This window comes from Bos mutus, chromosome 4, assembly GCF_027580195.1.
Source record: "Bos mutus isolate GX-2022 chromosome 4, NWIPB_WYAK_1.1, whole genome shotgun sequence".
Classification (NCBI taxonomy): domain Eukaryota; kingdom Metazoa; phylum Chordata; class Mammalia; order Artiodactyla; family Bovidae; genus Bos; species Bos mutus.
The window spans coordinates 18435115-18496062 of record NC_091620.1 but is presented as its reverse complement, the minus strand read 5'-3'; the positions used below and the strand labels follow the sequence as shown (position 1 = coordinate 18496062).

The 60948-nt window shown below is 44.4% G+C and overlaps 3 protein-coding genes and 1 gene segment (V, D, J or C); 1 reads left to right on the top strand and 3 right to left on the bottom strand.

Moving 5' to 3' along the window:
* Positions 1 to 5216: 5216 nt before the first annotated feature.
* On the bottom strand, positions 5217 to 15066 carry LOC106701651 (putative DBH-like monooxygenase protein 2). Its single transcript, XM_014483490.2, has 15 exons — positions 15056 to 15066; positions 14674 to 14747; positions 12705 to 12952; positions 11691 to 11837; positions 10057 to 10218; positions 9730 to 9813; positions 8716 to 8883; positions 8420 to 8522; positions 8076 to 8242; positions 7672 to 7763; positions 7313 to 7409; positions 7117 to 7176; positions 6761 to 6891; positions 5749 to 5863; positions 5217 to 5459 (listed from the first exon to the last, which is right to left on the bottom strand). The coding sequence occupies exons 1-15, from the start codon at positions 15064 to 15066 to the stop codon at positions 5217 to 5219; spliced, it is 1902 nt and encodes a 633-aa protein (XP_014338976.2).
* A 3388-nt stretch (positions 15067 to 18454) lies between these two features.
* Positions 18455 to 21585, top strand: LOC106700519 (T-cell receptor beta chain V region E1-like). The segment is given in 4 exon segments: positions 18455 to 18649; positions 18923 to 19210; positions 20592 to 20822; positions 21527 to 21585. Coding segments are annotated over 4 exon segments (633 nt in total).
* A 2286-nt stretch (positions 21586 to 23871) lies between these two features.
* Positions 23872 to 29572, bottom strand: PRSS58 (serine protease 58). Its single transcript, XM_005911158.3, has 5 exons — positions 29533 to 29572; positions 27845 to 27983; positions 27143 to 27402; positions 24105 to 24244; positions 23872 to 24021 (listed from the first exon to the last, which is right to left on the bottom strand). The coding sequence occupies exons 1-5, from the start codon at positions 29570 to 29572 to the stop codon at positions 23872 to 23874; spliced, it is 729 nt and encodes a 242-aa protein (XP_005911220.2).
* Positions 29573 to 48592: 19020 nt separating this feature from the next.
* LOC102269813 (serine protease 1) lies at positions 48593 to 52837 on the bottom strand. The gene is made up of 5 exons (XM_005911156.3): positions 52798 to 52837; positions 51232 to 51391; positions 50089 to 50346; positions 49270 to 49402; positions 48593 to 48742 (listed from the first exon to the last, which is right to left on the bottom strand). The coding sequence occupies exons 1-5, from the start codon at positions 52835 to 52837 to the stop codon at positions 48593 to 48595; spliced, it is 741 nt and encodes a 246-aa protein (XP_005911218.2).
* Positions 52838 to 60948: the final 8111 nt, after the last annotated feature.

The window sequence follows — 60948 nt, the reverse complement described above, 5'->3', positions numbered from 1 at the left end:
AGTATGGTACTGGCACAAAGACAGAAATATAGATCAATGGAACAAAATAGAAAGCCCAGAGATAAATCCACGCACATATGGACACCTTATCTTTGACAAAGGAGGCAAGAATATACAGTGGATTAAAGACAATCTCTTTAACAAGTGGTGCTGGGAAATCTGGTCAACCACTTGTAAAAAGAATGAAACTAGAACACTTTCTAACACCATATACAAAAATAAACTCAAAATGGATTAAAGATCTCAACATAAGACCAGAAACTATAAAACTCCTAGAGGAGAACATAGGCAAGACACTCTCTGACATACGTCACAGCAGGATCCTCTATGACCCACCTCCCAGAATATTGGAAATAAAAGCAAAAATAAACAAATGGGACCTAATTAAACTTAAAAGCTTCTGCACATCAAAGGAAACTATTAGCAAGGTGAAAAGACAGCCTTCAGAATGGGAGAAAATAATAGCAAATGAAGCAACCGACAAACAACTAATCTCAAAATATACAAGCAACTCCTACAGCTCAACTCCAGAAAAATAAATGACCCAATCAAAAAATGGGCCAAAGATCTAAATAGACATTTCTCCAAAGAAGACATACAGAAGGCTAACAAACACTTGAAAAGATGCTCAACATCACTCTTTATCAGAGAAATGCAAATCAAAACCACTATGAGGTACCATTTCACACCAGTCAGAATGGCTGCGATCCAAAAGTCTACAAATAATAAATGCTGGAGAGGGTGTGGAGAAAAGGGAACCCTCTTACACTGTTGGTGGGAATGCAAACTAGTACAGCCACTATGGAGAACAGTGTGGAGATTCCTTAAAAACTGGAAATAGAACTGCCTTATGATCCAGCAATCCCACTGCTGGGCATACACACTGAGGAAACCAGAAGGGAAAGAGACACATGTACCCCAATGTTCATCGCAGCACTGTTTATAATAGCCAGGACATGGAAGCAACCTAGATGTCCATCAGCAGATGAATGGATAAGAAAGCTGTGGTACATATACACAATGGAGTATTACTCAGCCATTAAAAAGAATACATTTGAATCAGTTCTAATGAGGTGGATGAAACTGGAGCCTATTATACAGAGTGAAGTAAGCCAGAAGGAAAAACATAAATACAGTATACTAACGCATATATATGGAATTTAGAAAGATGGTAACGATAACCCTGTATACAAGACAGCAAAAGAGACACTGATGTATAGAACAGTCTTATGGACTCTGTGGGAGAGGGTGGGAAGATTTGGGAGAATGGCATTGAAACATATGAAATGTCATGTATGAAACGAGATGCCAGTCCAGGTTCAGTGCACGATGCTGGATGCTTGGGGCTGGTGCGCTGGGAAGGCCCAGGGGGATGGTATGGGGAGGGGGGAGGGAGGAGGGTTCAGGATGGGGAGCATGTGTGTATCTGAAATTAAAAAAAAAAAAAAAAAAAAAGAGAATCCCCTGTAATAGGCTATTAGAAAGGAACCCTCAAGCATATACCCTTTTGGGATAATAATCTCTAAATTGCTATTTCTCATTTCCTAAATATGAACATCATTAAATCAAAAGCTTTAAAAAAAAAAAAAAAAAAAAAAAAAGTCTAGCTCTTGGAATTCAGGGAGCTTCCAGGGCTCCTCATTGCTGGTGTTCACTCAGACTGGTCAGCCCTTGTGCTGTCACCCCAACATGTGAAGCCAGAGTGGGATTCCTGCCCATTCAGGAAGTTGACTAGTTAAGAGCAATGGAACTTCTGGTTCAGTGGTCCTCAAGCTCAGGTGCATATTGGGAACACCTGGAGAGTGTAATGATGGATGCTAATGCCTGGACGCTGCCCCCATCACCCAGATGACTCTAACATGCCATCAAGGTTGGCAGCCACTGGGGTGGGGGAGCAATGGAGTTGAGAAGCTTTCTTGCTCAATCTCAGCTATGTATAGCAGGAATTGAGATGTGATGAGAACTCTAGCAAACAGGAGTAACAAATTAAGTTATCAACTTCATGAAGGAGAGGAAGACAAAAAGCCAGGGGAAGGACAAAGAAGTGGGTAGTGGGGGTAGGGGCAAGGAGCAGAGAAAAAGAGAAGAGATGGCAAGAGAGGAGAGAGAAGGAGAGAGAAACAGGGCAAAATGTAAATGCATAAAGCTCGTTTAAAGGGCTTATGGGAATTCTGGTGATGATAAATTTGAAATTGTATCAAAATATTATTCCACGGGAAAGACCAGAATCCTTGTAAACATTATGGGCCCTCTTGTCTTCTACGGCTTCCCAGGTAGCTCCAGTGGTAAAGAACCCTCCTGCCAATGCAGGAGACACAAGGAGATGCAGGTTTGATTCCTGGGTCAGGAGGGTCCCCTGGAGGGGGGCATGGCAACCCACTCTAGTATCCTTGCTTGGAGAATCCCACGGACCGAGGAGCCCGGTGGGCTACAGCCCATAGGGTCACAAAGAGTCGGACGTGACTGAAGCAACTTAGCACGCATACACCTCTTGTCTTCACACACAAAAAAGCAATGAGGGAATAAATAATTTATTTACCCTCCACATTTAAGATGGAGTTTTGAGTAGAGGAGGTAAGATGGAAAAAAAGTTACAGTCTCAGAGTCACTCAGAGCTGACCTGAACTTAGAGACCAACTGAGGGGTGAGGTGTGACAGACACCCAAGTACCAAGATGTTCTAAGGAGGAAGTAGGGGTCATCCTTTTCTACCTCAACACTGAGCCCATCTATTTGGAGTATATCATTAGGCTTTCTGGAAATAGTTACAAAAAATATAAATTGGAAAAAAAAAACTTGAGGTCATATAATTCCCAGCAGTATTGTCTAACGTTCCATCGCCCAGTCATGTCCGACTCTTTGAGACCCCATGGACTGCAGCATGCCAAGCTTCTCTGTACTGTCTAAAAGTGAAAGTCTCTCAGTTGTGTCCCACTCTTTGCGACCCCACAGATTATACAGTCCATGGGATTCTCCGGGCCAGAATACTGGAGTGGGTAGCCTTTCCCTTCTCCAGGGGACCTTCCCAACCCAGGGATCAAACCCAGGTCTCCCACATTGCAGGTGGATTCTTTACCAGCTAAGCCACAAAGACCCCGGTATAATACATATGCATAAGATAAATGCATCCTCTTTAAATATAGAAGCACGTCACTATCCATAAGTTAATATAAATTATAGTTTCTCTCTGGAGGCAGTCAATGGGGAGAAATGGTCCATGTACTAGGAAAGGCTTAGAGGAGTGTGCCCTGAACCCAAGGAAAAAATGGCCAGCCAAGGGCTCCTAGAAGTTTGATCACAGCTCCACAAGGGTGGGGCAGAGGGGCAGGGAAGGTAGTGCTGTCCATTTCCTGTTCATTTCAGTAGCTCCTATTCTGACCTAATGTCAAGCTCACAGGTGGTGCTCAGTGAATATGTACATGATGACTAAATGCTGAGATCAGGAGATGGAGAGGAAAATAAAATGAAAGAAGGAAAACCAAAGTGGGTACAGAGGAGTGCAATAGTGTGAGGGATGTGCACCAGTCTCTGGGCTGGACAAATGGAGCATTGGAAGATTCTGACTGCAGAACTCTGGGGAGGTCACTCAGCTGACTTGAACTTATCAGGACAGACCTGAGAATAAGGCTGCAGCACAGACTGAGGTTTGACATCAGAAACCCATCCAGGAGGTTCTTCTATTTTCTTTTTGTTTTTATCTGAAAGATCGAGGGTGGAAGAATTTGTTTGCAGGGGTTGGGGGTGGGGGCGCTTGAAGTAACACAGTTTTGAATAGAAAGGTCAGACTTTTTTGTGAATTGGGCAGACCAGAGAAAAAAGGTCTGTTTTGCTTTTGTTTAATGTTTATTTATTTGTTTGCTCCAGGTCTTAGTTGTGGTACTATGGATCTTCAGTTGCATCATGTGGGATGGAATCTGTTTCCCTGAGGAGAGATTGAACCCAGGCCGCCTGCAATGGGAGTGCAGAGTCTTAGCCACTGGGCCACCAGGGAGATGCCCAAAAGGTCTGTTTTGATTGTTTAAGTTTCAGTCTAGATTAGTTTTGATCTGTGTGTTTCTTCATGCTGTAGAAAGTAATTTGTGGACCTCAAACTACTGCCAAAGGGCCTTAACCATGTTTTAATATTATTACTTAAAGAAAAGCCTCCATTTCCCTTGAATAGTGACCACAGCGAAGCCCAGTAGTGAACTCTGGCTTCGGGTAAGCCATGTTTTCTGCTTTTCTTGGAAACCCACTCCAGTATTCTTATCCGGAGAACCCCACGGACAGAGGAGTGCAGCTGGCTATGGTCCATAGGGTTGCACAGAGTTGGACATGACTGAAGCGACTTGGCATGCACACACGTGAACTCAAGCAGCGGCAAGAAATTTAGAGACCAGATCTCTACGGCAATTCACAGGCTGGCATGCCCTCGACCTGTTTTCAGAGCCCAGGTCAGCCTCCCTGGGCAAGCAGGCTCTTGACACCTGGTGATCTGAGTGTTGAGAATGTGATACATATTGAGGAACTAAAGATCACCTGGCAGTCAAGGCACAATTGAGGCAACGATGCAACGATGCTGTGTTTGGGGCAACCGGATCCTCAGATGCCCTCTGGATGCCTCAGCCTAGGCCTTTAAGAGACCACCTTAGTGGTAGCTGCTTCACCTGGACCAAAGGCTCAAAGGAAAGAGATGGCACTGGGAAGTGATTTGAATTCTGTTTAATTTGGAGCCTTAAACTTTGTCCCTTATAAACAGAGCCTCTCCCTTCACCACAAGAAGCACACATGTGGCTGCCTCTGCCTCACAGGGAGGGTTGGACAAAGCTGTCAGCAGAAAAGAGAAACAGGAGCCCCTCCAGGGCCAGCATGAGCTGAGGAGAGTTTACAGGGCTCCCTCTACGCATTCAAGCACCCTCCTCCCCACACAGCATCTCCTTGAGTAAGCCTGGGTACCGGACTGCTCAGAGACCCAGTCCCTCACTCAGCCTTGAATTCAGATTTCGTTAGAGGACGTGTGGTCCTACCAGTGCTTCTAGGATGCTTTGAAGGATGGATTGTCAAGCTTGTCATGGGACAGGCTCTGTGGTCTCTGTGCCATGCCCAGGCCTCCAGTCATGACTGAGGTCATGGGAAGGGGCACAGATGGGGACTTTGGGGGCCAAGGGGGAGTTTGTGTGACGTAAGGGGAGGTATGACCAGGGAAGAGGGGCTAAGTATGTAGCTGAGGAGACGGTATCAGATTCCAGACTGCAGGGTGGCAAGGAGCCAAGACAGGGCCCCCTGCCCAAACAAGAGGGCGGCCAGGGGGAGGCACCTCAGGGTGGCACTGCTGGCCCTTGAGAGGACAATGGGGGCCTCCCTGAAGCCTGCAGGGGTTTTGTCCTGGGGTTCCACTTTGCCTCCAGAGGACTCCAAACAAGGACCCCGGGGAGTAGGGTTGATGTCCTGAATCCAGCCTGTTGTGTTTTCCACTAGCTCCTGCAGAAGAAGGAGGAAAAAGGGTGAAACTAGAAGCGCCCCCACCTCCTTTCATCTTCTAAGACCTTCCTTGGTCACCCCCAGTCCCTGCAGCCTCACAGGCTGACTGGGAGACGCCCACCCACACCCAGAGCAGCATCAGCCCTCCTCTGCTCGCTCAGCTTCTTCTCTGATCCAGCATTCCTGCCATTGTCATCCACACCCCCTTTCTCCTCTTTTCTTTCATCCAAACCATCCCTCACTCCTTTAGCCCTAACCCTGAGAGCGCAGTGTCTCCTGGGACACTTACATCAATGGTCTTTATTATCACTGTCTGCTGGGCCTCCTTGCAGGCCTTCTCAACCTTCTTAATGCTCTCCGGGGTCCACTCCACATTGCTCATGGCCATCATGCCCTCCATGGAGCTGCCAATGGGCAGAAAGAGCAGACACTAGTTCAGGGGTGACTTAAAGCTTTGCCAAAATGTGTAAAAAGTAGCCTCACTTTTGTTAGCATCAGTTCGATATCGGCGTAAACCATAAGGAATGTCTTACAACTCAGTAAGACAACCGTGAGCATGGCAGAAGGTGAAATCATCAGAATTAGAGATGAGAATTTTTTTAAAGTGAAAAAGAGGAAGTGCTGACTCTTTTAAAGAAGTGTTTCTTGATCTGGGGACCATGAAGTCCAAGAAGGTTGATGGGATGACTTATGGGAACCTATACATGTCCTGAAATTGTCTGTGAAATGGAATGTGTTTGCAAATATGTGCATTTTTCTTGGAAAGGAGCTTCAGCATTTTCATCAGAGCCTCAGGGAGGACCTTAGTCCCAAGTAATTAAAAGGTTACTGCATGCGTGCTCAGTCATTTCCAACTCTTTGTGACTCCATGAACTCGATAGGTCTTGATAAGTATCATGGTGAAGGCATTACATTAGTCAATGATTATCCATTAAAATTATTAATGTGTGAAAAGTGAAAGTTGCTCAGTCATGTCTGACTGTTTGCGACCCTGTGAACTGTAGCCTGCCAGGTTCCTCTGTCCATGGGATTGTCCAGGCAAGAATATTAGAATGGGTTGCCATTTCCTACTCCAGTGGATCTTCCCAATCCAGGAGCTGAAATCGCATCTCTTGTGTTTCCTGCATTGGCAGACAGAATCTTTACCACTGCACCACCTGGAAAGCCCCAATTAAAAGTCATTCCTTGAAAGCAAACAGTGTTCGAAGCAGGTAAATACATGAGAAAAAGGCAAATACTTTGCACACAAGTGATCTAACTTCTAGAAGTCAGTCTTGATCTTATCTTCCAGGATGACTCACTCTGATACCTCCTCCCCCAGCTCGTGGGCCACGTAGATGATGTCAGGGTACCCCTGGCAGCTGGAGACGTTGTTTCGGGGATAGTAGAAGAAAAAGATGAGGCACATCTCATTGATGGTGCTGGGACCCCCCTGGAGAAGAAGAGAGAGCTAGCGACAATCTTAGTGAGTCACTGACTGAGAAAATGCGAATCCTGGTACCCATCTTATAGTCATGGGATGTGAGAGCAACCCTAACCATTGGAGAAAGAAACGGGTTTCAACTGGAATCATCTGAGTCATGGGATAGCCAAGACCAGGGGTAAAGCTATTCTGAGGCTTATTGTCATTAACCACGGTGGGGAGATGGGTACTTACAAATGTCAAGGAGTTGCGGTCCAGCGTCTGGTAGCGACACTCTACCAGCAATTCATCCCCCTGTGCAGAGAGAAACAAACCCTGAAAGTAAGAGGCAGAAGGACCGGTCCAGCCTTAGACCTCTTGGCTAACAATAACAAGTGCTGATCCTGCCTTCTCCGGATGTCAGCCATGCCTCCCCCAGCCCGGCTCGCACCGGCTTGATCACCACTCGATAAGGTAAATCTCGAGTCTCCTGTAGGTTGAAGTCGTAGGCATCATCTTTACAGATTACGCGGAGTTGAGTTCCGTTTCTGGAGGGAGACAATGTGGGGAGAGGAGTAAGGTGAGGCCGGTGCGGGGAGGGGGGGGGGTCTGTCAACAAAGCAGCAGCATGTGGGCTCATTCTGTGGGCACAGATGGCCTGTGAAACAAAAACCTCCATCCTCCATCATCTCTACTCCAGGAACAGTTCTTGCTTCTCCTGCTCCAACCTCACACTGCAGAATAAACAACTGTTCCTAAAATTTATTTCCAAACACAGAAGGGAGTGCTTCCAATCTGTGTCTTTCTTACCTGTACTGCACCGCCTGTATAGCACGGCCAGCCAAGTGGGTGTGGAGCAGGTAGCCAAAGACCTGGATATCGGGCACTGGAGCCCCGTTCATCTGTGGCAGGGAGGAGACCACCTGGTCCGTTAGGAACTCTCCTCTGCTCTTCGGTTTCCTCCTTTACTATCTGACACCTTCCTCTGAAGATTGGAACATACCCCTTTAGTCTCTGCTGGGCCTCCTGGCCCAGCCATGACTCCCGCCTCCCCTGCACCAGCCAGGTTGGGTCAATTGCCCAAAGCACCAGGTGGTGGCCCTTCTCCAGCTTGGGGACTCGGGCTGCACGCTGGTGGATCACACTAGATCTATGATTGGGAACGGGGAATCTCAGGGGAAGTGGGCGGTGGGGGGAACACCTTCTGGCTTCACCTCTTCAAACTTCTCCGTCTTACACAGTCCGTAGGACATGAAGGACTCAGCGCCGGGGGGGATGAAGTGGATGGGGAAAGTGAAGACGCCCAGCTGCAGGACGCCCATGTCAAACTTGCGCAGGTGTGCGGTGTAGTATACTCGGATCCCCGAGGAGTCGTACAGACCTGGGGCAGGCGGGACCGATCAGAGGAGGCGGGAACAGGTCACAGGCTGTGGAGAAAGAGGCCTGGGAAGGCAAGGGAGGGGCTGCGAGCAGGAGTCAGCAGGCCTCCTGCATCAATGCCTAGAGGACTCAGCCAGCCCCATCCACGGGCGCTTCCATAAATGCTCTAGAGGCTCACCAGGCAGATTGTGAAAATTGCTGTAATGAATCTCCAGGCGGATCCACTGGGGGTCCAAGGGCGTCCCAATAGAGATGCCCACGTCATCTGGAAACTGGTAACTCTGGTGGAAGGAGGGAGGTTTGGCAGCAAGAATGGCTGGGAAGTAGATGCTGGGGACCCCCAGGGGCTCACCCATGTCTTCTCACCTCCATCCCAGACCTCCCTTGTCTCCATCTTCCACCCATCCACCAATCCCCATTGCCTGACCACACATGTCCCCTTAGCCACCGATTTCCCTCATCACACAGACTCACTGTGCCCCCGACAGCCCAGCCCACGATGACCTGTGTGCAGAGGGAGAAGGCGGGGTCGGCCCCATAGCAGTCGCTGATGCCCGTGGGGAGAGCGCTGGCATTGCCACAGGCGTACACCAGGATGTGGTGCACAATCGTCTCATTGTGTTGGACCAACTTGGGCTCGAACTGGGCACCGGATGCAAGACACAGCACAGTCAAGATCTTCCGGGTCAAGTCCTTATCCCTCGAGCCCCCACCCCCACCTTGCTTTCTTTTCCTCAAATATTAATAAAACTATGCCCACGTCTCTACCCCTCTTCCTCTTCCATTTCCTCTGTTTCCTCCTTCCCCAACCTGTGATTTCCCTGGCACTCCACCTGACTCCTCTCTCAGCCCTCATTCTTTTTAAAACCCTTTTCCTGAGAACACAGCACAGGTCTAGCCAGGAATATCCCAAGACTTCCGATTTTCCTTTAATAACCTCATCAGTTCCCTATATCTGAGCATGTGGCCACAGCTTACTGGAGTCATGCTCTAAAGAAAACCATGGCTTGCACACTTTGGCCATTCACGATAAGGCCACACTTTCATTTATTCAATCAAAACTGTAATCACTCAAATGTGAAATCAGGTGACCGACCCGAGTCTCCTCTAGCCAGACTTTGCCGACCTGACAGCCTTTGGCCACGTGTCCTCACCCCCACCCCCCCCACCCGCCCACCAACCTGCACTTCCTCCAGGGCTAAAAGAACACATTTCTTGGCCCAGGGTAGGGCTCATCCTTTGGTCTTTGCAGGAACTTAGTAACTAATGACAATCATCAAAATCACTGTTGCACCATGGGACATGGGTAAAACAGTGCTGGGAGCTGTAGCTCTGGGCTCAGGAAATCCTGGAACTGCCACCTCCACCAGACCTGGCCTGGCCCCCAGGTCCTCCTGGACACGTTCATCCTACACCTCTTCAGAGTCAACCGTGCCCACTGCCTGTCTCAACCACCTAGACAACGTCCCGTCGTCTGGTTCACGGTACCTTGTAGATGTGGTGCTTCTTGCTAACGATGGGGAGAGGGAGGAAGGTGCAGGCGTACGTGGTGTCATCCTCTGGGATGAGGAACTAGAGGGGGACACGCAGAGGCTGAATGGGTGGGAGGGAGGCTCCCAGAGAAACAGGGGAAGGAACAGGTCAGGAAGGGCAACCACTTGAGGGCCAGTTTGACCATCCTCGGGGGACCAAGGGGAGTCAGAGGAACCTGGGTTCCAGGAATGTACTGAATATTGGGTGCAAGAGGAAGGTCTGGATTGAGCGGAAGGCATGGAGGGGGCTGGAGGTGACTGAGCAGGAGGGAGGGGGTCTTACATCAGTGATCTCCAAGTCATGGATGATGGTGTCCTCAGGGGCATCGAGATCATCAGGGTGGACGATTTGGAGCAGGAAGATGGACTTCACAAAAGTACGTTCCCGATCCATCTTTGGGGTGTCATCCAGGCCGTAGGCGGCCAGTACCCTCACAGTGTCGCTCTGTGGGTGTCAAGGGCATCCAGGTGCTGCCACCCACAAGCAGCACTTTGCACACACCCACACCCAACCACTGACACAAGTCACTGGCTCACAGTGCAACTGATAGGGACAGAGTGAAGGGACAAAGTGGGTGATTAAATAGTTAATCCCACTAAGGGATTAAAAGTATGAGAGACCCCTGTGAATTAAAGATTACTCAAGAAAACAGGTTTGCGTATGCTAAGTCGCTTCATTCATGTTCGACCCTTTGCAACCGTATGGACCAGAGCCTGCCAGGCTTCTCTGTCCATGGGATTCTCCAGGCAGGAACACTGGAGTGGGTTGCCAGTGCTCTCTCTAGGGGATCTTCTGGACCCAGGGATGGAACCTGGGCCTCTTGCATCGCAGGCAGATTGTTTACCATCTAAGCCACCAGGGAAGCTCCTATAGGCCACCAGGGAACTCTGACCAAAGCAGGTTTACTTAGTCACAAAACCAAAGAGGCTTATTTAGCAACAAAACTGCAGCAGAAGCAGGAGACACGCACCCAAACAATAAAACAATGGTGGTGTGAAACACACATCCTGCCGGTGAGCTCAGTTAATGACCACCTAGGACATACTCTCTCCACACACAAAAAACAGTAATTTGTGGAAAGGTGACATGCGAAAGTGAAAGACCCTCATTGTACTGAGACCCGAAACAATTTTTCCATAGCACCATGACAGTCCTGTCTTGACCACGTAGAGACAAGCAAACTCCCCCACCTGATGCGGAGGAGGAACTGAGGATGGAAGTGTGATGTCTACTCAAGAATGAGGCAGAAGGTGGTCTTCCCCCCGCCTTCCCACTTTTCCTTTGATTATAAATCTGTAGTGCACTAGGTTCTCAGGGGCAGCACCCTATCACCCACCCGATGTAAGCGGGTGTCCTCTTCTAGGATATCCCTTCTCATCTATCACTTTGCCTTTTGCTGAATTTTGTTCTGTGCCGAGACATAAAGAACCAGAGTTCCTTGGAGCTCTCCCCAGAACGCCACGTTGTAGTTTCAGAATGGAGAGGGCTTGAGATTAGGGATCAGAACTAGTTGGGTTCTGGTTCTGCCTAGAGGCTGACCTGTTGGAGATTCTGGGCAAGCCACACCCCCTCTCCCAGCCCATCTCTGAGCCCACAGGTGTGGGCTGTCACAGGTGGTCACCTGTCCACAGGTGGTTCAAGACACCCTGCAGTTCAAGGAGATCAGGCAAGGGTCTTCAAGAGGCGATGCCAGGGAAGGAGGCATGGGCTGTCAGGGGGAGGCCCATAGAGGGCTGGTGGAGTCACAGGCAGCAGGATTGGGGGGTGGCCATGCTGGGGAATGCTGAGAGAGATGGCGGCCCTGGGAACCGAGACTGGCTGCCCGATGGGCACGGCCACTCCAGGTTGGGGTGATGTCACCACCCAGGAGGAAAGGCTGCTTGCGACCAAATGCTCGTCTCCCCTCTCTCTTTTACCGTGATGTCTTGGTCGTGAGGGTCGCAGGAGCGGAAGGGCCTGGAGAAGCGCATGGTGGTGTAGACGGCATCTTCTGTTAGCCCCTGCAGCTCTGCATCCTGGCTCCCATCCTCCTCCAGCGTGTCTTCATCCACCAGGTGCTGGTCCTGGGGCCCAGGGAGGGTCACGGGGTGAAAACCAGGAGCCCTAAGTGCTCACGGCTTTGAGTAGCCTGAGTCCCTTTAGCCCCGCTAAGGTACCAAATCAGCAGAATATACAATATAGTTCACCCCTGGGACAGAGCATGGCGTCAAGGGGGGATTCATGAGGAAGAGGGAAGGCTGGTTATCTGATCCCGCTGTACTTCTCCCATTTCAAATCTCATCTCCACGAATCCTAATGTTCCTATATCCCCAAGTCTTAAAAACCCACTTATTCTCCAAAAGCTCTATGCTCTTCATCATTTCAGGGGGCTCTTAACATTGACCCTTCCCCATATAAATGCAGTTCAGAATGAGACTGGGAGACAGGTGAGCTGCTTCTTCATCCATAAAGTGGAAGAATAATCATCTACTTCCTGGTGATGCTGGGAGGTTTAATATGCAAAGATTTGGACCAACCCCTGCTTAACCAAAAGTGCATAACAATTTAAGCTATTATTATTGTGGGCACTGATGTCATTACTAGACTATTTTATGTGTGGTCTCTCAGCCTAAAGGTAACAGAAGATGACGACTGTACCCTAAACAGCTTGGATTCTCCCCCAGTGACCTGCACTGGGACTGTGGCCCAGGATGCTCTCTCTTTCAGTCCAATGCCTCCATTCCCTGGGCACTTTAGGGACATTCAGTCTGGAAGACCTAGATTCAACCTCTCCAACGGACCATTTCTGTAGGGAGAGGTCAGCCATCAGCTGGTGTTCTGGGCCTATGCTCAAATATGTTTGGAAAATATGGATCCTTCCTGGATTCAGAGTCATCTTCCACCCAGCAAGAGACCCAACATGCTTGGGAGAGAGCCACCCTCAGACTCACCGAGAAATAGACATTGCCGTCAGGCGAGACGCCTCCGACAACCAGGTCGCTTCCCGCTCTGCTGTAGCGATCTGTGACACCCAAACCCACCCAGCCAGCTGTCCGGACCTGGAGCTCGAAAGTGATGATCTCAGCCTCAAAGTCAAAGTCCCAGCGCAGGAAAACAGCGTTAGAAGGGTCTAGAAACCTGGAATAACGCAGACGCGGCATGGGGCCAAGGCGATTGCATTGGGAGGGAGTTGCAAGGGCTGTAAATAGGAGAAGCCAGGAGAGAAGGGCACAGGCCATGGCTTCTGGGGTCTGGAGCACCTCTCCTTAGATGGACACTCAAGAAGTACGGACTTATATGCTCCTGCATCTGCGCCAGGCACCATGCCACGGGGGAGGGGCAGACTGGGGCCCTCTGATCTGATTATCTCTGGGTTCAGAGTGGAGCCACTTACATAACTCAGGAGGTGTGAGGTGTTCAGAGAGAAGGTGCTCTTGCCCTGGAGTAGGCACCTGGCGTGGAATGCTCAGGAATGAATCACTCTGGCTCTCCCCTGCCAACCCGAGGCAAGTGTCCTGCCCATGGGGACTCCGTGGGATCAAGGAGGTTTTGCTTCTCCCTTCCTCACTTTCTCTCCCTCCTTTTTTTATTTTTTGCAATGCTTCTCTCCCTTTATTTCTCTCTCTGCCTCCCTCCATTCTTTCCCTTCCTGCCCCCCATCCCTGTATTCCTGGATGTTCTTACTGAGCCCTCCCTCTGCCCTCTGGCACATGTTCCCCACCCCAGTTTTCATGAGCGTTTCTATTTTGTCTTTGCCCAGAAGTGATGCACAGACTGGGAGTGGGGGTGGGACTCCAGCCTCCCTACAGCGCAGGAAGGAGAAGAGGTGCTGGCAGGGGGCGAGGGGAAGGCTTCGATTTCCATCTCCCGGAGGAGTCTTGACTACTAATCCCTGGAAGGACATGTAGAGGTGAGGGAGACATAATCAGCTTTCCAGATGGGCAAGTCTGGGGCAGCTTCAAGTTTCTGCACATCACTGGGGAGGAACAAGGAGGATGAGATGGAGAAAATGGGGAATAAACATGAATTTGCCTTTGGGATGCTCTGCACTTTCCCCTTCTTCCCATGAATTGCCTTTCAGAGAAATCATATTCAGGGACCCTCCACCAGAGGCTTGGCCAGCTTCCCCGCTGGCAGCTGGCAAGCTGTTCAGTGCGATGCAAACCACAGAAGCCCAGAAGGAATATTATAGCATCGGAACACTGGGATGAAAAAGAACTTCAGATCCACTTGATTTTCCAAGCACCCCAGCCCATTTAATTTTTGGATGAGGAAATGGAATCATCAAGGAGTGACTTGATCAGTGTCTGAGCTCCCATCCAGTCAGTGGCAGAGCAAACATGAGACTCCAGGCGCCCGGGAGAGTGAATACACCCTTAGGTCACCGACAGGCACCAAGAACTCCTCTCCCTGCAGGCATTTCCACCATAGCTTGTCCTGGTGGAGGCAGCTGGTGTCATTCACTGGCTGCTCCTTAGGAAAGGGACAAAAGTCTCTCACCCTAGAATTCTTTCTTCCATTGTCTGATAGACCCCGTCCTCACCTGACCCTCAGTGTTCTTCCATCAGACAATGGAGAGGATCTGAAAAAACAAAACAAGGCTAGCCTGGAAGGCCTCCTCCATCACAGAGTCCAGGCCACACATTTCTACAGGAATTCAGCTTAAATGAGGGTGGATAGACACTGGAGCCTCTGTCTGAGCCTCCAGATAGGGCAGATGATTCTTCTCATCACCTGCTGAGCTCATCAAAGCTGGTAAGAACCTAGCTGAGGTTGTTTGCAGCTGCTGGGAGCACCTGAGTAGCAGCTGGGGTGCAGCTGGGAGAAAGCACCTTTCTCAAGAGGACAACCGTATCACCCACCCTGAGCAGGGCAGGGAAGGTAAGGAGCTAGGCAGCCATCTGGAAGGAAGAGGCTTACCTTGGCCCTGGATAGGAACTGGGCCAAGAGCAGAGCAGGAGCTTGGGGAGGCACCGAGCTTGAAGAGCAGGAGCCTGGGGAGGAGATAACAGGGGTGTCAGAGACATGCTGATCCCAATCGTATTTGGGGATTAAGGCGAAGGGAAAAGGGAGAAGGGGCTGGGAGACAGGACAGCCAGGCCTGTAAACCGAGATGGGCCCAGGATCCCTTTCCCTGCAATCTGCTCACTGGCCAGAGCACTGGCCTGGGGAGAGCCAGTAACCACTGCAACGGAGGGGATCCCTGCTCCTGGGTCCCCTCTGTGTGGCTTTTCATGAGGCTTTTCTCTACTCTTTCTCCCCTTTTCCCTGGATTACCATTTTCTCCCCTCTCCCAGCCCACTTTCCTCTCATCGTCTAAACCCCAGAGTGACTCTTATGGGAGCAAACATCAGGATTAAGTGCTTGAGTCTTGTGAGGGTGAGCACATATCTTGGCATGCCTGTTAGCCTGGTATTCAAGAGGTGTGATTTTGGGAATGCTTCCCTAAGCTCATTTCTCTCCTTCTCTGGAGTCCTGATGCTGGGAATAGGTAAGGGGGCTGAAGGCAAGAGTGACTCAGCACAGGAGATCAGAGGAGTGGTTACCTGAGAGAAAGGACATCAACAGCACGGTGATGGATGCTTACCAGACTTGTGATCACTTTGCAGAGTGTTCAGGTGTTGCATTATAATGCTGTACATCTGAAACAGGTCTTCCCAGGTGGCTCAGATGGTAAAGAATTTGCCTGCAACGCAGGAGACCCAGGTTCAATCCCTGGGTCAGGAAAATCCCCTTGAGAAGGGATGGCAGCCCACTTCAGTATTCTTGCCTGGAGAACTCCATGGTCAGAGGAGCCTGGTGGGCTACAGTCCATGGAGTCTCAAAGTGATGGAAACGACTGAGTGGCTGACACTTTCAGGCCTGAAACTTCTGAGAAATGGAATATTTCCTGCCATGTTGGTAAACAAAGGATGTCACAGTCATCAGAAATTTCAGCCACCACCATATGGTGAGCTGGTGAGCTCCAGGCTACTCAGGAAGAATACCTTCTATCTAGCAGCCTTCAGACTATAGCTACTTTCTACCGTGAGCCCTGAAGAAACTCAGGAAGTGAAAACACAGGATACTGGCCCCAGATAGCTGAGGTGGATTTCAAAAGAATGATTTCCAATACAAAGAAAAGTCTCAATTCCTTAACTCTAGATAGCTGGTTTTCTTTAATTAACAATTACCTATTGATGCTCAGTGGAGAAGGCAATGGCACCCCACTCCGGTACTCTTGCCTGGAAAATCCCATAGGCAGAGGAGCCCGGTAGGCTGCAGCCCATGGGGTCACTAAGAGTCAGACACGACTGAGTGACTTCACTTTCATTTTTCACTTTCATGTATTGGAGAAGGAAATGGCAACCCACTCCAGTGTCCTTGCCTGGAGAATCCCAGGGATGGGGAAGCCTAGTGGGCTGCCGTCTATGGGGTCACACAGAGTCGGACATGACTGAAGCGACTTAGCAGCAGCAGCAGCATTGATGCTCAGACTACCTGAACTTTGTTGCAAAACTCCAAATACCTTGGCTCCCTCCCTTGCTTCCCCCTCAGCAGTTCTCAGGGTTACTTGAGATGTACCCTCCTTGGCTTGAAGTCATAAAAATTCCATCAAATGAACCATAACTCTCAACTTTTAGGTTGTGAATAATTTTGTAGTCAACAGTTAAATATAAAAAAGGTAGATCCTTCCCCAACAACAAAAAAAGGGGGGAATCAGCACATGTTACTTAGAATATAGTGCAATTCACATTTTGTGCACATTTAGATTATGCAAACTTGAAAGTGTGATATAGAAAATATTAATGAAGTTACTTTATACATGTTGTTAGTGTTGAGTAAGTAAGTTGTGTTTATCTGACTCTTTGCAACCGCGTGGACTGCAGCATGCCAGGAGATTAAAGACCAGTATGGGTGTGTGCTTAGTTGCTCAGTCATGTCCAACTCTTTGCGACCTCATGGACTGTAGCTCACCAGGCTCCTCTGTTCATGGGGATTCTCCAGGCAAAAATACTGGAGTGGGTTGCCACGCCTTCTCCAGGGGATCTTCCCAACCTAGGGACTGAACCCAGGTTTCCCACATTACAGGCAGATTCTTTACTGTCTGAGCCACCAGGGAAGCCCACAAAGACCAGTAAAAGTGACTATAATTGTCATATTTTTATTGAATTGGAAGTGTACAATTGCAACATTAGAGGTCAACTCCTACTAAGTGAGTCTTAGTAGGAGCTCTATTCTAAGAAATGTTCATGTATTAACCCACTTACTCCTATGAACTAGCTTCCAGGATTATTTCCATCTTACAGAGAAATGAACTGAGATCCAAGGCCACGCTGCCAGGAGGTGGCAGCACTGTGATTTGCTGGGACAATACAATAAAAAATAAGACTGACAGTTAAAGTCGTGCAGTCGTGTCCGGCTCTTTGTGACCCTGTGGAATATACAGTCCATGGAATTCTCCAGGCCAGAATACTGGAGTGGGTAGCCTTTCCCTTCTCCAGGGGATCTTCCTAACCCAGGGATCGAATGCAGGTCTCCCGCATTGCAGGCGGATTCTTTACCAGCTGAGCCACAAGGGAAGCCCTAAGAGAAGCAATAACTAGTCCTCAAATGAGAGGACTTGGCAGTCTGTTTTGGTAATCCGAAGTCCATGCTGAAGTCCCTTGGGAATTGGGGTGTCTATCTGTGTTTGCTAATCGGCTTTACCAAGGAAAAATAAATGTAATGGTATTTTTCTATTTTTTTCGCCACCCCCTGTGGCATGTGGTATCTTAATTCCCTGACCAGGGATCAAACCTGGGTCCCCTGCAGTGAAAGTGCAGCGTCTTAACCCCTGGACAGCCAGGGAAGTCCCTATATCATATCTTTATGAGGAAATCATTTTGCAATGTGGTGCCAGGCATCTGCTGTAGACCAAGTTAGGCTTATCTTCTTTGATGATTTTATTCCAAAGAAATGGTTGCAGGTCCTTGAGAAAGACATGCCTGGGTCTTAATACTGGAAAGAGGTGATTTAGCTTTTAAGGAGTGTATGGTATGTACATTTCAAAGAGACAGAGAAAGAACTTAGAAGTTTTCTAAATAAATGCTCTAAGAAAATGGAGGGGAAGGAAGTCTGTTCCCTTATTTTCTTCTGTTTTGTTTGTATTTGCTTTTACAGAGGAAAACACAGGTCATCAGAGATGAGTGTTCCTTACCTACCACCAAAGTTGCCCTGCAGGAGCCTCTATGCATATGGGAAAATGTCTGTTCAATCTGCAAGTTTGACTTGGTTGTTGTTTAGTTGCTCAGTCGTTGTCCGACTCTTTTGAAAACCCTATGGCCTATAGCCCTCCAGGCTCTTCTGTCCATGGATTTCCCAGGCCAGAATATTGGAGTGGGTTGCCATGCCCTCCTCCAGGGGATCTTCCTGACCCAGGGACCAAACCTGTGTCTCCTGCATTGGCAGGAGGATTATTTACCACTGAGCCACCATGGAAGCCCTGTGACTTGGTTTTATCGAGTTATTTTAATTCCTTGTGAAGATTTGAGACACAGATTCAGTGTCATGTTTCTAGGAATCTCTCTGCAAAGCAGCTGAGAGGGTGCAGGTCCAGGTACACTCACCGAGGCCCCCGGGGTGAGTGTGGGGAGTGTGTACGTGTGTGTGAGTGCGCTCTGGTGTGCTGAAACAGGAAACTCCAGTTTGAGGTTTGAGCTTCAGTGAGAAGATGAGACAAGATACTGAGTTTCCTGGAAAAGCCACTCCCTTTTGAGTGTCAGGCCCGGAGAGTCTCAGCCTCTAATCAGGCTTCCCAGGTCAGCGTCTGCTCTCCTGCCTGGTGGCCCCATCCCCCTGCCCTGCTGGAGAGGCGAGGGAATGGCCCCGTTTCCCATCCTGTGGGGCTGGGTGCTCCTGGCTGCCGTGAGTACAGGTCAGGGGCCTGGCAGAGACAACCACTTGGTGGACTTAGGGAGGAAAAGGGGGCTGGGTCACAGGGGTGCCTGTAGGTGCAGAAAGTTCTGCTCCGACCCCAGCCTTGCCAAGAGCGCCCTGCAGTCCCCTCACCCTGTGAAAGGACCCCTTCTGCAAGAGCCTCCTCCTGGCACTACTCATGGGATCCCTCTTCAGGTTTTGGCTGCAGCTAGAGATCTGGTGGTGACCACTGCCCCCAGGAGCTTCAGCCTGGCTGGCCTGTGTGTTTCAGATGCAGCCACGAGCTTGGTGGAGCAAAAGCCCAGGTGGGTCCTGGTACCTCGCGGACAGGCTGAAACCCTGCGGTGCATCCTGAAGGATTCCCAGTACCCCTGGATGAGCTGGTACCAGCAGGATCTCCGGGGGCAAGTACAGGTGCTGGCCAGTCTGCGACGTACCGGGGATAAGGAAGTCATAAACCTCCCTGGAGCGAATTACCGGGCCACGCGGGTCAGTGAGAGCGAGCTGAGCCTACACGTGGCCAATGTGACCCAGGGCAGAACGCTCTTCTGCACCTGCAGTAAAGACACAGTGAGACACCCTAACTGGGAAAATGAATAAAAACCACCCTCTGGGCGCCAACCCCAGACCCAGCCTCCTCCTCCTCTTCCCCCTCTGCCTGATGGCCCTCCCCAACCTGGATCTTCCCTTCTGGCCTCTTTATTACAAACAGACTCTCCCTGTGCTTCAGAGAACACTCAGCCCAGTGAATTCAAGCTCGATCCATGGCCCCAGCAGCCACTTGTGACTCTGGGGAAGACTTCTTCTCCTTGAAGCTTAGGTTCTGTGTCTGCAAAGTACTGATGCTAACTCCTGACTCAGAAGGTTGCTTCTTGGATTAAACAACCCAGTTCAAGCGAAGCCTTTAGGAAAATACAGAGTCATGTAGGAAGGACTTGGTCACTGTTGGCTATTCTCTCCACAGTGGTGGTATTGTGCTAAGTTGCTTCACTCATGTCCAGCTCTTTGTGACCCCAAGGACCATAGCCTGCCAGGCTCCTCTGTCCATGGGATTCTCCAGGCAAGACTACTGGACCGGGTTGCTGTGCCCCTCTCCAGGGATCTTCCTGACCCAGGGATCGAACCTGGGTCTCAACGTCTCCTGCATTGGCAGGTGGGTTCTTTACCTCTAGTCCCACCTGGGAAGACTTAATCACTGTGAACTATTTTCTCCACATGTATAAGAAGCATATTGCATTTTAAGACCAGTATCAATGCCCAGAGGAAAGAAGGACACCCAAAGAGATCCTGGGAGCTCAGAAAAGAGGTAGAGTGAATATCTCAATGTATGACACACACACAGACACCCCTCCACCACAAACACTGCTTGCATAAACAAGCATGCACACATTTTCCCAATTAGATCTACATTCTCTGCACTCAGCACCTCCTGAACTTCTCACGCCTCAATCTCCAGTTGACCTTTTTAAAAGCAAGATCCACAGAGAGGGCCTGACCTAGAAAGGACCAGGGTCTGGGTTCCAGAGTGGAGGGCTCACCAAATATTGACCTAATGCCATGGCTCAGAAATGGATCTGCAGCCTGAGGAAGGGTACTTGTGGACTGAGGGCAGAACAGCAGGCTCAGCCCCAGATGAATGGCCGGGAACCACAGGGACGGGTGTTATGAGAAAGACGCCGGTCCTGAGACCCCTGCAGAGAAGGGAGACTGGACTGCCGTTGACCCACCCCGCTTCCAGCTCAGAGCTTCTCCATCCCAGACAGAGTGGTCCACACAGCAGGTGACTGGGATGCAGGGTGGGCGTGAGTGAATGCGGAGGCATTTCAAAGGCAGCCCCATCTCTGATGGCACAGTGGGTGGGTGGTTTGCCAGGCAGAACTACCAGCACCTACCTGCTCTTTCCTCTGCGCTTATGGGGAGTGAGAAACTTTCTCCACCAGGGGGCGCCATCTGCCCGCGGATCTCCATGACCCGCACAGAGGTCATGATGGCAGCCGTAGTATTGGTCTTCTCTCAGCCCCTCTCAGGTGTGGTGGTGAACACCTGCCTGGCTCCAGAAGACAAGGACAACGAGGAGGAGGAGACAGACAGCCTGGCATTTGGATACCCGAGTCCTCTCTCTTTGGCATTTTGGTTGAATTTTGGTCAGAGCAGTTGCCAGAAATCCCAAAGTGAGATAATCAAGGTGCCTAGTACTGCACTGAGTTTTCAAAGGGTCTGGGAGTGATGGCCTTGGGATTCCTCAATCCCTGGCTCCCCATCTTTAGCTTCCAGTGGATGATTTTTTTTTTAATTTAAAATTTTTATTATTGTCTTGCTCAGTTTCATCAAGAACCACAGCTTTGTTTTCTTTTGGTCACACTGTGATGGCATGTAGACACTTCCCTGATAAGGGATCAAACCCACACCCCTTGCATTGGAAGCATGGAATCTTAACCACTGGATCTCCAGGGAAGCCCCCAGTAGGCAATTTTATTCTATTCCAGTTGTCATAGCTGATGACTTAAAACCAGGGCTTTTTTCCCACCCTGGTTTCCTACTGAGCAGAACTCATTTTACGGTTTCTCAAACCCTCCCATCCTTGAAGGAAATACACAGAGGAAAGAAACTCTAAATTCTATGAAGTCTTTGAAAGCCTCATCATTGCAGTAGCTGCTGTTTATTTCTGTGCACAGGCGCAAGCTCTAGCCTGATCTTCACCTGGCTTTTGTATGATCCTGGCCCATCCAGTCACAGCTTTGGGGATCATAGCTTTTCAGCCTGGAGAATGGTGTTTATAGGAAGTATCCCCTTACTAATCAGCATGATCTTCAGATCCTAATGTCTTATTAGGATCTGAGGAGGCTAATAAGTGACACCCCTATTTTCTTTACAGAAATTCTGAACAAAGTGAGAGAGATAAAGGAGGAGGCAGATGAAGAGGGAAATTTCTAGCAACGTGACTTACAGAGCTGATAGAGAATATGGCTCAGACACGTGACAACAGCAGGCTTCCTAAGGCTGTGACTTACAATTAGAAAGACTTATCCCACCCTTCAGGATACTGAGTCATAGATGCCATCCTATTTTCTCTTAAAAATCCAACATGCAAATGAACAGAGAAGGCTTGAAGAAGAACTTTGCAGGGGTCACATTTTCTCCTCTTTCAGTATCATTTAGCTCCTACTAAAGAACTTTTTTGCATTTTAAAGTGTAATAGCTTGCTAAATGACTGAAGTGACTTAGCAGCAGCAGCAGCAGCTTGCTAAAGGAAAATAGACAATGTCAAGTTACTCATTTCACCTGCTTCTCCAACTCCTAAAATGGAAATGAATGACAACACGGTAATGTTTTGAGCCTTTAAGAGGATTCTTTCAAGGACTCTCCATTAAAATGGGATCCCAGGAGTGAAACCGACAGACAGGTCAAGTTATTTGACTGATAGAACCAAAAGTAGGCCAAAACAACCCCAACAGATTTGATAGCAGTGGAGTGATGTGAGTCAATAAGCTGAAGTATTCCAGCCTCCTTCTTCACTTGCAAACTTGTTAGTTATATTAACTGATTTAATTCCCTTTGAGCCAAAGAGAGCCTGGGTGCCCTAGAGCAGGGGTCCCCAATCTCCAGATCTACAGCCGATGATCTGAGGTGGAACTGATGTAATAATAACAGAAACAAAGTGCACAGTGAATGTAATGCCCTTGAATCATCCCCCAACCATCCCTGGGCCCTGGTCTGTGGAAAAATTGTCTTTCATGAAACCAGTCCCTGGTGCCAAAAAGGTTGGGAACCACTGCCCTAGAGAATGGATCCTGTGCTAAGACTGAGTCTTCTTTTAAGCCTATAAAAGAAGAGCCCTATTTACTTGGTGACTTAGGCATGCTAGGTTGCTTCAGTCATGTCTGACTCTTTGTGACCCCATGGACTGTAGCCCATCAGGCTCCTCTGTCCATGGGATTCTCCAGGCAAGAATACTGGAGTGGGTTGCCATGCCCTCCTCCTCTTGTGATATTAAAACTCCTCGGAGAGATGCCACGAAGGAAGAAGTAGAATTGAATTCTTCTCAGGAGCCAGAAGATCAATCAACATTATCTAGTTCTCATTCCTGAGATCAAGATTAATGTGAATTTCTTGAGAGTGGCTGATGCTCTGCCCTGGTAGACACTTGGAAGGAGCAGAATGGGGACATGGGGATAAGCTATTTGAGGAAGAATTAATGTACTACAGTTTTTCAAGGTCAGTTTGGAGGAGGAAAATATGGTATCCCTGAGAATTCTCACCAAAATACTCTCACTGCAGAAGACTTGAATGAGCAGATAGACAAGCTGATCTGTTCTAAAGTCCTTCTTCATTGTTCTCATTGTTTTTAAATGGCTCCACAAGCAAAATGAGCAATGGAACCAAATGGAGCATGTGCAGAGACTTCTTGCAAAGACCTAATTTACAAAAATGTCACTGACCCATCTCACTCTTAATATAATACGGGTCAAAGGCCACTCCCCAAGGAAATCTATCAAGTAAAGCTCTCAGGTGGTAACTGGAGCTGCAGAAGTGAGATGAAAAGAGAAGAAGGAAGGAAGAAAAAGGCAAGAGTGTTTAACCGGGGGAGAATGAAGCTCCTGGGGCAGCTGGCATCATAGAAAGAGTACATTGGGAAAATCCATCCTGTGTTCTGTGTTCATCTGCTGTGTCCTAAACCCCAGTTACCTTTGGTATTAACCTCTCAGAGCTAAGTCCCTACTGAGAATGCTGCAAAATGAATGTCCAGAATCCATGTCTGGTGCTGAGAGTTGTGTGGGTAACACATGTCCCCCCTTAAACCTTCTTTCCTTCCTGGGAATTCTATTTAGTTTAATCCTTCTCAGACTTCCAGCTGGCATGTATAACTTGCCCAAAGCACATGTGATTGAATCAGTGCAAGTAGTAGGTGTTTTGTTACCCAAAATGGCAATCAAGTAACCTTTTTAAATTTTTTTCCCCAGTAAGGCAATGATCAGTTCATTAGCGAGAACACAGTCGCCACTTCATAAATTCCAAGAGGTGTGGAGTTTACCATCATCGTCAGTAGGGGAGGAGGAAGTGCTGCCATGCATAGTCACATACAGGGAGGTACCAGCCACCCACCCTGTGGGGCAGGAGTGAGACAGACGTGTGGGATGCAATTCAGGACACCTGGTTAATTCTGAGGCTGGATTTAGGAACGGGTGTTGTCACAGGGTCTAGAATTCCTGCCATGAGAACTCAGTTATTCTGGATGGTATTTTCAATCCAGGGTATGTAGTTAATGATCCTGGTATAGATGCCCACATCGGCTCTCAAAACACACCCATCCGCAAACGTCAGGATTCCTTGAAGTACGCCATTGCACACCGCTGGGGCAGCTGTGACTTCCTGCCAGGGAAAAGGAGACCGAGTTATTTTTCGGGCAAAGGATGCAATAAGATGGGGACATTAAGGCACAGAGAGCACACTACCTTGCAGGGCTGCCTCCGTCCTGGCACAATGCCCACGCACATCATACTGTCTCTGATGTGCATGTATTTATAGGCTTTGAGGCACTCAACTTTGGAGATTACAGATATATTCACATTCTGCAGTGAGTCAGGGTCCTTGTCTGGAAGAAAGAAAGAAATAGAACTTCCTTAAGAGTTATGAGATACCAATCTTCCTTCTTTCCTTTCCTTCGTTTTCAACATAGTTCCTTTCCTGGTAGAAACAAAAAAGAGTTCAAACACAGAGAAATCAAAACCGTGGCCACTAAGACAGTAGGAAGTGATCAGATTAACAATTTCTCATGATACAAAGCGTCTATTTATAAAAGAGGTTAAATTCTTGGAAGTTAGATGGGAATACAAGACATTTCTGCAATGAAGTGAAATAAATTACTTACAATTTTTTCTGGCAATTCAGACATTTTAAAAGCATCCTTTAAGTTGGAATTTTTATTTATTCAGTTTAATTTTATTTTACTTTTTGAGCTTTCAGGTTTATGATTTGTCCCACAGTTTGCACTCATCACCTATTCCTTTCTAATTTTTCAGTTGAAACACACTGACATGAAACACTGCATAAATTAGGTATACAGTATATTGATTTGACACATTTGAATATTGTAGTATTGAGTCAGAGGTAGATGCCCCCCCCTGCCCCCGCAATGGTAAAATGATAGGAGATTCATTCTCTGTGGACCAAAAACGCCAAGAGGAGAATAGTAGGGCGATTAAGGGAGGAGGCTGGGCCACATATGCATAGAAAGTTTCCTTAGAGGTCAAAGTGGAGTGATATCAAGGGATGCTCTACCCATAGGCCTTTGTGGTAGAATCCATCTTGATTAAGAGATGCATGTCCACACGTAGGAGAATCCTGAGATATACCAAATATGGACTGTGAGCCTGGCAAATCAAAATGATTGGCCTCAGGGAACCTGGAAAAAATGCCCCATACAAGTGATTTAACTTGCTATGAGGTCTCAACTCTCTCTTTCCCCGTCTGAGTCTGCCCGTGTGGCTATGAACACATACTGTACTCTTTCCTCCTAATACTTTACTTGTTTCACTACTTTCTGTCTTTGTGGGAATTCTTTTCTGGAAAACTGAAGAGCCACGGTCCTTGTCACTGACCACTGGTCTAGTGGCTAGAATTTGGTGTTCTCACTGCTGCAACCTGGCCTCACTGTTCAACCTGGCTGGGAACTCAAGCCCCACTTCAAGCCACTGGAGGTCAAGACCACTAGAGATCAATATGATTGGCCATAGTCCCCTCTATCACCTCACAAAATTATAATTTCTTTTTTTCTTTTTTTTGGTGGGAAAAATTAAGATCTAATCCCTCGGCAAGTTTGATTATAATACAATGTCGCTATCTATATTCACTTTGTGTGCTTAGCTGCTCAGTCTTGTCCAGCTCTTTGCAATCTCATGGACTGTAGTCTGCCAGGCTCCTCTATCCATGGGAATTCTCCAGGCAAGAATAGTGGAGTGGGTTGTCATGCCCTCCTTCAGGGGATCATCCTATACTGTGTATTAGATTTCCAGAACTTATTTATCTACTAGTTGCAAGTTTGTACCATTAGACAATGTCTCTCTTATTAATATTTTGAGAGTCTGAAGGAATTTAGAAAGATCTAAGCCTAGTTTTTCATTCATCAGATCAAAAGTATCCAGTATCTGCTTAAAAAAAATCATGCAAAAAGTGGTTTCTCTTAAATCCATAAAACTTTGATTTTAAACTAGGTCTCCTCATTTCTAATTCAAATTATTTCCTTTATATCAGTGGTTCACACATATTGTGAACTCTGAAGATCCATAACAAAATTTTTCCAACCTGCAACAAAATGAGAGAAATAAGAACAAAGAAGTTTCTATGCACATGTTGGGTGTTCTTGCCAAGGATTCTTCTTTGGGAGGAAGTATATTATTTTGAGATTTTGCTTTTTAGGGTGTGTTTATTTGAGTATCTTTATTTGAAAATAATATATTAATTTTTTAAAAGAAAATGAGATTCTTTGCCTTATTTTCTAATCTAGCAATAACTGTATAGCTCAACTTTTCTTTTGGAAAGGCCTTTTTAAAAAATGCTCACTTAACTACTTCATGAGCCAGATCAAAATAAACTGCATTTTTTGGTAAGTTATGTCTCTTTTTAATTAAAATGACATAACACAGATAAATAAAACATACTGCTTAACAGAAAAGCGTTTGCCTATTTCCAAAACTCAAGTTGTCTCTCAAAGGACAAGGAATTTCTACTTTTTTTTTTCTTTTACTGGAATACAGTTATTTATAATGTTGTGTTAGTTTCAGGCATACAGCAAAGTGAGTCAATTATACATATATCCTTTCTTTTTAAGATTCTTTTCCCATATAGATAATTACAGACTACTGAGTAGACTTACCTGCGCTATATATATAGATCCTTATTAGTTATCTATTTCATGTATAGTAGTGTATATGTCAATTCCAATCTCCCAATTTATCCCTTCCAATTTTCTGATGAAGTGAGTGAATATTCATTTTTAAAATGTTACCAGTTAAAAATCTTAAACTTTTGTTGATCTGTATCACAATTTTGCATAAAGAAGTTCTGCATGATTTAGCACAATATTGTGTATTTATCTTGTGTTTACTACATAAACATCATTTTGCTCTATTTCAGGGCTTTAAGTTTCTTTAATGCCTGCAATGGTTTGAAACCATCTAATGTAGTTTATGCCTCATTTCTGAATTAAGAAAATTAAGGCTTCAAAGGTAAAGTGACCAATGAGCTGTCATACAGCAAATGAAGCCCAGAATACAAATGTCTTCTTCCCACACACACATCTATCAGATATGGAAGCAAAGATGTAGAAAGATACAGAAAAGAGGTCAGGACTCCTACAGTGAGACTCCGGAGAAGGGAAAGGAGATGAAAGGATGAATGGAAAGGTTAGAAGAAAGCTCAGTGGGAAAAACGGCAGGAGCTAAGGAAGAGTGGAAGTCGGAGGGGCGCGTGTCTGGTTCTGAGAGCCACCCACAGTGGTCACACAGGTTGTAGGCCCAGGTGGAGACGGTGCACGTGTCGTCTTCAGCGGCAGGCTCTTCGGGCAGGCTGACTATTTTCACGTAGTTGTTGAGTTCAATATGGGTTTGCAGCTTGATTAACATGAGGTTGTGCTCAATAGAAGTGATGGAAAATTGTGGGTGATGAATCATCTTCTCATAACCAACCACTTGTACATATTTTTCTTCATCTATATTGGATGGTTTTGTAACTCCCAGTATTAACTGAAGCCTCCTAGAACAATAGAGATGTTTGTGAGAAGACTGAACAGACATGGATTATCCATCCTTCTGGACTTTTATGGGGCTTTCCTAGTGGCTCAGATGGTAGAGAATCTGCCTGCAATGCAGGAGACTTGAGTTCAATCTCTGGGTTGCAAAGATCCCCTAGAGAAGGAAATGGCAACCAACTCCAGTTTTCTTGCCTGGAGAATTCCATGGACAGAGGAGCTTGGTGGTCCAAGCTCCATGAGGTCACAAAGAATCGGATATATGACTGAGCAATTAACACACTATAGGCCTTGATGAGCTCCTCCACAAAGCCTTTTCTCTACTACTGAACATCCCCAGGACATCTCTCAAATCCCATTTAACTGAGTGGACCCCAGGGAGGATTCTGGTCTGTGCCCAACCTGAGAACTCAAAGCATAGGGTGATGTTGGAGGCTTCTTACTCACGGTAAGTTACAGTTTGCAGCTGTGATCACCCAAAGAGGGTGGATCAGGACTCCAACACAAGGCAAGTAATCAGACTTCAAGTAGATCAGGTAGGGGGGAGTGATGGCGTCTTTGAAGTTTGGATCAAAGGTCAAAGCAACTGGACAGAGACACATAGAGCACAAATTCTGAGATTGTTTTTCAGGTATTATTTGAAAAAAACAAAGGAAGAGAACTCAATAGACACATTGCCCCACCCTTCTCTCCAGGAATTTTATCTGTAAGTTGAATATGTAAACTGGATCAGTTTGTTCTAAAACATGAAGAAAATGATAAAAACATATATATTTCATAAGATGAAAGGTGTTTTCCCTTTTAGTTGTCATTATGTGCTCTTCAAAGTATTGATCAAATACAACCTTCCTTAAATACCTTCCAAGATTCAGTAGGCATATGACACATCAGCTCATGGAGAACTTCCTATCTTTGCCATGTTTAGAATGCTTTGGCCAATATTATCCCTTTCTCCTGAAAATGCAAGGCTGAATGATAACGTTTCATTTGAAGAACAGAGCAAATGCTAACAGAGTCTGACAAGGGAGGTAACCATTCATTCAACGAATAAATATAGTGAACAAAACAGAGATATGCCCCTGCAGTCCTACATTCTGATGAGTGGAGACATTCAGTAATAGTAAATACAGGAATACATCAATGGTATAGTATGTTGAGTGGCAATTAGTGCAGGGAGCAAGGGAGGGGAAGTATCAGAGGTGTGCATGCATGTGGGTATGTGGGAGCCATTGTGCAGTATTGCATCAGCAGTTGGGAAGACCTCAGGGCCAATGTGAGAGGTCAGCGATGTAATGAAGACGTGGGAGTTAATCGGGTGTCTAGGGAAAGGAATTCCAGTGAGAGAATATGTCTGGAGCAAGAGTCCTCAGGCCTGTTTAAGGCACATCAGAGAGGCCAGGGAGAAAGGCAGGAAGGAAAGAGGCCATGAGGTGATACAAGATTTTGTAGAGTGTTGTAAGGACATGAACTTGTCTCCTAAGTGACACATGGAATCGCTTCAGGGTGTTGTGTAAAGGATGATAATTTCCTTACAGAGAAGTGTGGCATGTAGGTTTATAAAGCAAAGAACCCTGTTAGGAGAATGATTTGGTAATAAAGACAGAAGAGGGTGTCTTGAGCCATAGCGATCCATGGAGGTGGTGACATGTGATTTGATTTAGGAAACGTTTAGAAGACAGAGACAGCAACAGGTTCCGATCAGGTTGATATGGGGTATAAGAGGGGGTTCATGAATACTTCCAGGGCTTTTGTTTGAATGACTGGAACCATGTCTGGACAAGACCTAAACCCCTGAATGTTCTGCTTTGTCCATTAGCTGGACCCCTGTTTTCCACCCTGGACTCCACTTTTCATTCGCCCATACCAAGCATCAGTCCTGTTCGCCACAGGCCCAGAGTCAGGCCCCTGTCTTCCTTAGAGAGTCTAGGGTCAGGTTTCAGGGTCCATGCCTCCCCCAAAAGCACTCAGGCAATCACCCTAAGGCAAAGACACAGGAAGAAACCTGGTGGGGAATGCTGAAGAAGAGTCAGTCCTGTGCTTGCAGTCTGGAACCTTGCTCCTGTCTTCACCCATCTTTCATGATTCCCTCAGGATTTCTCTTGGGCAATTAAGGAGAAAGATATGCAGTTACTCACCAGGCAGGTTCAAGAGAGCCCACAGAAGGATTAAATTCATAATCATGTTGAAAGCCTTTTCAAAAGATGAGGTTCAGTGCCTTGAAAAGGATGCCAAGGAAGGAGAGAAGAACACTAAGATGAAGCTGGAAGCGGTTCTAGACTTGGAACAACTGTCATCTGAATTCTTTCAATTGCAGGATTGAGTTCCAAAAGAGTAGGATGTGGTGCCAGATATTAGAGGTCCTTCAACAAAGACCAGATGACTTGGTCTTCAACACAGTGGAGAACAGATCTGGAATCCAGCATTTCTCTCCCCCTTTTCAGGGAAAGATGCACCTAATTTGAGAGATGCTGAAATTCACAGTGCTCCCTGCTGTGTAAGTCTCTGACACCATGTCTCTCTCTGAACTACAGACTGGTTCCTCCTACCTTTGTGATGCTAACCCTCACCTGTGTGACACTGACATTTATTTCCAGTGACCATCACCCCAGCCTCGGGGGCTGATCTTGACCCATTTCCCTGACACTAAACTCCTCATTGAGATACGTGAGTCCTTTCTTCCATGTCACTACTTGTCCATTTATTTTCTCAGCCAGCCAGTGATTTACACTATGTGTCTGATGTGTGCGGGCTGTATGCTGATGTAAGAGGTACCCAGATGTGAAGACACTGCCCCAACTGCAAAGAGTTATAGACTAGTGGGAACAACAGGTCTATAAACAGGCAATTGCAAAACAAAATATTCAGAACTAAAAATCTAGATATACCCCTCTCTAGGGAGAAATATTTGCCAAACATGTATCTGTTAAATGATGTGCATCCAAAACATACTATGGAATCTGAAAATTCAACAATATGAAAAACAAACAGCCAGGTTAAAAAGTGGGCCAAAGATCTGAACAGTTTACCAAATGCATTAGCCTGCCCAAGCTGCTATAATGAAATACCACAGACCAGGTGGCTTCAACAACAGACTTTTATGATCTGTTACATAAAACATGAAGAAAATAATGGAATCAGTTGTAGTAATTCAACACGCATGATCAAGGTACTAACACATTCAGTTCCTGGTGAGAGCTGTCATTCCAGTTTGTGGCCAGCAGCCTCTCACCTTATTATAATATGATCTTTTCTGTCTATAAGCAGAGTAGTAGTAATAGTGCTCGGTTGCTCAAAGAGTGAGCTGCTCACGGGTCATGTCTGACTTTTTGCAACCTCATGGACTATAGGCCTCTAGGCTCCTCTGTTCCTGGGATTTCCCAGGCATAAATACTGGAGCGGGTTGCCATTTCCTCCTCCAGGGGATCTTCCCAACCAAGGGACCAAACCTGTGTGTCCTGCCTTGGCAGGTTGATTCTTTACTACTGAGCCACCTGGAAAGGCCCCAACTGAAAGTTACATGAAGTTAACTGAATCACTTTGCTGTAGGCCTGAAACTAGCACAATGTAGTAAATCAAGTATGCTGATGCTGCTAAGTCACTTCAGTCGTGTCCGACTCTGTGTGATCCCATAGACGGCAGCCCACCAGGCTCCCCCGTCCCTGGGATTCTCCAGGCAAGAACACTGGAGTGGGTTGCCATTTCCAAATCAAGTATAGATCAATTTAAAAAGAAAAAAGTAAAAGAAGTGATCAGATGAGCATTTTATTAAAAACTCTGGAACAAATAGAGATGTGATTCAATAAAGAGTGCTGGGGCACTGGTCAGTGAGTCAGAGACAGGAAGCAGGGTGTAACTAGAGACAAGCCCACTGGAGAAGACAAGCAAACAGAGGGGCTTGTGGTTTAGATGGACCAAAGATTACAAGACAAAGAATCGGTGTTGAATTAAATGGGGTTAGTGTCCAAAGTGTCCGGAGTCGGACACGACTGAAGCGACTTAGCAGCAGCAGCAGTGTCCAAATTTGAGAATTTGGTTTTCCTGTATGTGCCAGGATAAGCTGTGGTGTTCATCATAACCCAGCCATTTTTTTTCTGTTTTGTTATTGTTTTATTTTGTTTTGCTTTGCTTTGATAGGAGAAATGCATCCACACTCAGAGGGTATCCATATAAAAAAACCAAACCGTCTCAGCAATCTCTGCAGATACAGATTCACCATGTCCCTCATGAGATGAACTCCAAATCTCTTTACTCTTTGCAGTCTTTTTCTCCTCTGGGGTGAGTCTCTCTGTTCATCTCTCTGTTCCTTTTTCCCTTTTTAACAGATAATCCCATGTCACGCTGTCCCTCTCCTACATGTAACTCCATGCTGCTGCTGCTAAATCACTGCAGTCGTGTCCGACTCTGTGCGACACCCAGAGACGGCAGCCCACCAGGCTCCCCCGTCCCTGGGATTCTCCAAGCAAGGACACTGGAGTGGGTTGCCATTTCCTTCTCCAGTGCATGAAAGTAAAAAGTGAAAGTGAAGTCACTCAGTCGTGTCCGACTCTTAGCGACCCCATGGACTGCAGCCCACCAGGCTCCTCCATCCATGGGATTTTCCAGGCAAGAGTACTGGAGTGGGGTGCCATTGCCTTCTCTGTGTAATTCCATAGCCTCTCATATGTAACTCCATAGTCTCTCATATATCACTCGATCCCTATTTTTAGGTCATTTGACATCTTGTCAATTCTGTAATTTTAGGTGTCTTGGTCTATGGGTTGGGGATGCTGTACATTGCCACTTTATGCCAGTGTGAGAGATGCACTTAACATGGATCAAAGATCCTCCCAATAGCATAGAAATTTACTTAAGTCTGCACTTACTGCCTATAAACACAGAAACCGCCTCATTGTTTCATTATCATCAGAGATCCAGATCTTTGCTAGAAATGGCCACCTCTATTTCCTTCAAGGATCTCAAATATAGCATGCCCCACCTTGCTCCTGATCCATTACAGATGGAAACATTACTTCTCTTTATATTACCATCTAGAGTTCTTGCCTGGAGAATCCCAGGAACAGGGGAGCCTGGTGGGCTGCCGTCTATGGGGTCGCACAGTCAGACACGACTGATGTGACTTAGCAGCAGCAGCAGCAGAACCACCATCTACCTTGTTGTTCAAGTTAGAAACAGGGGTGATCCCTGACTCTGCCCCTTCTGTTTCTACTCACAGTCACTGTGTTTAAAGCTTACAGACTCTGTGTTCTTACATCTCCCAACTCAGACATTTGATGTTCTATTTACCATGGTGACTTTAATGACTAAGCCTCTGATGCCTACAAGATAAAAAAAATCTAAATTCCTTTACCAAACAGGTCAGGCCTTTTGCTATCTAACCCTTACCTGCATAAATAATACTTTTCTATCACATTCTCTCTTCCCTTCTATGAACAATTTATTTTCCACCTTTCAGTATTACTTATTTACATGTATTTTCCAAAACATAACGGTTTGTATGCTTTTCTTTTACCTAACTATACCTCAGTTCTATAATACTCTCCTCTAATTTGTTGGCCCCTTGATGGTACCTCCTGTGCCTCTGACACCCTGATTTTTTCCTATATTCTCATGGAACTTATTGCTCATCTCCACTGTAGTAATTATCACTAGGTAATAGAACTGGCTAATTGATGGCAAAGTCTGCATTATATCTACTCTTGTACCCCTAGCATATGTGCATGCAGGCATGCTCAGTTGCTCAATTATGTCCAACTCTTTATGATCCCATGGACTGTAGTCCTCCAAGCTCCTCTGTCCATAGGATTATCGCAGCAAGAATACTGGAATGGGTAGCCATTTCCTCCTCCAAGGGATCTTCCCCACTCAGGGACTGAACCCGCATCTCCTGTGCCTCCTCCATTGCAGGTGGATTCTTCGCCACTAAGCCACCTGAAAGCCCCAGGCATATGCAGTACCTACCAAACAGCAGACATTTCAACAATTTTTGAATGAACAAATGGTTGGGAAAGTTGTTAGATTTCTCATCATGTTTACAGTTTATATGATAAAGAAATAAGTTTTTAGTGCCACAGCGTTTTAGCGTAATTTCTTTTTAATAAATTCTGGTCAAGAACAAGAAACATAATAAAAAGGGTTGTAGATCCAGGGTGGAAATCATGAAGATACTGCACTGAGGGGATGGAGGACCAGAGACACCTCAGTAGCTTTCAATGATGCTCATGATCCATCTTGAATAAGAACTGATTTCTGTGAAGAATCCTTCATTTCCAAGAGTGACACTTCCTTTTGCCCAACTCAAGATTCCATGCACCCTCCCACCACAGATGGCCGGAGCTGCCGAGACTTCCTGCCAGAGAGAGGGAACAGGGGTCAGCGTTGCTTTGTTCCTCATCCAACAAGGATTTATTCTAAGAAGTGGCACATTGTGATAGCAGAAGCTTCTACCAGACTGGAATCATTTTCTTGAGAGGGGAGAACCCTCTCTTCACATCCATGCAGGTCTCACCTCTCTAGGTTTGAATTTGACCAACCTGAGTGCAAGTAGGAGGAGAAAGGACAAGTGACTCTCCCCGGACTCTCTCCCACTCTAAAGGAAGGCAGGGGACTGGATGAGCAATCCACAGACTGAGGAGGCAGAGGCAGACCGCAGGCCTTCTGCTTGGGTCCCGTTTGGTCTCCTACGGGCACCTTTCCTCTAGGGCCCCTTGCTCTGTGCTTGTCTGGTGGTAGCAGAGATACCTTAGCATCAGACAGGGTCTTTAGAGGCTGCCCCACACACAGAACGTTTGCTGCCATTCTTTCGTCTTGCATGTTCTGGCACTCATCGTAGGGACGAGTATATTGGTTTATCCAAGTCAGGATGTCAGGGTCACTAACTGCGGGAAAGAGAGAAGTCCAGGGTGACTCTCCTTATCACATATACTCTTGTGATCAGCCTCTGCTCTGTGAATACATTGTATGTATTTATAGTAGGTATCAGACATTCCATCCTTCTTAGAGCCCCTTGTTCAGTATCTCTGTGTCTGAGCAGTGGATTCAAAGCGTTACATGAGCCTTACATCAGATATCATCAGATCTATAATTCTGTCTGTACTGCACATAACTTGGAAAGCTTAAAAAACCCACAGGAAAATTATGAATGCTTGTGAGGAGAGAGAGACAGAAAGCTGTTGTCCATAAGAAACCTTCCTTTTGGGGACCTATTTCATCATCTTTACGTTTAATCATAAAGGGGGAAAATGATTTTTAATGTGTTTTAAACTGCATTTTTTATAGTGAGATCATTTATAAGTGGATTATTTATAAGTATGTATGTATATGTATAAATATACATATATAATTTCCCCTAAGAAGTAACATTGCTCATCTTACTTATTGCAGTTGTTACTATACTGTTAACCTCAGGATGTAAGGAGTCTAACCAGCACATTATATAATTTTAATCTCTGGTGGAGAGTAATACGGAGGAAGGAAGCAAAAAATCAACTAGAGATCTCTCAAGTTAAACCTAGCATTACTTATAAAGCAGAATATTTTAGATACATTTCCAATCTAATGTTTTAAATCAAATCAGACCAGGAAGTGTCAGGTCAGAAAAGGATGAGAAGAGTTATGTTCAGTTTTAACTTTTTTGGAAATCTAATTGAAATACTTAGAACAAGTTAGGTGAAAGTAACCTACTTACTTGAAATAGTGAATTCTTAATAGATATTGGGAGGCTGGCCCTAGAGAGCTTATGGAATTGATTTGTCACTGTGATTCTGACATGACATGCAGAGCCTATGTGATGAAACATTTTGTAGTTTTATTTTGTTTTCAAGTGGTGTGTCGTAAATTACTTTGTAAAATGTGAAGTAGTTACTTTGAATAAGATTTAAAAGCTTCAATTTGTTCAGAAAATATATTCACTTAGATTCTCTAGAATGTTGCTTCTAAATTGAAGTGAAGTTGCCAAATTTCATTGGCACTGAGAATACAAAAGTTACCTTCCCAAAACAGACTGAGAGACCAAAACAGCATCCTGCTTTTTATTTGTTTTTATAGAACATATGAATTGTTCTGTAACCACAGGAGAAAGGTTTAAACCTGATTACTAGCCACAGCTTGCCTTAGTGAGTAGGCTTTAACAAGCCAATCAGTGTCAGTCTTTAATGTCAGCATGTTAGACTCCTCCAATAGATAGCAGAGTGCCAACCAATCAACAACACTCTCACCCAGGTAATCAAGCCTCCACAGATGACATCAACTCTCTTCAGCCTCTGAAAGTCCTCCAAACTCTCAATGGAAAGCTTCCCACAAACCCCATATAAGCACTGCTTAGTGCTCTGTACTGCTCACTGAGATGGTGTCTGCTCAGCATTGCTCTTCTATAATAAGCAATAAGTTCAGCTTTATCATTTCAGATATCAAGTGGTGGTTCCAGTATCCTCTGTTAATGAAAGGGAGGATAATGGTGGTATAAGGTAGTATAAGCTGCATCCTTCATGTATGTGTGTGCTGTATGCTCAGTCATGTGCGGCTCTGTGACCCCCATGAACCTGCCAGGCTCCTCTGTTCATGGGATTCTCCAGGCAAGAATACTGGAATGGATTGTCATGCTCTTCTCCAAGGGATCTTCCCAACCCAGGGATTGAACCCTCGTCTCTTGCATCTCCTGCACTGCAGGCAGATTCTTTACCACTGAGCCGCACCTGAGAAGCGCTTCAGGTTTATCCCTCCTCATTTTCCCCAGCACCAAAACCTTCTCAGGATGAAGAACACAGAGTCAAACACTTACGGTTTTTATATTTACTCCAGGTCCAGGTTGGGATAAAGCAGGATTCATTAAGTGATAAGGGTTCCATAGCTATGGCTATGGTTCCCACTTGGGTGGTGACTTTAGCAGCCTCAGACAGTTTTATCATCATCAGGTCATTGCTCAGATATTCTGAGTTGAAGTCAGGGTAGGGCACAGTCATTGAGTAACTCTGGGTCTGCTCGTGCTTATTTTTGATGTTGGGTTGATAAATTCCCAATCGGATTTTAACACTATGGAAGGAAAGAAGGTAGGGAGATTAAAAAAAAAAAACAAAATAGGGTTTACAGAATGTCAGAACCACAAGAAGTGTCATAGGTGACTTTCTTTAATCATCTAATCATCTTAATTTTATTTCTTAGACCTGAGAACCCAAGTGACCTGCCTTGGCCTGTAAAATAGTAGTAACAATAGTTGATAGGATTGTTGTATTAGAGTCAATGTAGATACATAAAATCTGGCATGGTATCTGTCACCTAGAACGTACTCAGTGGAATCTAGTTGTTGTCGTTGATGATATTAATGATCACAATGACAACCTGGATAATCTGAATGAATAGGTAACAGATATGGCACCAGAATCCATTATTCCAGAGGTCTTTGCCTGCCCTCCACTGTCTGAAACAACTCTGGAGCAAGTATATTGTACCTGCTGTTTCTGGACAGTTCTAGGCCCTTTCCAGCTCCTTTTGGGCCCATATCTTTGTATTTATTGCAATCTGCCTACATTGATTATAGATTCAAAAGACTCTTAGCAGTCTAACAGGACTCCCACTGACCACTTTCTACGATATTTCCTGGACAAATTCAAACCCACCCACTTCTATTGCCAGGAGTCTGGTCATGTAACAGACACAGGAGCCACTGCCTGCCAAAAGACAGTTTGTGCATTAGGTCTGGCTGAGAGAAGAAAACCCAATTTTCCAACGCCAGTTCTTGGAGTGGATGGACTATATTTCCTGTCTATATTTCCTTTGTATTTCTCACTGACACAAAGCAGGGGTTAGATCTGTGTTTGAATGAACTGTCTTGAACAACCAGATGGCTGAAAACTCTGAGTTAGAAGTGACCCTTGTACATTTCTGAAACTGCGACTAGGTTCCAATTATCTAACACTTTGTCACACACAACAGAGATACAGGTTTGTAAAGGACAGCATCATCTCATGCAGAGCTTCTTCATTCTTCTTCTCTTACCTGTATCACATGGCTTCTGCCTAACACTTCAACCTCAGCCTGTGAACACCCACTCCTACTCATGAGATTCTCTGTACACTCTTCCCTCTGCCTGGAATTTCCCCCAGAATTAATTCAACCTGGTTGCATCCTCCTCTTCGTGTAGGTCTCATCTCTTCAAACAGACCTGATATGATCACCCTAACTAAAGTAGGTATCTTGTTTTATTCCTGTGTTTTGCAGCTTGGTACTCCTTTCAATGTTTTATTTTGGAACTTTTATTTGCTTTGACATATTTCCTCTACCAGAATGTGAGCTCCATGAGGGAAGACTAATTACCATCTTGCTCCCTTGCTGCTTTTTCAGTTCATTAAGCAGTCCCTGGAATATGGTAAAAGTTCCAGAAGTATGTTGGATGAAAGTTGAAAGTGTTAGTCATTCAGTTGTGTCCAACTCTTTGCGACCCCATGGACTGTAGCCTGCCAGGCTCCTCTGTCCATGGAATTCTTCAGGCCAGAATACTGGAGTGGGTAGCCATTCCCTTCTCCAGGAGATCTTCCCAACCCAGGGATCGAACCCAGGTCTCCTGCATTGCAGGCAGATTCTTTACCATCTGAGCCACCAGGGAAGCCCTCAAGTAGGTTGGATGGATGTCTATTATTTATTTTCCACGAGAAAGAGACTTCTGACATCTTCCTCTTCATCTCCTCCTAAACTGCCCAAATGTGTATCTTTTTCCCCACTGGGAAGATGACTCTCTCTCCTCCTGGGTCTTCTGATTCCCTGGGATGCTGTTAGAACTTGCTAGGATGCCTCACAAGACCTGCTTTTAAAATTTATTTATTTATTTTTAAGTGAAGGATAATTGTTTTACTAATACTGTGTTGGTTTCTGCCATACATCAACATGAATCAACCATAGGTATACCTATGTCCCCTCCTTCTTGAACCTTCCTCCCATTTCCCATGTCTCATCCAAACTCAACTGGGTTGAGGTCCCTGAGCCATATAACAAATTCCCATCTGTTATCTATCTTACATATGGTAGTGTATATGCTTCGATGTTACTCTCTGTATTTGTCTCACACTCTCCTTCCTCCCCTCACCCCTGTGTCCATAAATCTGTTCTCTATGTCTGCCTCTCCATAGCTGCCCTGCAAATAGTTTCATCAGTACTGTCTTTCTAGATCCAATAAATATCCATTTATATACGGTATTTGCTTTTCTCTTTCTGACTTCCTTTACTCTGTGTAATAGGCTCTAGGTTCATCCACCTCATTAGAATTGACTCAAACATGTTCCTTTTTAAGGCTAAGTCATATTCCATTGTATATATGTACCACAGCTTCTTCATTCATCTGTTGATGGACATCTAGGTTGCTTCTATGTCCTAGCTATTATAAATAATGCTGCAAGGAACATTTGGGTACATGTGTGTTTTTAATTTTGGTTTCCTCGGGGTATGTTTTAGCAGTGGGATTGCTGAGTCATATTGTAGTTTTATTTCTAGTTTTTTTAAGGAATCTCCATACTGTCATCAGACCTGCTTTTGTTTAAATAGATCCCCCCTGGCTCTCAAGAGCAGAGAAATACTTACGGAGAGGGGCAGTGAGCAGCAGTCAGTACCCACTGTGGGTGAATGAGTGTCCCCACACAGGGTTCTGGGAAGGCCTGCAGGTAGACCATATAAGGAATAGTAAAATCTACTTCATTCCTCTTCTCAGTGTTAGAATCTGCTGCCAGAATGACTCCTAAAGAATCAGTGGGTCACAGATAGAGAGATAGGGCAAGAGGTGAGAGTTGGCCAGGATAGTTTTTCCCACCCTAAGGTTTTCAAACTAAAATAGTCTTCTGTTGCTAAGTCGCTCAGTAGCGTCTGACTCTGTGCAACCCCATAGACGGCAGCCCACCAGGCTCCCCCGTCCCTGGGATTCTCCAGGTAAGAACATTGGAGTGGGCTGCCATTTCCTTCTCCAATGCATGAAAGTGAAAAGGGAAAGTGAAGTCGCTCAATAGTGTCCGACTCAGCAACCCCACAGACTGCAGCCTACCAGGCTCCTCTGTCCATGGGATTTTCCAGGCAAGAGCACTGGAGTGGGTCGCCATTGCCTTCTCCGACCCAAGCTCTACACACTAAGGAAACTGACACGTGTCTTTGCTTGAGTTGGAGGTATACTGAAGTTCTGTGAAACTAATGCAAAGGTGTATCTGAGGCTGATCGTAAACCCTGATTGGCAGTGCTGTGTATAATAAAAATGTAAAAAAGGATTACTACTTTAAAAATAGTATTCTAAATTCACTTTTGCCAGGAATGAAAGTAAAAAGTTAAATCCTACCTGACTTTGGTGCTGAAAGGAGTGGAAGAGCTTGGGGGAGGGACCTGAGAGCTTGGGGGAGGGACCTGAGAGCTTGGGGGAGGGACCTGAGAGCTTGGGGGAGGGACCTGAGGCTCTCATGGCCCCTGACTCACCCCTCTTCCCAACCTGTACTTACTCCTCCAGAGTCCATCTGCCCAGAGAAAGGGAAGATGTACTTCTCTGCTCTCTGTCCAGGAGTCCTGGGAGAGTGCAGGGCACTTATAATGACATATGGTAACTTGCTCACAGGTGCAGAAGAAGCTTAGAGAGACCATTGATGGGGTGAGCCATGCATCAAGAGTGGTACCTTTCACTTCCATTAACAGTTAATTGAAGGAAATGGCCACCACCTCCTCTCTCTTCAGTTTTGGCCAGCTACTTCCCTCTCTGATCCATGTGCATGTGTGCATGCTCAGTTGCTTCAGTCGTGTCCAACTCTTTGAGACCCTATGAACCATAGCCCACCAGGCTCCTCTGTCCATGGGATTCTCCAGGCAAGAATACTGGAGTGGGTTGCAGTGCCCTCCTCCAGAGGATCTTCTCAACCCAGGGTTTGAACCCATGTCTGTTATGTCTCCTGCATTAGCAGGTGAGTTCTTTACCACTAACACCTCCTGGGAAGCCCCATCCTCCTGCACATCACCACATCACTCCCTAAGCAGCAACAAGATCTACACTCACCAGCCGTGCTCATGAGCATGAAGAAGACACAGCACTTCATGACAGTCTGGGATCTCGCCAGCAGCAGACAAGTCAGATAAGGCTCTCGGCTGTCTCAATCTTTAGTCCAAATAGCCTTGGCAAGAACAACTGAGGGAGAAATATTACTTTGTGGGGGTATGGAAGGAGCAAGGATGCTAGAACAATCTTCAAACTAGCCCTTATCAAAATCCAGTTAGAAAAGGCACAGCTGGGAGCTGGCTCTGATGTGGGTGAAAGAGGAAGGGGCAGACAAGTCCAGCCCCTGGTGCCTCTTCTCTGACCCTAAAGGTCTCAGGAGTCATGATGTACCTGCTGACATTCCCCTCCCCTTTCTGTGACATAGTCATTCTCTGTTGTCCCCTCCTCCCTTTGTGACTGTGAACCTTATTCCCTGCCATCACTTGTCATCTCCGTTTCCCCAAGAGTCCCTCTTCTCTTCTCAGAGACTCCTCAAACATTGGGGTATGAAATAAAGTTAACAAGGCATCCTCCCCTTCCCATTTCAGTGACGAGGATGCTGTGGTCTCCATGGAAGTTAGCAGCAAAGTTGGGACTTGAAACTGAGTCTCCAGATTTCCTCTGATGTGTTGAATTGTATCTGAGTCCTGTGCTCCCAGAAAACAGTGGTAGGTGAAAAAGTTTTGGCTTACCACAAAGAATGACCCTTCCCCACGTTAGTTTGAAGAGACTCTGCCCACTCTTTCTCAGGGCTCCCATAGGACTTTGGATGACTTCTTTGTTGAACTGTGACAAGGTCAATCACAGGCCTTTCCCCTTTTTCACCTGAACCCACTGACATAGCCAGACATGGACCCTCCAATTCCCCAATCTGTCTCTCATCAATGATTAGCTGAGCTTGCAACTGTTACCTCCACCCCACAACAAATCTAACTAAGACTAGAGATAAACACTTACTGTTCAGCTGACTGAGAATTCCCTGATTGTAATACAACCTCAACTGTTCACCTCTCCAGCTGTGACTTGTATATATCTCCCTACAAAAGTCTTAAGGTAAAATCATTCTGCCGAAACACTCTGATCTTCAAATACCTCTTATTACAGTAATCTGAATAAAATAAATCTCCTTACCTGTTCAGTTTTTGTGTTGGATACTTGCTACTCTTTTTAATGTTACCCCACTCCTTTTTATAAGTTAGCCTTAACTTTCTGACTGCCCATCCAGAGATAAGTAACTAATAACGGGTTCAATCATGGATATTGGTCTATAGTTTTCTTGTGTTGTTTTTGGCTTGGGTGTCAGGATAGTGCTGGCCTTGTAAAATGAGTTTGGAAGTGTTCTCTCTTCTTCAGTTCTTGGAGGAGTTTGAGAAGGGTTGGTGTTCATTATCTGAATGTTTGGTAGAATTCTCCAGTGAAGCTCTCTGGTCCTGTCTTGTTTTCTGTGTTGAGAGGTTTTGATTACTGACTTGATGTCTTTACTCATTATTGGCCTGTTCAGATTTCCTATTTATAAAGTGCTTAGAACAGTGAGTTCTAATGGTAAATAGTAAGGCTATATAAACACTTGTTAAATAACAATAACCTTAGGATCCCCATATTTTTCTGGGGACACCTTTTGCTCTTTATGTCCAAGTATTGCTGTTAAGTCCTTAAAGCTTTGTAAAATTTCCATATGTATTAATAGTAGTGAAGAGCATAGACTCAGGAGTTAGTTCAGGCTTCAATTCCTGGCTTTAGGACTTTTTAGCTGTCTTGTCATGATAAAAGCATCCAGCCTCTTTAAGCCTCAGTATTCTAATCTATAAAATGGGAGGAATATTAGTACGTACATCATAGGATGGGCATCTTGGTTGCTCCCAAGCTTTAGTGGTTATAAATTAAGCTGCTATATACATCCATGGGCAGGTTTTTGTGTGGGGACACATTTTCAACTCCTTTGAGTGAATAGCAAGGAGTGTGATCACTGGATCATATGATAAAAATATGTTTAGAAAGTTTCCACAGCTTAGATGGAGTATAAATTTTAAAAAGTGATTAGACTTTTAATAAATGAGTATTTTTAAGACTAAATGAGTATTTTTGAGACTAAATACTTTTGTATTTGCATTTTTTTCAACAAGGTAGACATTCTTTCTTGACTTTTAAAGAGAAGACTAAAGTCATAACCAAGATAGTAAATATCTTATGTATTTTTAAAGTCTTTTAAAATTTGATTTTGAAACTAAAGTTACTTGCCATAAAATAAAATAATTACAATCATTTTCATTTAAATAAAGAATTAAACTTCTAGGGGAAAAGAGGCTTCTATTTACTTTATTAAAACAAATATTCTTAGATAAATTCATCTTGAGTATGCCTTGAAATTCTTTGCTTGTTAATGGGAAAACCAGTAGATTATGGAGTGTGCCAATTTGGAGTGAATTTACTTTTACCCTGCTTTTATCCCATATGAAATACATTTACATTAAGAAGCTAAACTTTCAAGAGCAAAGATTACTTTTACAGCGCTATTGAAGGTCCTAACCATGAAGCTGGCAGTTGAGAGCCAACTTAGTTTTCAGAGCAAGTGATAAGTAAAATAAATGTATCTGTTACTGTAATGAGACACAGCAAGCAAAAAAACTTTTCCTAATCTCAGACGGGTACCTCTTCGTTGTTGTACATTGCCTTATTTTTGCTATGAAATATCATGTCTTTCTGGATTTTATTGAATCATGAATTAGGTATCTGTATGTTGTAAACATAGTCAGGTGAGAGATACCTTTTCTGACCCTACAATATGGATTTTTATTTTAAATTGTAGTATGCTTTCATAGGCCTTTTGATGGTTTTTTTTTTTTTTTAATTACACTTTGAAAGCAGACTTTTGTTTTCCATCTGTCCATTCTTTGATCCCGTTTTCCTTCCCTGTGGCATTTGCATTGATTAGCATTATATTCTGTAGTCTCTTTGTGTTGTTTCCCCAGTGAGAATGAATACACCGTGAAGGCAGGGTTTTAACTGTTTTGTTCCCTGCTGTATGTATCTTTAGTGGATAATACATTGTTAGGCATGTAATAGACCCTCAATAAGTTTAGTAAGTGGTTGGATAAATGAATAGATATATTGTCTCCACTGTACAACATGCCAGGTTTATTTAATCAATCTTCTATTAATGAGTGTTTAAGTTATTTCCAGATTTTCAGGGTTATGTAGAAAAGTACATCAATAAGCATCCGTGGTTACTCTGGCAGGGATTGTGGCTGCCTCAATGTTCACTCCTCCACTTTTTTGATAGCTAACCTTAGAATTACTCAGTTCAGTTCAGTTGCTCAGTCATGTCTGACTCTTTGCAACCCCGTGGACTGCAGGACATCAGGCCTCTCTGTCTGTCGCCAACTCCTGGAGTTTACTCACACTCATGTCCATTGAGTTTATAGTCCTACTCTCACATCCATACACAACTACCAGAAAAACCATAGCTTTGACTAGACAGATCTTTGTTGGAAAAGTAATGTCTCTGCTTTTAAATATGCTGTCTAGGTTGGTCATAACTTTTCTTCTAAGGAGCAAGCATCTTTTAATTTAATAGCTGCAGTGACCATCTGCAGTGATTTTGGAGCCCAAAAAATAAAGTCTGACACTGTTTCCCCATCGATTTGCCATGAAGTGATGGGACCAGATGCCATGATCTTAGTATTCTGAATGTTGAGCTTTAAGCCAACTTTTCCACTCTCCTCTTTCTCTTTCATCAGGAGGCCCTAACCAAACATATACCAAGTAGACCATGTTTATTGAAAAATGAAAAGTCTACTCCTTGCTTGGATGGTGTGCCATGTAACTTGATTATAAGTTTCAACAGTATAATCTCCTTCAGTGATTGGCTCAATTATGTGCAAGTGACCAAATTCAGTTAAGGAGACACCTACGACATTTGACAGGGACTCCTGGGGAAAAAGCTGCTTTCTCCCTAGATACAGGCAAGGGGGCTGAGGTGATTAGGTGAACAGGTGTATACTGGTGGTGGTTATGGGTAGGATAAAAAGACATTTCACGGGGAACAAGAAAATCTTGAAATTCATTTGTTTCTGTAGGGAAGCCTGAGATCTTTAGATAAGATAGACATAAGGTAGCATTAAAAAAAAAGTTACGTGTGAAATTATTTTAGGCCATAAGTAAACATAAAGTCAATTCAATAAAACTAAGGAAACACACAGGGAAGATTAGTTATAACTGAACATTTAAGAGCCTTGAACTCAAGGCTAAGGAATTTGGGCTCCATCCTAGTGGCATGATAAGGCAATATTAAGACCTCAGGACTGCTTGGTACAAATGTGCCATCCAGAGGTATACAAAGGCGTAGAAAATTGGTAGAAGTAATATACATCTTGCCATACCTTCCTCTTCTAAGATACCTGTTATGGACTGCATATTTGTATTCCTCACTACTAAAATGCAAATATTCAAAGTCTAACACCAAAGGAGATGTTATGAGAAGGTAGAGCCTTTGGCTTTGTTGCTGTTCAGTCGCTCAGTCCTGTCTGACTCTTTGCAACCCCACGGACTGCAGCACGCCAGGCTTCCCTGTCCATCAGCATCTCCTGGAGTTTGCTCAGACTCATGTGCATTGAGTCAGTGATGCCATCCAACCATTTCATCCTCTGTCGCCCCCTTCTCTCCCTGCCTTCGATCTTTCCCAGCATCAGGGTCTTTTCCAATGAGTTGGCTCTTCACATCAGGTGGCCAAAGTATTGGAGTTTCAGCTTTAACATCAGTCCTTCCAGTGAATTTTCAGGGTTGATTTCCTATAGGACTGACTGGTTTGATCTCCTTGCAGTCCAAGGGACTCTCAAGAGTCTTCTCCAGCACCACAGTTCAAAAGCATTAATTCTTTGGCACTCAGCCTATTTTATCATCTAGCTCTCACATCTGTGCCTGACCACTGGAAAAACCATAGCTTTGACCATAGGGACCTTTGTAGGCAAAGTAATGTCTCTGCTTTTTAATATGCTGTCTAGGTTTGTCACTGCTTTTCTTCTAAGGAGCAAGCATCCTTTAATTTCATGGCTCCAGTCACTGTCCACAGTGATTTTGAAGCCCGAGAAAATAAAGCCTATCACTGTTTCCATTGTTTCCCCATTTATTTGCCATGAAGTGATGGGACCAGATGCCATGATCTTAGGTTTTGAATGTTTTGGTTTAGGCCAGCTATTTCACTCTCCTCTTTCACCTTCATCAAGAGACTCTTCAGTTCCTCTTCACTTTCTGCCATTAGGGTGGTGCCATCTGCATATCTGAGGTTGTTGATATTTCTCCCGGAAATCTTGATTCCAGCTTGTGCTTCATGCAGCCGGGCATTTTGCATGATGTACTCTGCATATAAGTTAAATAAGCAGGGTGACAATATACAGACTTGATGTGCTTTTTTCCCAATTTTGCACCAGTCCATGTTCCATGTCTGGTTATAATTGTTGCTTCTTGACCTGCATACAGATTTCTCAGGAGACAGAAAAGGTGGATTGGTATTCCCATCTCTCTAAGAGGGAAGGAAGGCTTAGATGAGGTCATAAAGGTGGAGCCCCCATGATGGAATTAGTGGTCTTACAAGAAGGCAATACTGTCACCAGACACAAGTCCCTATGCCCAACGCACAATGAAGCCGAACAATACCAAGACATTGGAGTATGGAGAAGAGAAAAGTTTATTGCAGGGCCATGCAAGGAAACAGGTGGCTTAAACAGGGAGTTTGGCTTAAACCCCAAGCTCCCTGAAAGCTGTCAGCAAAGCCCTTTTATAAGAAAGGTGAGGGGTGGGGTGTGGTTAGTATAAACATCTTGTGTCAGAGCCTTTGTTCTTAAGGTAGGATCATGGTCAGTCACCACATTGCTGTAAATCTCCACCAAAACAAATGTTATTCTCTGTTCTGACAAGAAAGGGCAAGGTCTCAAGGCTCTACTTTTGCCTGCCAAGGTCCAGGCCCTGGCTAAGAAAAAGGGATGTCTGTCCAGGTCGGTTACCTGGAGTGTTCAACCAGCATCCAATCTGCATCTCCCCACTAGTGCCCAGGCTCAGCTGATGAGACAGAGCCCACCTGGCTCCCTTGGGATTAGGTCCCCAGACCCTGCCCAGCTGTCATTACTGAGTGTGCCAGGTGCCCAGGACCCAGCTGGCCCTCAGGCTCCTCAGGCCACCCAAAGTTGCAGGGTGGGGTGTGTACCATGGACCCATGCAGACAGCCCCAGCCTTTAGGTTGCAGAGGAAGTGATGGGAGAGAGACTCTTCCAGCCAGGGGTGGCTGCAGTGAGGGCTCCGCGCTCTGCAGGACACAGCCCCCAGTCTGTCCCCCCCCCAGCCCACCCAGCTTACCAGCCCGCTCAAGGTGGGAAGGCCTGGAGGGGCTTGAGGAGAAGGTCTCCACTTACCCCTTACCACACTCTCCTCTGGGAGGACCACAGCACAGACAACCATTGGCCAAGGGCAACTTCCACCCACCAGGTGAAAGGTCTCCTTCTAATGATCTGGTAGTAATGGTTGCTTGGTAACAGGGTAACAGCTGTGTGCTATTGGCTGCATTCCACTCACCCCTATTAAAGTACCAGAGTCAGCTCTGTCATATATGTGAGGATACAAAAAGGCAGCTATCTACAAGGCAGAAATTGGGCCCCCTCCTGTGTCACCTTGATCTTGGACTTTCCAGCCTCAAACACTGTAATTAATGTCTGTTATTTAAGCCACCCAATCTGTGGTTTTCTGGTTATAGAGCACCAACTAAGATAACACCCATCCATCATCGTATCATGTGATCCTACTGGGGATTACAAACATTTTTACCTTTCAGACCTCCTCTTCCTATTCCAATGCTTTTATGTTTACACCATATTGTATCTTTTTTCCTGTGTGTGTGTGCCAAGTTGCTTCTGGCTGGCCCAACTCTTCGAGATCCTAGGGACCGTAGCCCCCCAAGCTCCTCTGTCCATGAGATGCTCAAGGCAAGAGCACTGGAGTGGGTTGCCATGCCCTCCTCCAGGGGATCTTCCTGACCCAGGGATCCAACACACATTTCTTATGTCTCCTGCATTGGCAGGCAGATTCTTTACCACTAGCGCCACGTGGGAAGCACCTTTTTTCTTGATTCATATCAAATACACATAGGAATCATGTGTTGAGACCTGTACTCCTAGTCATTCTCTAAATGATCCAGGGAGCAGTGTTGAAGAGCTAAAGGAGTTGCCTGTGCTTCCTCTTGGGATAAGGCTGAAAATAACAGAGAACAACACCCTTGTAAGCCTAGACTTTTATGACCGCAGAGTAATAGATCAATATTCCACAAACTTATCTACATTTTCACCTTTTAAAAACATTATAGTTCAAAATGGTACATATTTTGGGCTGGAGTTTTGGGGGGTGGTCTAGTGTGGGAGAAGGGTACAGATTGCTGGCAGGAATCATGCCTGCTGGAGCAATAAAATTCCTTATGGAAAAGAAGAACATCTTGGAGAATAAAAGAAATAGGTAGGTGAACCCTTGGAAAATATAGGATCTGTTATTTTTTAAAACATTCTCCATCTAGCCTTTCCCTTAACCTAGTCTCACAGAGTTTCAGGTAGATAAGAAATGAAGGAAGAGAAGGAAGTCATGACAATAGCAAAGCCTTGGGAAAAAAGACAGCTGGGAAGGAAGGTTCAAGAGGGAGGGGACATATGTATATCTACGGCTGATTCATGTTGATATATGGAAGAAAACAACACAATGTGTAAAGCAATTATCCTCAAATTAAAAATAAATAAATATACAAAAACAAATAAAGACTGCTGGGGCTTCATCTCAGCCTCATAGCTAGTCCAGTGATTCTGGGCAGTTGGTTTTAATGTTTTGCATTTAAGTGTCATTATCTGTGCAACAATGTGATGTAGCAGAGACTGATAACCTTATCCATCTTTATAGCCTCAATATTCACACAGAGGCTTGCATATGGTAAGTGAGCAGTAATTTATTTTGATGCGGCTGAATGAATGACTAAATCACCTTTCAAATTCCATCTTCATATAATAGTTCAACTCTAAGTCCACCATCTTCTCAACAGCCAGATTGAAGAGAAAGTATGTAAAAATCAACCAATTTCACTTGAACATATTTGGTTTTATAAATGATTTTATTTAAGTAGTGCATTCAGGATGGGAAGAAGATGAAGCTGGCTAACAGGGAGGGTCATGAAGAGATGAAGCTGTTTAGTTGGAGGCGATGGTCTGCTTAATCCAGCTCACGTAGTTGCAGACCTTGGTGTAGACACCAGGCTTGTTTTTCTGAGCGCAGCCATAGCCCCAGGAGACAATGCCCTGGAGCTTTCCACTGCAGACCACAGGGCCACCGGAGTCACCCTGGGTGAGAAGGAAGAGCCAGTTACAACCCACAGCTCTGCCCAGAGGGGAGAAAGGCTCAAAGGCGTTCCTCCTTTCCCCGGGGACCACGTTTCCAAATGCTGATCCTCCATGAGCCCAACTCTTTCCCAGGGAAATCAACTCTCATTCTCCACACTGTACTCCTATTCTTCTCCTCCCTCCTTCTCTCTCCCCTTTTTCCTCAACTGCAGGTCTGTGAGGCCAAGAAGAGATGAGGAACGGGAAGTTCGATGCTGCCCATCCAGCCAGGCTCCTTTCAAAGTTCTCTGCTCCTATATTCTTCCTCAGAAGGGCACCAGGATATACTGTTTGCACAAGATCTGTATATCTTTTCCCCTGAACCTTAACCATTAACACGGCAAAAAGAAAACTTGTTATTTTTCCCCAGCCTATCCTGAGCCTTCATGATCAGTCCCAGAGACAACGTTTTAATGTTCTGAGTTTCAGGAACTGGGGTGGAGATACGTGAGGCTGAGCTGAAGGACAAGGAGCATGAAGCAGCTCACCTGGCAGGAGTCCTTTCCGCCCTCCAGGTAGCCCGCACAGAACATGTTGCTGGTGATCTGGCCTGGGTAGGCACTTTTGCAAGAGCTGTCAGATAGGATGGGAGCCTTCAGACACTGCAGGACATTAGGGTAGCTGGCTGTTGGGGATGAGATTGAATAGAGAAGAGGATTACCCATACATTCTGGGAAATGTCTTTCTCAGTACCTCTCCCCATCTTCCCAATATTCCCATTCCTTCCCTCTAATTGCTAGTAGCGTCTATTTTGGAAGAACAACCATTATCTGGAGGGTCTTCCAAGTGGTTTTAGTCAGCAAATTGTCCTCTCCCTAATACTAGTATCTGGAGAAGGAAATGGCAACCCCCTCCAGTACTCTTGCCTAGAAAATTCCATGGATGGAGGAGCCTGGTGGGCTACAGTCCATGGGGTCACAAAGAGTCGGACACGACTGAGTGACTTCACAACAACTAATACTAGAGTCAGGACCACATATCTTCAACCTAGAGACTTTATTTCTGAAGCAGGGCTGTACTTTGAGCAGTTCCAACCTCAGCCTCTGTTCTACGTACCTCCTCATTCTTTGCTTCTCTGCAAATCACGATTCATATTTTAGCTGCATGTCTGGCAATGTTAGCATAGTGCTTTCTTTCTGTGTTGTCAAGCAGACGGAGCCTACACATTTCAGTTAAATATCCTAAGATTCCACAGAACCCCACTCTCCTCTGGGAACGCTGCCTTGAGTGACATAGGGCTACCTGACCCTGAACCTGGTTTTCACCTCTAGGATTCTCAGACCTGGGGACCGTGTTCCCCGTGAGACTTACTGCCACTGCTTTTGGTGTTGCCCCAGCCAGAGATGAGACACTGGGTGCCAGCAGAGGCACAGGATGTTGGCAGAGAGATAGAGGCTACTCGGCTGTTGAGACTGGCAGCTGATTTCAGTTTAATCAGCATGATGTCGTTGTTTAAGGTGTTTGAGTTGTAGCTGGGATGGACGATGCTCTTGGATGCGCTGATGAATTGCTCATTGCCCTCAGCGACATTAATGTTGTCTTCTCCCAGACGCACTTGGATTCCGCTGGATCAAAAGATGACAAGTTCTCTAAGTCTCCAGTGTGAGAGCCTCCCCCTCCCCATGGAGCCCAGTCTTGAGCATAAGCACAGAGGGAAGGCCCTTACAGTGCGCATGCGCGCGCGCGCACACACACGTCATTGTTCATTCAAGGTAGCGCTACCACGTATGGTTCAGGGTAGAGGATTCCTTAGGTAGGTGTCAGTCCAAGGCCAGACTCACAACCCAAGAGGCTTAAGATGTTGAAACAGCAGTGTGCACTGCGTATGTCTGCAGATAACTAAATCTGATTTGTTGGAGAAGATTACAGGGAGCAGGGGTGATCAGTGTACAAACTGTTAAGAGGAAGAATCCACCCTGAATTGCAGGTACTGTATTCATTAGGTATGGGAATGGGAACCAAATGATGCCAACAATAGAGGAGATGAAAAGGGACATGGTGTTGATTAATCTAGTTGCAATTGTCAATTACTGTACAGAGATGTGGCTGGCCTCAGAAATATGACAGTATTAAGTGAACATAATGAGCTGTGATTATCTTCAGGTTGTACTGGAAATCGCCTTTGTTTGTTTCTTCCATATGCCACTTTTCTCCTGGTTGGGTCATAATGATTAGAGCTCCTACGGTACTCTAGGTATATTTAATCACTCAGTATTTCTCTTCCTATGTCTTTATGGCCCTCATTTGGAAAGACATCAGTGAACTCTCAGGGTATGTTTTTGTGGGTAAGTGCCTCAAAGCATACAGTGCCTTGGAGTAGGGGGATAGTGAGGTCTTGGAATCTGAATGCTCCCCCTTAAGCATGACTCTGTAGTTCACCATGATTGTCTTTGGCATGGTTGAGGATGCCCTGACCTCGGAGAAGAGCACTGTGAGTATTGGTTACTTACGACTTGTAGCAGTGAGCCGCAGACACCACCCACTGGCTGTTGATGAGGGAGCCCCCGCAGAAGTGGTAGCCAGAGTTCAGGGACACTTGGTAGGGGACAGTATTTGCCCCACAGGTGTAGCCGCCCACGATCTTGTCATCATCGTCCACGGGGAAAGCAACTGACAGAGGAAAGTTGGAAACTCTTTATAGAACTGATTCATTGTGGAATTTCTACTCAGTAGCAAGGTTTTGCAGATGAACCAGAAAAAAAAAAATAAGTCCTATTTTCTTATCAGGCATAATCAAGAATCTGTGATTTTAGCATTACTATTTTCAAAATCTTATTGCTCCATACACTTGACACATATGCTAAATATTTATGTTATTATAACTATTAATGTTTAATGCATGCTTTACATTTGATCAATATACTGATTTCTTTTTTTTACATATGTGATACACACACACATATCAGAGACTCCTTACACAATAAACGCCTTGAAGCCCACTACCTGAGAATATAAAGAATATTTTTGACACAAAGCCTTGCTAAGGAGACATTTAAGTATATGTTCAATAAAGCTTTGCAGTCACCATGGTTGTGTTTATTTGTAGAGTTCAGTGTAGCATAAACACCACAAGAGGTAACAGAAAGCAGACTCTTAAATGCCACCTGAGTTGTTCTGACCTATAAAAGAATAAGGAGTTTTGTACTTTTGTTCCCCCAATTTCTTCTTGGTTCTCACCTAAAATATTCACTAAATAATCTCATAGAACATTATGAAGTTTCTCTCTCCAATCTTTCTCCTCATCCCAATCATGTTTCCAACATTTTAAATTTATTCAGCACTGTAAATTTTGGACCACTGACTTACTATGGTTCCTAAAAACTCTAAATATCTGGGATTGTATGCTATATGCCCCATTGTTCATATTTTCTAAACTAACTTTGAGATAGACACTTTTGATATATAAGTAGGCCTACTGAATTCATTTATAATAATCAAATTTGAGGAAATTTTGTAATAAGTTTGAAGAATACAATTACATTGAATAGTATAACAACTGAATAGTCTTTGTGTTACTCCAAAATTTCATTAGTGAAGATGTGGTAAAACCCAGCCCAAAGATTTTATTCATAAGAAATAGAGTGTCTTTGCCTGTTAAGCTCCCTCATAAGAAGCTTTTTAGTATAGAGGAGACTCAGATGAGATATTCACAGCCTCAAGGAGCTCAAGAGTAATCATTTGTTCCAATTGTTAGCTACAAATTCTTTTAAAGATCAAAACAACATTTCCTTAATGTTGACTATCTTTTCTTTTTCACACTTCATAGACCATACCTGAAATTCAGGGCAGATTCTTCCTCTTGATGCTTTCTACACTGATCACCCCAACTTTCCATAATCTCCAACAAATGATATTTAGTTGTCTACAGACATGTGTACTATACACTGTTATTTCAACATCTTAAGCCTCTTGAGTACAGAGATTATATATGGCATTCACTGTTGGCTTCCAGAGTACAAAGTACAACCTTAAAAAAGTCATAGACCCCTACTGATCACTTATTTGTTAAGACTCACCAGCGGCTCCCAAGACAGCCAGAAAGATGAAGGTCTTCATGGTTGCTCACCGGTTCTGGACGAGGGACTAGGTTGCAGGGTTTCCATCCACAGCTATTTATATGTCCAGGTTTGTCATTGACATCCATGGCCATAGGTGCCAGGAATGTGATTTTCCTGGAAAATCACAAATCCAAATTTAGAATTCAATTCCATGCCACACTGAAGATAATTCAGCATCCAATTTAAACATCCGCCTGTGTCCACTTTTCCAGAAGGTTATGGGAATGGAAGAAATGAGTCCACCTGGTGGACACTGCTCCCCTAAATAAAAAAGTAAGTTGGAGAAAGATCACAGAACAGGGCTACAGGTGGCTTGATTCCCAGACAAAAAATTTAGGTCCTCGGTTGTCTCAAATGTGAACTTTTACTCTGAGGACTATCTTGAGAGCTACACCCTTGATGTTTAATTAATATTGCCTGTTTCACAATTATATTATCTGTCTTGTGGTAGCTCTGGCCTTGTATACCCATGTTAATGTTTTGTTATTAATAGGAACACTTGTTGTCCTAAGAAAAGAACAAAATTTTATTCAAAACCACAATAGTTCAAAATAGAAAAGAGAAAGTGAGCCCAATTTATACTTATCTGAGCTTACTGTTTAATAGGCATATTCTAAATACTTAGCCTATGTTAAAGTAGTAAATCTCTAGACAAACCTACAAGATCCCTCTTATGATTCCCATATTACAGATGGGAAAACTGAAGGCTCACAAAAATACAAGGGACTTTGCTAACATTACAAGGCAAGTCCATGGTAGGGTCAGGATTCCAGCCTTGGAAATCTGGCTTCAGTGTCTATGCTCTCAACCACTATGTAACACTCCCCTATTCCGTTCACCAAAATCTGGAGGCTGAAATGCTACAGAATTCTTGGCCAGTGAAAAGACAATGGGAATTTATTGAGTGCTTATAATGTATCAAACACTGTGGACGGGCCTTCCATACATCAGCTCATTCAGTCCTTGCTGCTGCTACTGCTGCTGCTGCCGCTAAGTTGCTTCAGTAGTGTCCGACTCTGTACGACCCCACAGATGGCAGCCCACCAGGCTCCCCCATCCCTGGGATTTTCCAGGCAAGAACACTGGAGTGGGTTGCCATTTCCTTCTCCAATGCATGAAAGTGAAAAGAGAAAGTGAAATCACTCAGTCATGTCCGACCCTCAGCGACCCCATGGACTGCAGCCTACCAGGCTCCTCTGTCCAAGGGATTTTCCAGGCAAGAGTACTGGAGTGGGGTGCCATTGCATTCAGTCCTTACAAACAGCTTTGTGAGTGCTGTGTTCTAAGTTTTGCCATTTTTATAGATGGAGAAGTTGTACTTAGAGAAGCTAAGATTTTTTCCACCAATTTTCAGTTCTGTGAGGTGATCCATACAGGATTCAAACACAGCAAGCCTCACTTCATGATGCCTTCCACATGATGCCATACATATAACACAGGAATGATGAAATAAGGTATTTTAAGGCAGGACAGCAAAAAGTAAACAGTTTTACATTCTCTTTGTGTCACTTTGGACTTCTTCCTTTCCTCCTAATGTGCAGTGTGCTTCTGCTTTTCATAGCTCCTCAAAAATGGAGTGGTTGCAAGACAGTAAAGTTGTTTTTTTTTTCCTTTATTCTGAAGGTAGCAATACAACCCACTCCAGTCTTCTTGCCTGGAGAATCCCAGGGACAGAGGAGCCTGGTGGACTGCCGTCTACAGGGTCACACAGAGTCGGACACAACTGAAGCGACTTAGCAGCAACAGCAGCAACATAACTTCTTAAAAGTTTTATGTTTTTTCCCAGCTCTGTAGGGGTCATGATGTCTTGCTGCTCGCTTTGTACGTGCTTACCTGGACTGTGTATCCTTGGTGAACTTCATGTAAACTATCACCATGTCATTTCAGTGTATGATCCTGGAACTCGAAAATGCGTATAACTGTGCCTTTGATGTCTAACAGGCGGAACAGTCTTCAGAGCTTCTTAGAGTCTGTCTCACTGGTTGTAATCCTCAGCTTGGGTTGTGTAAAATTCTCCTTTTCCCCTCTTAATTTGATTGCTCATTGAATTTTTCTCCATAGGAGAGAACTCTGAATTCTACCAAATTAAGGGATGATTACAAGGAGCATATGAAATCCTGAAATACCCAAGAAATGGATTCTTGGAGCAAGAATTGTCATAATAAATATGGCACAGCAGAGTATCCAGGAGAGGTGAATCTAAGTGAGAATGAACCTCTAGCTGGATTATAGCAAGATTCTTTACCTATACAATGCATCTGAATGGCATCCTAGAATGCTGTTTCTTCTTTAGCAAATTGTCACTCCTAAAGTAGGTTCTATGTCTTTTTCGTTTGAAAGTTTTCTGATATGAAGATAACTTAGTAGAAGGCAGAGTTTCTCCACTCTGGCACTGTTGATAGTATGAGCCAGATAATGGCTGTCGGGTGTTGGCCTGCACACTGCAGGATATTCATCAACATCCCTGGCCTCAAGTTACAAGTAGCACTAATCTTCCTCTAGTTATGACCAAAAGTGTGTCCAAATGTCGCTGAATGTTCTCTCAGGGGTCCATTTCATCCCCAGTTGAGGATGACTCAATGGAGGTAAAATACAGCAGAGCAGCTTCTAAGGATGCAGCCATGGAAAGTGCCTTATTGTCCTTAATTGAACTCATACCCACTGAGTACATTGTACACGAGGCAGGAAGCTACCATTCACCAATTTCTAAAAATCAAGAAATGCTAAGGAGTAAGAGGAGAGCCAGGTCCAGAATTAAAAATGGGGTATCTTCTCATCGTATTTAATTATCTTCCATTTTGTTACCTCTACAACGAGGTGTTGTGTGTTATATTATTCTATATCATCCCTGAAACTTCCCCCCAAACTTCATCAAGGCTCTTAACCCATACGAAAAACACATTCTAGAGAAGAGTTTGCCCAATAATTGGCTTGTGTGCTTCTGTGTCCTAGAGGTCTCTGTATGGTGGTACCCTGGGCTTTTTGACTTGAATTCCTTCTATCGGGATGGGAAAGAATGAGGGTTGCAAGTTAAGGACAGTTATCTAGGAAGAAAGGCAAATTCCCAACAAAACCCCCTGAGACCTCTCTGGCTGCAGTGTGATGGTTCTTCACTCATCTAAAGCAGTAGCAGGAATATAAGAAAAATGCCAAGTGATGATTTCCAGACTTCAGTAGTTCCCATACAACTTTTCAAACATGTTGCATGTAAACTGCTTACATAGTGCTTGTACTGTAGTTACCTTCTCACTTTCTTTTTTTTTTTCTTTTTAATTTATGTTTTAATTTAGGGATAATTGCTTTACAGAATTTTTTTGTTCTCTGTCAAACCTTAGCCTGGATCAGCCATAGGTATATATATATTCCCTCCCTTTTGAACTTCCCTCCCATCTCCCTCCCCATCCCACCCCTCTAGGTTTGATACAGAACCCCTGTTTGAGTTTCCTGAGCCATATAGCAAATTCCTGTTGGCTATCTATTTTATGTATGGTGATGTAAGTTTCCATGTTACTCTGTCCATACATCTCACCCTCTCCTCCCCTCTCCCCATGTCCATAAGTCGATTCTCTGTCTGTTTCTCCATCGCTGCCTTGTAAATAATTTCTTCTTTTTTACTGAAGGAATTTTTATTCTAAAAATCTAGAAATTTTCTAGATTCTGTATATGTGCGTTAGAATACGATATTTATCTTTCTCTTTCTGACTTACTTCACTCTGTATAATAGGTTCTATGTTCATGCACCTCTTCAGGACTGACTCAAATGTGTTCCTTTATATGGCTGAGTAATATTCCATTCTGTATATGTACCACAATTCCTTTATCCATTCATCTGTCGATGGACATCTAGGTTGCTTCCATGTTCTAGCTGTTGTAAATAGTGCTGCAGTGAACAATGTTTGGCTTCCTTAGGGTATATGCCTAGGAGTGGGATTGCTGGGTCATATGGTGGTTTTATTCCTAGTTTTTTAAGGAATCTCCATACCATCTTCCATAGTGGCTGTATCAATTTACATTTCCACCAACAATGCAAGAGTGTTCCCTTTTCTCCACACCCTTTCCAGCATTTGTTGTTTGTAGACTTTTTGATGACGGCCATTCTGAACAGTGTGAGGTGATATCTCATTGTGGTTTTGATTTGCATTTCTCTAATAATGAGTGATGTTAAGCATCTTTTCATGTGTGTTAGCCATCTGTATGTCTTCCTTGGAGAAATGTCTGTTTAGATATTTTTCCCACTTTTTGATTGGGTTGTTTGTTTTTCTGGCATTGAGTTGTATGAGCTGCTTGTATATTTTGGAAATTAATCCTTGGTCAGTTGTTTAATTGGCTATTCTTTTCTCCCATTCTGAAGGTTGTCTTTCCACTTTGCTTAGTTTCCTTTGCTGTGCAAAAGCTTTTAAGTTTAATCAGATCCCACTTGTTTACTTTTGATTTTATTTCTGTTACTCTAGGAGGTGGGTCATAGAGGATCTTGCTTTGATTTATGTCATTGAGTGTTCTGCCTATGTTTTCCTATAAGGGTTTTATAGTTTCTGGTCTTAACATTTAGGTCTTTAATCCATTTTGAATTTGTCTTTGTGTATGGTGTTAGGAAGTGTTCTAATTTTATTCTTTTACACATAGCTGTCCAGTTTTCCCAGCACCATTTATTGAAGAGGATGTCTTTGCCCCATTGTATATTCTTGCCTCCTTTGTCAAAAATAAGGTACCCATAGGTGCATGGGTTTATTTCTGGGCTTTCTATCTTGTTCCATTGGTCTATATTTCTATTTTTGTGCCAGTGCCATACTCTCTTGATGACTGTAGCTTTGTAGTATAATCTGAAGTCAGAAAGGTTGATTCCTCCAGCTCCATTCTTCTTTCTCAAGGCTGTTTTGACTATTCAGGGTCTTTTGTGTTTCCATATGAATTGTGAAAATTTTTGTTCTAGTTCTGTGAAAAATGCCATTGGTAATTTGATAGGGATTGCACTGAATCTGTAGATTGCATTAGGCTGTATAGTCATTTTCACAATATTGATTGAGGAAAGTGAAAGTGGAGAGTGAACAAGTTGGCTTAAAGCTCAACATTCAGAAAACGAAGATCTTGGCATCTGGCCCCATCATTTCATGGGAAGTAGATGGGAAAACAGTGAAAACAGTGTCAGACTTTATTTTTCTGGGCTCCAAAATCACTGCAGATGGTGACTGCAGCCATGAAATTAAAAGACACTTACTCCTTGGAAGAAAAGTTATGACCAACCTAGATAGCATATTCAAAAGCAGAGACATTACTTTGCCAACAAAGGTCCTTCTAGTCAAGGCTATGGTTTTTCCTGTGGTCATGTATGGATGTGAGAGTTGGACTGTAAAGAAAGCTGAGCACCGAAGAATTGATGCTTTTGAACTGTGGTGTTGGAGAAGACTCTTGAGAGTCCCTTGGACTGCAAGGAGATCCAACCAGTCCATTCTGAAGGAGATCAGCCCTGGGATTTCTTTGGAAGGAATGATGCTAAAGCTGAAACTCCAGTACTTTGGCCACCTCATGTGAAGAGTTGACTCATTGGAAAAGACTCTGATGTTGGGAGGCATTGGAGGCAGGAGGAGAAGGGGACGACAGAGGATGAGATGGCTGGATGGCATCACTGACTCGATGGACGTGAGTCTGAGTGAACTCCGGGAGTTGGTGATGGACAGGGAGGCCTGGTGTGCTGCGATTCATAGGGTCGCAAAGAGTCGGACACGACTGAGTGACTGAACTGAACTGAAATGAACCCAGGAACATGGAATACCTCTCTATCTGTTTATGTCATCTTTGATTTCTTTCATCAGTGTCTTATAATTTTGTGTGTACAGTTCTTTTGTCTCCTTAGGTAAGTTTATTCCTAGATATTTAATTCTTTTTGTTGCAATGGTGAATGGGATTGATTCCTTAATTTCTCTTTCTGATTTTTCATTGTTAGTATAGAGAGATACAAGTGATTTCTGTGTATTGATTTTGTATCCTACAACTTTGCTAAATTCACTGAATAGCTTTAGTAATTTTCTGATACTATCTTCAGGGTTTTCTATGTACAGTATCATGTCATCTGCAAACAGTGAGAACTTTACTTCTTCTTTTCCAATCTGGATTCCTTTTATTTCTTTTTCTTCTCTGATTGCTGAAGCGAGGACTTCCAGGACTATGTTGAATAATAGTGGTGAAAGTGCACACCCTTGTCTTGTTCCTTATCTTACGGGGAATGCTTTCAATTTTTCACCATTGAGAATAATGTTTGCTGTTGACTTATATATGGCCTTGTGTTACTGTGTTGAGGTAGGTTTCTTCTATGCCCATTTTTTGAAGAGTTTTAATCATAAATGGGTGCTGAATTTTGCCAAAGGCTTTTTCTGCACCTATTATCATATGGTTTTTATATTTCAATTTGTTAATGTGGTATATCACATTGATTGATTTGCATATATTGAAGAATCCTTGCATTCTTGGAAAAAACCCAAGTTGATCATAGTGTATGAGCTTTTTGTGTTGTTGAATTCTGTCTGCTAAAATTTTGTTGAGGATTTTTGCATCTATATTCATCAGTGATGCAAGACTTCACTTCACTTCACTTCACTTCATCAGTGATATTGGCCTGTAGTTTTCTTTTTCTGTGTTGTCTTTGGTTTTGGTATCAAGGTGATGGTGGCCTCATAGAATGAGTTTGGAAGTGTTCCTTCCTCTGTAATTTTTTGAAAGAGTTTTAGAAGGATAGGCATTAGCTCTTCTGTAAATGTTTGATAGAATTCTCCTGTGAAGCCGTCTGGTCCTGGGCTTTTGTTTTTTGGAAGACTTTTGATCACAGCTTCAATTTAAGGGCTTATAACTGGGTTGTTCATAATTTCTATTTCTTCCTGGTTCAGTCTTGGAGATTGAGATTTTCTAAGAATCTGTCCATTTCTTCCAGGTTATCCATTTTATTGCCATATAGTCATTCATAATAGTCTCTTATAATCCTTTGTATTTCTACATTGTCTGTTGTAACCTCTTCTTTTTCATTTCTAGTTTTGTTGATTTGATTCTTCTCTCTTTTTGTCTTGATGGGTCTGGCTAAAGGTTTGTCAACTTTGTTTATCTTCTTAAAGAACCAGCTTTTAGTTTTATTAATCTTTACTATTGCTTCTTTCATTTCTTTTTCATTTCTTTCTGCTTGGATCTTTATGATTTCTTTCCTTCTACTAATTTTGGGGGGTTTTTGTTCTGGTTTTTCCAGTTGTTTTAGGTGTAAAGTTAGGTTGTCTATTAGGTGTTTTTCTTGTTTCTTGAGGTAGGATTGTGTTCTATAAACTTCCCTCTTAGAACTGCTTTTGCTGCATCCCACAGGTTTTGAGTTATTGTGTTTTCATTGTCATTTGTTTCTAGAAATTTTTTGATTTCCCTTTTGATTTCTTCAGTAACCTGTTGGCTATTTAGAAACGTGTTGTTTAACCTCCATATGTTTGTGTTTCTACAGCTTTTTTTTTTCTCTTGTAATTGATATCGAGTCTCATAGCATTGTGGTTGAAGAAGGTGCTTGATACAATTTCAATTTTCTTAAATTTACTGAGGTTTGATTTGTGACCCAAAATGTGGTCTATCCTGGAGAATGTTCCATTTGTACTTTAGAAGAAGGTGTATTCTTCTGTTGGACAGAATGTCCTGAAGATATAAATGAGATCCATCTCATCTAATGTATCATTTAAGACTTGTGTTTCCTTATTAATTTTCTGTTTTGATGACCTGTCCATTGGTATGAGTGTGGTGTTTCCTATTATTATTGTGTTACTATCATTTTCTCCTTTTATATCTGCGAGTGTTTGTCTTATGTATTAAGGTGCTCCTATGTTGGGTGCATAGATATTTACAATTGTTATGTCTCCCTCTTGGATTGATCCCTTGATCATTATATAGTGTCTTTCCATATCTCTTGTAATCTTCTTTATTTTAAAGTCTATTGTGTCTGATATGAGGATTGCTACTCCAGCTTTCATTTGCTTCTCATTTGCAAGGAAGATATTTTTGCATCCTCTCACTTTCAGTCTATATGTGTCTTTAGGTCTGAAGTGGATTACTTGTAGACAGCATATATATGGGTCTTGTTTTTGTATTCATTCA

Bases quoted from the DNA above. Each gene is read 5' to 3' on its own strand.
- LOC106701651 (XM_014483490.2), bottom strand. The intron at 9,814-10,056 runs GTAAGACCCCCT...GTCCCCCTCTAG, and splicing joins ATGACTTGGAGATCACTGAT to TTCCTCATCCCAGAGGATGA. The intron at 6,892-7,116 runs GTAAGTACCCAT...CTTCTTCTCCAG, and splicing joins ACCGCAACTCCTTGACATTT to GGGGGTCCCAGCACCATCAA.
- PRSS58 (XM_005911158.3), bottom strand. From the start codon at position 29,572: ATGAATTTAATCCTTCTGTGGGCTCTCTTGAACCTGCCTG. The intron at 24,245-27,142 runs GTGGGTGGCTCT...TCTTTCTTCCAG, and splicing joins CTACAACCTGTGTGACCACT to ACAAGGACCCTGACTCACTG. The intron at 24,022-24,104 runs GTAGTGTGCTCT...TTTCCCTGGCAG, and splicing joins GACGGAGGCAGCCCTGCAAG to GAAGTCACAGCTGCCCCAGC.
- LOC102269813 (XM_005911156.3), bottom strand. From the start codon at position 52,837: ATGAAGACCTTCATCTTTCTGGCTGTCTTGGGAGCCGCTG. The intron at 50,347-51,231 runs GTAAGTAACCAA...CTTTTGATCCAG, and splicing joins GCGGCTCACTGCTACAAGTC to CGGAATCCAAGTGCGTCTGG. The intron at 49,403-50,088 runs GTCTCACGGGGA...CCCAACAGCCAG, and splicing joins ACCAAAAGCAGTGGCAGTAA to CTACCCTAATGTCCTGCAGT.